Source organism: Eubalaena glacialis, chromosome 5, assembly GCF_028564815.1.
Source record: "Eubalaena glacialis isolate mEubGla1 chromosome 5, mEubGla1.1.hap2.+ XY, whole genome shotgun sequence".
NCBI classification, from domain to species: Eukaryota; Metazoa; Chordata; class Mammalia; order Artiodactyla; family Balaenidae; genus Eubalaena; species Eubalaena glacialis.
This window is the reverse complement of record NC_083720.1, coordinates 954,680-1,023,187: the sequence shown is the minus strand read 5'-3', so window position 1 is coordinate 1,023,187 and position 68,508 is coordinate 954,680. Positions and strand designations below refer to the sequence as shown.

Genomic DNA, 68,508 nt, shown 5'->3' with positions numbered 1-68,508 from the left:
CAATTAAAAGACTTGCTCTGGGCAAGGCCCTGCTGAGAGGGCGGAAGGACAAGCGGTGGACTTGGGGGACGTATCTGACAGGGGTTTGCCTGGGATAAAGGAGAACTCCCCAAAGTCACAGTGAAAAGCAGTCCAGCTAGAGGAGGAGCAGGGGGCGTGAGGAGGGAGGCAAGTCACCGGAGAGGACACACAGGGGCAGAGGATGTGTGAGAAGGTGTCCAACGAGACTGGTCGGTAGGGAAACGTGGCTGAGAACCAGCCACCAGTGCTGACGTCAGCGCGGGGACACAGTGAGGGCTGGTGGGCACCGGGGCGGGGGAGATGGTGCAGCCCCTCTGGAAGGTACTCGGACAGTTACCACCCGAGCCGGTAACTGTGCTCCTGGGCATTTATCCCAGAACTGAAAATGCATGTTCACTAGAAACCTGGGTGTGAATGTTCCTAACGGTCGAGTGTGTAACAGCCCCAGACGAGAACAATCCAGATGTCCTTCTACAGGCAGTGGCCAAACAAACCCCGGTCCACCCACAGTGTGGACGGGCGCTCACTGGTTATGACAGTGCACTGGAGTTTTGCAAGACTTTATCCTGGGGGAAATGATCATTCGTGACAATTCTCCTGGAATACAAAAGAGGCAAAATTACATACTGAAAGGGCACACCATGTTCCTGGATATATTGGCTCAGAATGACCAACACTGAGACACATTCTAGAAAAGTTACTGGACTTTAAAGAAAAAAGAAAAAAAGATCCTTTGGGCATCTTGAAAAAAGCACATTACTTATATAGGAAAGAATATTAGACTATCATACTTTTTATTTTTATTTTTTTATATTTTTTGTTTTTGTTTTTACTTTTTAAAAAAAATTTTCTATTTTTTGATTTTAGTCTATCATACTTTTTGACAATACTTTATTCCAGAAGACAGTGGAGTAACATGTTTAAGATATTTGAAGAAAGAAAATGTACACCAAGGATTTTATATCCAAAAAACTCACTTGCAAGTACAAAGGGCACAGAAAAGTTGTTATCCACGTGGGAGAACTCAGAATTCAGAGATCTTGTTCCTGTGAGCCCTTCCCGAGAACCTACGGGAAAATGATCTGCAGCTGACGTGATCAGGCGCGTCAGTGTGGGCGCCGAGGACAGTGTCACACTTCCACCTACTTCGGGGCCCAGGCAGGCAAGGCTGCGACGGGAGAGTGGGGCCTGCAGCAGCCTGGAGGAGGGTAGGGAGAAAGGGCAAAGGCGCAAAAACACTTCATGTTTTTAGCGATCGTACTGTTGGGAAAACTGAATGAGTAATCGTGGGATCTTCCAGATGGCGCGTCTCCTGTGTGGTCCTCTGTGCCGGAGAAGAACGCACACGTCGGAAGTGGAGAAGATCTTCCGGAACAGCTCTGGGTCTCGGGCCGCACGGGGAGCCCCGAGGGCACCATCGCACCTGTAACAGCCATGCCCGGAAGGACCCGGCGTTCTTTGTCGGGTGAGGGTAAACCCTCGGTGGCCCCAGCACCCAATACTCCACATCACAAAGGCACGGCCTGTTAGGACAAGCAGCCCCGAGCGCGTCTCCAGAGGGTCAGGCTGAGCGGAAACAGTCAACCTAAAAGGCTGTGTTCTATGTGCTTCCTCCTGTGTAACGTTGGCGAGAGACGGTTACAGAAATGGAGCAGATCAGTGGTTGCCAGAGAGCCTATGTATGTAGGATGTGTATCTATCTATACGTCACCTATATTAACCGATATCTGTGTCATCCTTATCTCCCTCTAGCTCTGTGCTGAAAGATCTAGAAACAGGGAGCAACCTGGCAGTGCCCATCCCTTGCCCCCATGTCGTGGTCTTGAAATAGCATTTCTCACGATAAGGGCCTCTTGGAGAAGCGGCCCGTCCGAGGCGTGGGGCAGGGGTGTCCACCGCAAGCCTGGGCGCGGCATCAGGCCGGGGGCCCCGTGTTGAGGTCCGGTAGGGTCATGTCCAAAGGAGTTGGCAGTGGCCTGAAGAGACCCCCTCACTGGCCAAGACTGCGACAATTTGATCTTCAATGGGGATAAGAAACGCAATGGATGAAAACCCATCGAAATGTTTAAGTTCACGAGTTCAGAATGATACTTTGGAAAAAGAGAAATGGGCCACTTTTGGAGGCTGGTGGGAGCCACCTCACTCGTGAGAGCCGGTGGCGGGAGGGGATGGTCCCAGCATCTCTCCGGCAGCCACCCGGACCAAGCTGCACCCTGTGGGGCCCACACTGGACGGTGTCTGCACGAGGACTCTGACGATCAGTGACAGAGAAGGCAGTGGAGTGTCACCCCTGGGACGGCCACTCAGACTTCCAAGTGACACAGCCAGGCATTTGAGCCGCCCCAGCCTTGCCCAGCACCACCTGTAGTTTGGCCAAAGTTATCGAAGCTGAGTCTGACTGGGGCCCTGGGTCTGGCTGCCGGTCGGCAGGAAACCCAGAGGAAGGAGCCGGCGCTGGGCTTTGCCCACAGGCCGCAGCAGCCACGTGCAGACCGTGGACCACTCCAGGGATGGCCCAGTGGTCCCGGCTCTTCAACTGGGTAGAAAGGAAGAGAAAGGGATGGAGAATCTGGGATCAGAGATGCCAAAGGGACTCCAAGTAGGGAAACAGGCAGGACTGAGCTCCCGTGGGGTCTGGGCACCGCCCCCAGGGCCCGTCAGCTGCTTCTAAAGTCAAGGAAATGAGCGTTTCTGGTCCGGCTGGGGGAGGGTGTGCCTCGGGCCCTGACGAGCCCCCAGGGGAGGCTGCCTACCTCCTGATTTCTCTCTTTTTTAAGCAGTTTTGTTGAGAACGGTTCACATACTGTGCAATTCACAAAGTGCACAATTCAGTGGCTTTTAGGGCCACAGAGTTGCGTGTTCATCACCACAGTCAACGTTTCATATCCACAAAGAACCCTGCACCCCTCAGCTGTTCCCCGGCCCCCAGCCCTAGACAGCCAGTAACCCCCTTTCTTGTCTCTGTACGTCTGTCTTACCTCGTGTTGTTCCTCGAAGCCCACTCCTGACTCGGGGCTGGGCTGTCCCACCTCCGCCCCTAGCGCCCAGCCCTGGCCTGTGATCTCTGCCTGGACCTCCTCAGAGCCCCCATCCTGGCCTCCTGCCGCCCTAGCCCGATGACCGGCTCCACCCCTGCCCTCTGGCCCCTAGTCGTGAGGCCCCGTTCTTACCATCAGCTGCTCCTCTGGGGCTTCCCGACAGCCCAACCAGGGGGCAGCTCCCCCACCCCACAGAGACCCTCAGCCACCCCATCCAGCCTCCTCGCAGTGGCCCTGCTGGCTTGCCCTTCTCCCGATGCGAAGCCCGGAGCCACCTCGGGGCCTGGGCACCGACAGGCCCCTCTGGAAGGCCCGCAATGCAGCTCCCCAACACTGGGTGTCGGCCCCGTGCCACAAGGAGAGCTCAGGTGTGGAGCGGGGCAGGCTGGGCTGACCCCAGGAAGCCTCAGGTCGGTTATGGATTTAGATGTAAAAAATAAAAAAGATATCAGAAGGTGATTTGTGAAAATTTTACATAAACTTTGGGATACAGGTAGGAGACCCTCCAAAACAAGGTAGGAGAAATAGAAGCCAAAAAAGAAGGAAGGAGGAAAGAAGAATGAAAATGAAAAAAGTCACAGCTCTTGTTTACTACGTAAATATTAAAAATAAATGTGGGGGCTTCCCTGGTGGCGCAGTGGTTGAGAATCTGCCTGCTAATGCAGGGGACACGGGTTCGAGCCCTGGTCTGGGAAGATCCCACATGCCGCGGAGCAACTGGGCCCGTGAGCCACAACTACTGAGCCTGCGCATCTGGAGCCTGTGCTCCGCAACAAGAGAGGCCGCGGTAGTGAGAGGCCCCTGCTTGCCACAACTAGAGAAAGCCCTCGCACAGAAACGAAGACCCAACACAGCCAAAAGTAAATAAATAAATAAATAAAATATATCCCATAGGCTTCAAAAAAAAAAAAAAAAGATAAAGTCTCTGTAAAAAATGAATGAATGGTGTGAGGCACTGTAGAAAAGCTAAAGTTGAACAACAGAAAAAGTGGTGACCTAGGCGGGCGAGGGAGGGTCGGGGTCTCAGGAACCCACACTTGGACCTACATTTGTACACTTGTGTTCGCCTGCAAGTGGGCAAACGTCTTGAGACACCAAGCTGCCCCTCGGGGAGTCGGGGAGGCCTGGACGGCCTCACACGTGTCTCCTGGGGTGTTCATTTACAGGGGGCACGATCCTCACAATCAGAAAACTTAACACCACGGGCCTCATGAAAAGTGTCCCAGTGATTTACTGGATAGAAAATTTCTTTCTGGGCCAGGTTCTGATCCAGGATGGCACGTCATCTCCTTCTACCTGGGCTGGAAGCCCTGACTTCGTCTTTCCAGCGTTTGAAGGGTGTAGGTGAGCAGTTTGGCGGGAAGTCCTGAGTGTGTTCGTGATTAGGTCCAGAAAGGGGATCTTCCTGTAGGAACACTTGCTGGGGGTGTCCCTTCCTGCGCACTCGCCAGGAGGCACGTGACGTCACACCGCCCGCTAGCCACAAAACTGTGACCACCTGTGCCCGCTCCCAGGTGAAGTCACTGCAGGCCTCTCTGCAGGCACAGGTGTCTTTGGGGAGATGCTTGGAAATTGTGTAAACATCCTGTCTGCCCATTTTCGTTAGCATCTGTATTAGTTTTACCAATATTTTTACCCTATTGGTTTTAGCATCTGTATTAGTCAGGTTTCTTCAGAGAAAGAGAATCAATAGGATATATATATAATGAAATTTGTCCTTTTTCATAAAAAAAAAATATATATATATATATCATACAGTATTTGTCCTTTTCTGACTGGCTTATTTCACTTAGCATTATATCCTCAAGGTTCATCCATATTTAGCAGGTGTCAGAATGTTCTTCCTTTTCAGGGTTGAATAATATTCCGTTACGTGGATGGACCACAGTTTATTATCTATTCATCCCTCCGTGAACACTTGGTTATTTCCATACCTGGCTATTGTGAATAGTGCTGCTATGAACATGGGTGTACAAATATCTCTTCAAGACCCAATTTGCAGTTCTTTTGGGTTTATATCCAGAAGTGGAATTGCTGGACCATATGGTAGTTCCATTTTTAATTTTTTTTTTTTTTGGTTGCACCGGGTCTTAGTTGTGGCCGGTGGGCTCCTTAGTGGCGGCTCACGGGCTCCTTAGTTATGGCATGCATGTGGGATCTAATTCCTTGACCAGGGATCGAACCTGTGTCCCCTGCATTGGAAGGTGGATTCTTAACCACTGCGCCACCAGGGAAGTCCCTCCATTTTTAATTCTTTGAGGAACTTCCCTACTGTTTTTCATAGCTGCCTTTTAATTTTTTAAACAGTGTTTTTGAAGAGCAAACATTTAAAATTTTGATCAAGTTCAATTTATCAATTTTTAAAATGTATGGCTTGTGCTTTTTGTGTATTTTAAAATATTTTTGTGTTACTGACTTCTAGTTTAATTCTGCGGTCAGAGGAGGAGCCCTGGTGTGGCACCAGCCCAGGCGCTGTCCCCAGAGAGGTGGGAAAGGGCTGAGCACCTGGGAGATGGGGGGGTGCCAGGCCCACATGCACGTATGTCAGGAGAGTCCCTTCCTGGTGCCCTCTGCCCCTGCAGGTGCCTGGCCTCGGCCCTTCTGTCTGGCATCTTTTTCACTCACTGGCTCAGCATCATTGCATCACGGCCGTTGGCTCTGTGGGGTCTGCGGTCAGAAGCTGACTTTGAGATCCCACCTCTGCAGTTTCCCAGGTCAAGTAAGCTCCTGGGCCTCCCAGCCTCAGTTTTCTCATCTGTGAAATGGGATGAAGACACTAGCTCGCAGGGTAGTTTTGAGGACTCAGGGAGCCGGGAAACCTAACGTGCTCAGAGCAGGGCCTGGCGCCCAGGCGTTACTGAGCCTTACCTGTGGGCCCTGGCACCGAGCAGGAGGGCGAGACCGGAGGGGCTGCGGCCAGCAGAGCCATCACGCCGGGGGTCAGAGGGACAAACACACAAGCCAGAGCATTCGGACCAGTGCCCCGGGCGTGATGCCTTCCTGGGGAGCAGGAGGCAGCTTGGTCCTCATTGCTCTGCACACAGCCAGCAAGAGCTCACCCAGGGGCTGGCCTGGAGAGCTGGAGGCGGGGACACCCCGCTGGTGACAGGACAAGGGCTTAGGAAGGGCGGCCAGCCAGGCTCGGGGAGTGCGGGCCTGCTCCTCCTGGCCGGGGCTGCTCCCGACATTCAAATCGGGATGGGGGTGGCATCTACCTCCATCACATCTCCTGGGTTCCTGGATGTGCCCCATAACGGAGGATGAAGTGGTGTGCAGGCCAGGGGGCTCCCCCAAACCACAAGAACCCCTTTTAAGGCTCCAAGGAGTGGTGGCGAGGCTGTAGGTCTGCCGGGCCTGGACCAACTTTGCCCAGGCAGGAACCCCTCCAGGTGGCAGGCAGCTGGCTGCCCGGGCCCTGCGGTCATAGCCTCAGGACGCCCAGGGAGGGGCCTCCTTCCTGGTCCTGGACTCATGGTCTCAGACCAGCCTCAGTCTCGGGACTGTCACCACGGAGGCTGGGTGACCATGGCTTCCTCTTGAGCCAGCTCTGGTGGGGCAGCCCGTCCAAAACACACGTCTCACGGTCCCAGATGGCTACTCAGCCTCTCCCTTTCTGCCGAGGTGACAGAATTATTAGCTCAAGGCCACATTTCCTCAATAGCTGTGGCCACGTGATGAGGTCCTGCCCAGTGGCCTATGACCCACTTCTGGGTTCTGCCCTGAAGGGATGGGTGTGCTCTCCACTTCCCTATGGCTGGAATGCAGACGAGATGAGCGCAGCTGGGCAGCCACCTTGCAGCAGGAGACAAAGCCCTTCCGTTAAGCATGGCAGAGCAAGAGGTGGGAGGAGCCTAGTCCCGACATACCAGCTATGCTCAGCAGGGTTTCCCAGAGAAACAGAGCCAATAATGTGTGTGTGTGTGTGTGTGTGTGTGTGTGTGTGTGTTTGCTTTACTCAAAGTCCACCCATTTGAATGTTAATCTCATCCAAAAACACCCTCACAGCAATCCCAGGATAACATTTGACCAAATGTCTGGGCACCCAGTGACCCAGCCAAGCTGACACAGAAATTAACCATCACACCAGCCTCGGGCTATGACGTGGGGCCCCTAGGTCAGGGCAGCTGGGCCGTGTCCTGTGGGCTCCAGGGTGCTGCCCCCAGGTTAGTGCAGCCTGGCTAAAGCAGCAGGTGCCACCTCAGAAACACTGATTTCTTGCTTCCCCCAAAATGCTGTGTCAGACACAGGTCAGCCCTGGAGCCACCTCCACGAGGGGCTTGGCTGGGGTGGTCCCACTCCTCCCAGCTGGGAGCCCGCTCCTGCTCAGATGCCCCGACAGACACTGTCCCGTGGGCCACACCCCTGGACGGCCCAGCTGGTTGCATAAGGCAGGCAGCCCCACCCAGGCACCTCAGGGGCTCTGGGGTCCCACTGGCCAGGTTCCTCTGCCCTGTGCCCTGGGCCTCACTTTCCCAAGGGCTTCTGCCCAAGCCTTGCCCTGCGGGCTGCCCGGTGGCGTCCAGAGCAAATCAAGGATCCCGCTGTTCCCTGGGTGGTCCGCTGCCTGTCCAGCGTGATGGCCCTCACCTCACCCAGCCTCTGGACCCTCCTGCCCTGGAGGAAGGGTCTTGCCCCAGAGCATTGCCCCCCAGTTTTGGCCCCTAAGTTCCCATGCCCACTCCCCCTGGAGCACAGGACACGTTCTGCAAACCGAGGTGGCACCACAGGCCTGGAGCCCGAGCTCGAAGGGCGGCGGGTTCGGGAGGGAGGCCCCAGGGCCGCCAGGTGGCTCAGGTGCATGAGTGGCACCCTGGAGTTGGGCTGCCTGACTTGCTGAGCCCCTCGGTCCGGACTACCCTGGTGGCTGTCAAGGCTGGTGCTGGGCCGGAGGAGGACCCGGACCCCAGCTCTGAGTGGCCGGTTTCCAGACCCATCTCTGGCACAAACGTCACAACCTCCCTGGGTCTCGGTTTTTTTTTTTTAAATTAATTTTATTTATTTATTTTTGGCTGCATTGGGTCTTTGTTTCTGCGTGTGGGGTTTTTCTAGTTGAGGCGAGCGGGGGCTACTCTTCGTTGCAGTGCACAGGCTTCTCATTGCGGTGGCTCCTCTTGTTGCAGAGCACGGGCTCTAGGGGCACGGGCTTCAGCAGTTGTGGCCCGCAGGCTCCAGAGCTCAGGCTCAGTAGTTCTGGCACACAGGCTTAGTTGCTCCGCGGCACGTGGGATCCTCCCAGACCAGGGCTCGAACCCCTGTCCCCTGCATCGGCAGGCGGATTCTTAACCACTGCGCCACCAGGGAAGCCCCTCGGTTTTCTTACCTGAGAAATGGGAGCTGAGCCTGAAGGGAAGGACTGGACCCAGGACTCTCTGGAAACAGGATGGCCGCGCCCAGAGGCGGACACTGGCGGACGGGCAGGCCAGGGCAGCCCAGGGTAGGCTCTCGCTCCTGGAGGTTAGCCCCTGGGTCAAAAGAGGGGTTCCACTCCTGCCCTCCCATCAGAAAGCCATCCAGGCCCCTGGGGACCCGGGGAGGCTTGTCTAAAAAGCTCTCTCCTCAGCCCGGTCTGAGTGCCGGGTGTCAGGGAAGGGCACCCTGGGCCAGGAAGGCCGGGGAGGGAGGGGGCGGGGCCCTGGGTGGAAGCGTCCGCTCAGGCTTTGTGGGCTGAGAGGGGCCTCCTGGAGACTCTCCCTCCAGGGCTCACCTCCCGACTTCTGCCAGCTTCCTCCTCTCACTTCCACTGGGCTTTAAACCCCCCAGGGGCGTCACCTCCTCCAGGCACTTCCTAGCCCAGGTTAGGAGCTCTCCCACCAGCCCACCCATCCTTGCATTCGTTAGCTCGCTCCACACGTGTATCCCTGCTGGGCGCCAGCTACTCCCTTTTGTGCGTGGGTGTCTCCGGCCGGTGGCAGGTCCCAGGCCTCATGGCCCCTACGCAGGGCACAGCGTGGAGCGAGCATCCGCCCCCGTCCGCCTGTGTGCCCAGTGCCCAGCCGTCACTCCCGGTGAAAGCATGAAAGCGCTGCTGGCTTTAAGGCAGCTCCAGCTCCGCCTCCTGGAAGGTGCCCCCGCACCTCCCGCCCCCAGCAGAGGTCAAGCGCCTCTGTGCATGCGGCGTGCCCCTTCTGCTGCTCCTGGCCACTCGGGCCGGGGTCACGGGCTGGGGGGGCTCGTCCTCACTCCTAACAAGGCTCCGGTAGAGGGAGGATGAGCACCGGGGTGGGACGAATCCCTTTGCTCTGAGCCTCAGCCTCCTGATCTGAAACAGGTCGGTTCTAGCACCTTCCCTCCCTCGGGCTAATCCATGGCAGGGCCTGACAACGGGCACTAGTGCAGGCCAAGCCCTCCTGATGGGACAGCCACAGCGGCAGGAGCCCGGAGCATGGGAGCCAGCAAGAGCTGGCAAGGACCTTTGGTCTGTAACTCCATCCCCACAACTTTGTCCCCAGTTGCAGAAGGGTTCTGAGATGCTTTTCAGTTTTATGTGAAATCATTAAATCCAATGAGAGACATTAATGGGGCACGGACTACTTCTCTTGATCCACTGGAAACCTTCAGTAAATATCCAAATAAGGGCTGAGGGGCAGGGGGATACAACTTAATCAGTCCGAAGGCTTTTGACAAACACAAAGGTGACCTTGGTGACTTGAGGTGGTCATCACGGGTCCAGATGGGCTACAGCAGAAGACCCAGCTCCCCTCCCCCACACAGGTGCCCCCAGGTGTCTGTGTCCTGCTCTGTCCTGGATCACAGAGCCACTTGTCCTCGGGGAACCTGGCCGGCACTGCTTGACTCTTGGAGGGGATTAAAGGATGGCGGTGTGGATGCCCGTGGAAGCGGCCTGGGCGCCCACATCGCCGTGCCCTCCGCCCCCGTCTATCGCTGGCCCTGCTCCCTGCACCAGCTATGCCGGGACTCCAGTTCTTCCACGTGGCTGCAGGGGAACTCTTCCCCGCCAGTCGTGGTGACAGCTGGCTTGGCTCGGCTCTAAAACCTGTATAGGACCGGCCTCACCAGGCCCAGAAACTGCATGGAGGCCCTGGCCTGGCGCTCAGGGGCCACATCCCTGATGTCTCCCCCAACACCCAACCCCAGGAATGCCCAGGAGGCTTACATTCTCACCTCCTTTGGGTTTCTTGCCAATGCCACTCCCTTTTCCACCTAAAAGAGCCACCACCCCATCCCTGTCATGCATTTGTCTGGCCTCAGGGCCCACTGCAGGGCCTGGTCAGTGTGGAGCCCCCTCTTCAATGCCCCTGCCCCCAGGCCAAGAGTGAGCACACAGGTGGCAGGTGGCTCTTTCCCATCTGACCCCTTCGCACCACCCGCACAAAGCTCAGGGCCTGGAGACTCAAGTGGGGGAACTGTGGACCACAGGGTCCCTAAGGCCTCTCCCAGCCCCAGTGACCCCTCCCACGGGTGAGGAGCGTTTGCCTGCCCTTACCCTTTTAATGAACCATCTCGTCTGAAACAAGCCCACGCAGACGACCAGGGCGTAGGCGGTGCAGACGCCCGGCCTCAGAGCCGCCCCCTGAGCTGGGGCGGCAGGGCGGGTCTGATGCGGGGGCCAGTGGGCCTGTGGGCCTGGGTCAGGACCCCAGCCGGCCCCCAGGATGGAAGGCTGGAGGGCGAGGCAGGGCCCCTTCCAAGGGCCAGCCCGCTGACCGCCAGCCTCACCTCCTGGAGACCCCCCCAGAGGTCCGGTCTCAGCCGCCACTGTGCTCGGACGGACGAAGACCCACCCTTCTCTCCTGCCAGGAGCGCTAACCACGGCCTCTGAGCCCCTGCCGCCCTGCCGGTCGCACAGGGCGGAGTCGCCGGGAGACCGGAGAAGGCAAGAGACCTGCTCGAGGTCACACAGCGGGTCACAGGCAGGGCGGGGTGGGCGGCGAGGCCGAACCAGGGCTCCGGGCCGGACGGTGTGGGGAGTGGGGACCCCGAACGGCCGGGCCGCCGGCGTGGCCGAGCCCTTCGCGCCGGGCAGGCCACTCGCCCCTGCGCCGAGCGTGCCCTCCCGCTGCCTCAGGTCGCCATCGCCGCCCGCCTTCGCCTTCCTGGACACTGGCTCACGCCCACTGCCCGCAGGCGCGCAGGTGGGTGGGCTGGTGTAGCCCCGACCCCGGGGCCGGGGCCAGCATGGCGCACGCGCCGTTCGCCCGCCCGCCGCGGAAACGAGCCCCGGCCTGCGCAGGCCCTGCCCCTTCGGCTGAAACCCCGCCCCACCCGGAACGCCCCTTCCGCCGTAAGTCCCCGCCCACCCGCCGACCGAGGTCCCGCCCCCACGACATAGGCCCCGCCTCTCATGCGCGCGGAGAGGCGCGGCTGTGGGAAGGCAAGTGCCGGCCGGCTGATGGGCGGGGCGGCGGAGCGGGGCGGGGCCTGTGTCGTGGGGGCGGGGCGCCGGCCGCGGTCCTGTTGCCTCTGAGGCGCGACGTCCTTTGAGGGAGGAGCGCGGCCTGAGGGCCGGTGCCTCCCTCGTTCAGCCCGCCCGGCCGAGCTCAGGTGCAGGGCCCGGCGTGGCCCGCGAGAAGCCGGGCCGTGCGTGCGCGCGCGCGCCCGGGGTCGTGCGCGCGCGCGCCAGCGCGGGGCCGCGCGTGAACTTGGGCCAGACGGTGCACGCTCCTGTCAGCGCGCCCAGCCCGGCCCGCGCGGCCCGATGCTTTTCCACCCGCGTCGGTGCCGAGCGTCTTCGCCGCTGCACACGGAGAGCGCGGCGGGCGGGTCGCTGAGGGCGCGGGGACCCGGGGGCTCGCGACCTGGGGTTGGGACTCCTGCCGCGCGCACCACCCCCGGACCGGCCCGGGCCCCGGGCCCCCCACTCCCCGGTCCCCCTGCACCCCAAGACCCTGCCCACCTCGGGGCCCCCTGCGCGCCCCAAGAGTCCCGGGCCCCGGGACCCCTGCGCCCCGAGAGCTCCGTGCACCCCGGGACCCCCGCGCGCCCCGAGAATCCCTGGCCTTGGGACTCCTGTGCCCCGGAACCCCTGTTCCCCAAGAGCCCCGCGCCCCGGGACCCCCGCGCGCCCCGAGAGCCTGCGCAGCCGGGGCCCCGTGCACTCCACGCGCCCTTTGGCTGTAAGGGGCCCTGCCTGGGGCGCGCTGCCACTTGCTGAACCGACTTTGGGTGTCGCCTTTGCGAGCTGTCGTCGTTCCGGTGCCGAGACGCGCGGCCTGAGCGGTTCCCGGGACTCATGTGCCTGTCATCTTGCAGCGAGAGAGAAGCAGGAAGTTGGACGTGATAAACTGTGCGTCAAGGGAGCCCAAAGGTGGGCCCGCACGACGGGGGAGACCAGACCCTCCCCGGCGAACTGTGGAAGGTGATTGGAAGTGGATTCCGAAGCTGCTTTCTCTGCATAGACGAGGGTTGAGTTTCTCAGACTTTTCCTGGGAGTGGAGAGAGGTGCGTTAGGTAGATAGGGCGTGTTTTTCTTTATTTCTACTTTATTTCCCCTTTACTCCAAGTACAGTGGCAGATCTGAAGTGTATGTCTGTGTTAAATTGACTCCAGTTGTTTGCATTTGGTCATGGGCTACCTGTACTTGACTCTAAGCTTCCACAACTTTACAATACTTTTCTTTTGAACTCAATCACTCACTACTTAGTTGAGTTTATGCTGACCTCTCTGTATTGAGAGCTTTTCTTGATAGGGTAGTCTGACTTCAAGAATGGCTTCAGTTTCACAATATTTAAGAAATTTAACTTGAGCTTATAGGTTCTGCTTCTTCATCTCACTGTCTTATCAAAGCAGGTCCGGACAGGGAAGCGCAGTCTTGCAGTCTGATGGTAGAAGGCAGGGAAACAGTTTGATTTTGAAGTTCTGGCATATTACCCCCCAGTTGAAATTGAGATAGCAATTGTTCAGGAACAGTGGCTTTTCTTTAAACTGGTCTCCTCCCGTGGTTCACTGTCCAGAGAACCATTACACCTTGGTTAAGGATCACGGGTGGGTGGCACGTGTGGTGTAAAGGGTTTGCTGTTTGGGTGGATCCCTACATTTTCTTGACTTATGTTGGATTTGGGGAGAGGAGAGGCGTTCTTGTAGCTGCTGGGAACGTGTAATGGAGAGGCTGCCAACGTTATTGTCTTTTTTTTCCTTTTTAAGTGGGTGCATCAGGACCTTTCCTGGTTATGGAGACATTTGCTCATGCGCACCTGGGTGCACAGGGGGCAGGCACATAAGGAGACCTGTTTGTTTGCTGGTAGATAAAAGAACCAGGGCAACAGTCTGGTGTTTTTTACAGGTGCATTGCAGACATTCAAAAACAGCTTTTTTTTTTAAAAAAAAAGCAAATTAAAATTTTTATATAAGCCCTTTTGGCTTTTTCTGCTGTAATATTTTTGAAAGGAAAGTGGACTTTTACAATCTTTTAAGCATTTGTTATAAGTGGTCGTAATTTAACACGTGTGCCCAGCATTTTCATGCACGTTCCTTAATTTGATTCCTTGCAGCCTCATGATGTGGCTGGCTCTTTCCCAGAGAGGTGAAGTCACGGAGCTGGGAGAGCCCAGGTCGGAGGAGGCCAGCCGGGGTCTGACCCTGGGTCTTCTGTCCAGCCGATCAGAGCCCACCCTACGTCCTTTCTCAGAACGAACTTTCTGGGTGTGGTCTTTCTTCTGCAGCGTGGTGCACTCTGCACGCACTAGCGGAGAGGTAACGATCATAGTCTCCTTTTTATTGATAGCATGTGAGTTTCTTCTCCTTGTTGGCTTGCAAAGGTCACAGTTCAAACATGGTTTCCGGGCAGCTTTAAACTAAAACTCCTGTTGTCTAAACCCTCCAGTTGTGTATTTTAATATTAGCAAGATGTTGGTTAGTTAGGACAGGTGATTTTTGTCTTCTTTTCTCGTTTTGTTTCGAAGTCTTTTCGAAAAGACTTCGGTGGCCTTGTGCACAGTTTTTCGGTGGCACTGACACAGGGCTTTCTTTGCCTCAGACTTTCCCAGGGGTCATGAGTGTGGCACCGAATGTGCCCTGTTAGGGAAGGCACCGAACCCCTGACGTGGAGTCGTACCCCAGACCCCGCCAACTGAAAATCATCGGGCGTTTGCGGCGGCTGCAGTAACTTTTCCCTCGTGGCTGTATGGAGCGTGGGGACATGGCCACTCCCCTTTCCTTCCCAGCCTCCGTGTGATGCAGGAGTGGGGACCGTGACTGGCTCCAGCAGCTCGAGGGGGACGCTTGGCTCCATTCGCTTTGCTAAGTGTCACTGCTTTGGTTACTATGGCAGCACAACAAATTCACTCCAAAACTGGTGGCTTCAAACAGCAACACTCATTTATTACTGCTCAGGGTCTCAGGGCCCGGAATTTGGAGCAGCTTGGCTGGCGTCCTCGTGCAGCTTGGCTGGCTGGGGGCTGGGGCTGAGCGTCCCTTCGGGGGACGTCCTGGCTCCGGGGCTGGGAAGATGTGGAGAGCGGGGTGGCTGGCCTCTCCGTCACTGTGGTCGCCCCATGCGTGGTGCCCCCGGGGTGTGTCCCTAAAGGCACCAGGCCTCTGCAGCGCCCGGAGGTCACCTCGCCTCTGTCCGGTCGAGGGGCACCTCAGCTGCACCTTCTCCTGGGGGGCGCTGAGACCGGCACACAAACGGTGCTAGTTAATAACTCATGTCCAGTCAGGTTCCGAGTTTTGTTCGAGTGCTCTTGGTGAGAAAACGAAAGAAAACCTCTGAGAAGCTGGAGGTGGTGCCGCTGTGCCGGCCTCGAGCTGTGACTCTGCACGACGCGCCTGAACTGGGGACACGCTGCTGGGTCTGCGGCGCCGGGGGCTCCGTGCTGTCTTTTCTGTGAAAACCCCGGAACCGATGCTTTTGGGTCTCAAGTGGCCTGGCTCTGGCCTCCCCGCGCTCTGGCACCACTGACTGGGCAGGTCCTGGAAACTTTTCTCCCCGTTTCGTGCTTCAGGAGCTGGTGGGGGAGCTGGAGCAGCCTGTCCAGAGCCCAGGCTCGGGCCCGGGGTCTGGGGTGCAGCCAGGGCTGGGGTCCGGCTTGAGGGCCGGAGGGAGGCTGCATTTCCAGTGGCCCCGTCCCCCCGCCCCCAGCCCGGGCTGCTGCCGTCTGCAGCCTGCTGTCCACGCGGATCCACCTGTCCGGCACATCCTCGCTGGCCTCCCCGTGTGCCGGGTGGCCCGTGGATGGAGACGCCGTGCAGGCCCCTCCCAGCGTGAAAGGGGAGCAGGGTGACGGGCACAGGGGACACCTCCGGCCTGAAGCTGAGACCAGCCGAGCAGAGTTGGCTGAGGGAACCGAGGCAGTACAGCAGGGACAGGACGAAGAAACCGTTAGGAGGAGAGCCCTGTGCTGGGTCAGAGCCTCAGAGATGAGCCCACACGGAGGCTCACGGCGCTCGGAGGCGCGCCGGGGCCCTCGGGTTAAACAGGGGAGCAGAAATAAACATGTCACTGGAAGTTGTGGAAGGTGAGGTGTTGGCCATCGTGGAAGCAGATCGACAGCAACAAAAACGAGGCAGAGACGGACGGTCAGGGAGGGCCAGCCCAGGAGCGCAACCCAGAGCACCGGCCATCCCCGAAACAGACCAGGGGAAGGGGGGACGGGAGGGGCTCGGCAGTGACGCCGTCGAACCTCCGAGGCCCCAGTGGCTCGGGTTCCCGGTTAAGAAGACCCTGCTCAAGGCCCCGTGCGTGTTTCCCGGCCCTGGGAGACAGAAGAGTCAGAAAGTCCGGCAGGCATCCAGGGAGGAGAGAAGGGACGCGGGCATCACACGCCCGCCAGGCACCCTGCTCAGGAAGCCACAAGGTGAGGGTGAGGCCCAGGGCCCAGCTGGCCAGCGCCACTCCGGCCTGAACAGAGGCCGGGGGGCCAGGAGCGCACGGGCTAACGGCCGTCCTGACGTCTTCGACCAAATGAAGCTTGCTTGCCGAGTTGATAATTCTTTGGGGGAGTTTGAGGGAAGAGTTTGTATCGGGCAGAAACTTTGCGTAGGCGAAAAAGGAGGCAATTATTAACCTGGGGAAACGGGCTCCCTGTGTGGCTCGGCTGGGGACGCTGTTTACAGTGACAGAATGATGTCGGCGATGACTTACGGAAGTGTTGGTGGGCCGCGCTGGGAGGCGGGGGAGGCGGGGAGTTGGTGTGGGGACGAGCTGGCAAGACCTCAGCCCTGATGCTCCCCAAGTCAGAGACAACCAAGGACAGCTGTGTGCATGCACCGTCCAGCATGGACTCGGGGTACGAGTGCAGAGCTGCGGGGAGGTGCCCTGGCAGAGGCAGTGCTGGTGCCCATCCTCTGCGTTACAGAAACGCAGCAGCGTTGGCTTTTAAACCTATGCGTTGCCGTGATACGATAGACGTGGCTTGTTGTAGGCTGAATTGTGTTGAAATCCTAAACCCCAGTGCCTTGGAAATAGGATTGTTGCACATGTAATTAGTTAAGGTGAACTCATGCTGGAGGAGGGTGGCCCCTAATCCGAAACGATTGGTGTCCTTATAACAAGGGGGGTTTTGGACAGAGACACAGTGAGAGTGAGGCTGTCACAGGCCAAGGAGCTCCCAGGAGCCGGGACAGAGCCCGGAACGGACTCTTCCCCGGCGCCTTCGGGGGGAGCACGGCCTCCAGAGTCGGGAGACAATAAGTGTCTGTTGCTTAAGCCCCCAGCGTGTGGCACTTTGTTATGGCCGCCCTCAGACACTCATGTATGGCTTTACAAATGCTGTCTGACTCTATGTTAATAAACTGAAGTGAAAAGAACAGAAAAACAGAGCCACTCTGGTGCCCTTGTGGAGGGTGGAGTCCAGAGGATGAGATGGGCCAGAGCGGCCGGCTGAGAGGTCCGCAGAGTCCAGGTCGGGCCCACGCGCGGGGCTGCCCGTGGAGCCCTTGCTGTGTGCGTGACACCCCTGGGCCTGGAGGGTGCCTGTGTGGGGACATGAGGGGCCGGAAGGGCCAGGGTGAGGGTTCTGGCCTCTGTCCTGCAGCCACGCAGGGTGTTTCTGGGGGTTGGAGCCCTGTGGCTACTTCCTGTTGAGGCCAGCTGAGGGCTGCTGAGTGCGCGGGAAGGGACGGCTTTGCTGCTGCGGCCGCCCAGGCTCACGGGGGTGGGCAGGGGGAGGAGCCCCGGGAGGTGGGCAGCTGGGTCACTGGTTTGGTTGTGAAGAAGGACGACGAGTCTGAATTTCTCACAGTAGGAAAAGTGGCGATGCCTCCATGATTGGGCCTCCTCTGCGGTGGGTCCGCCTGACACGGGCGGAAGGTGTCCCTGGTCGGGGGATGCTCTGGTGCGTGTGCCTGGGGTCTTGGAGCTTCCTGAACTGGGGCTGTGGGTGGAGTCAAAGGTCACCTGTGCTTCCAGGGGTGCCGAGGAGCCCCGGCCACACATCTGCCTCAGTCGTCTTGGGGGCTTGTGGGATGGAGCCTCTGTTCCCCGGCCCTCAGCGCCGGGCCGGCAGGGCCGGTTCTCTCGTGTCTGGCGTCTGCGTCCAGCTGGGCCCCCAGGGTGCTGGGTTTGTGCCTCTGTCCTGGCGCCTCCTGCTCAGATTTCAGTGTTGGCTTCATTGTCCTCCCAGCAGGCCACCCTGCCATGGACGGGGTCCTGCGCGCTTCCTTCTAGCACCTGCCACCAGCTGGCATTGTTCCCAAGGAGAGCTTGCCTCCCTCAGGGCCAGGACGCTGTCCTGAGCTGCTCCAGCCCCGGCTCGTCATGCTAACCGTTGAGCAGGGACGTGCAGGGCATTATGCATTGTGCCCGTGAGGTTCCATCCTGATCGTTTGATTTCTTGTAAGGGAAACTGGCTTGGCCTTGAGGGTTGGCACAGTGTGTCCTTCCAAAAGGTCTGCTCAAGTCCTGACCCCAGGACCTTTACATTAAGATGTAAATTAAGATATAGTCATACTGGGGACTTCCCTGGTGGCGCAGTGGTTAAGAATCTGCCTGCCAATGCAGGGGACACGGGTTCGAGCCCTGGTCCGGGAGGATCCCACATGCCATGGAGCCACTAAGCCCATGTGCCTCAACTACTGAGCCTGCACTCTAGAGCCCGTGAGCCACAACTACTGAGCCCACGTGCCACAACTACTGAAGCCCATGCGCCTAGAGCCCAAGCTCCGCAACAAGAGAAGCCACCGCAATGAGAAGCCTGTGCACCACAACGAAGAGTAGCCCCCACTCGCCACAGCTAGAGAAACCCTGAGCGCAGCAAAGAAGACCCGACAGCCAAAAATAAATAAATTTTTTTAAAAAAGGAAAAAAAAAAAGATGTAGTCATACTGGATTAGGGTGGACCTCAACCCAATCACTGGTGTCCTGATAAGAAGAGATACAGAGGTACAGGACACACAGGAGAGGCTGCCTGAGTATGGAGGCGGAGGTGGGTGTGATGCCGACACAACCAAGGACGCCAAGGACCGCTGGCCACCACCAGAGGCTGGGAGGGAGACAGGGAGCGGGTCCCCCCTCGGAGGCCCCAGGAGGAGCCAACCCTGCCGACACCTCGACTTCTGGCTTTGGGCCTCAGAACCTGGAGGAAGTAGGTTTCTGCTGTCCTAAGCCCCCCGTTTTCGGTGCTTCGTGGGGGCAGCCCCGGGGAGCTGGGATTTGAATCTGCATATTAGCAACTGTGAGTGGCACGCGTTCCTTCCCCAAGACGAAAATGAAAACGTTACCCAGGACGGTCGTTCTCTTCTGCCCAGTGCTCAGCCCAGCCCCGGGCAGGCAGCTGGGTGTCCCCACTGGGCGTCTCTTGCTTTGTCCGCAGCTGCCGCGCCCTGCGCGCACCGGCCCGGCAGCTGCCGGGAGCCGTGTTTGCGCTGACACTGTTTTGTTGCCTTTCCTTGCACGTCTGCAGTGGTGGCGGAGGACCATTCCACGTGGGAGCTGGCCGTGCCCCCTTCAGGCTGCGTGGCTCCTGGCGTCCGTGTCGGACGTGGCGCGGCACGAGGGTCGGATCGGGACACGAGGTGCTGGCTCTGACCGCCGTGCCGATGCAGATGTCAGGCGTCGTCCCCTGGAGCCCTTTTTCTGACCCAGGACCTCTTGTCCTCCCAGGGTCGCCAGTGGGGCAGGACCCCCTCGTGTCCGTCTTTCCCGGCCCTGACGCTGCTGATGGCTGCCCGTCACTTTGCACAGTTCACCTCATTTGGGATTGTCTGATTTTTCCTCACAGCTAAATCCAGCTTCTGTGTTTCTGACAGGGATCCCGTGTCCCATGCTGTCACTGTGCCCTGGAACAGGCCGTGCCCACCTTGGCCTCTGGCTCTTGCAGTGGCCTCCAGGCTTCTCTGCTGTGCGGTTCATGACGGAGTGTCTTGCAGGGAGATCCTCTGGGGCCCCGTGATACCCTGCCTCTCCTCGTGCTCCCGCCCACTGGCTTTAGCTTCACTGATGATTCCTGCCTGAAACATTATGAGGTGTTTTTCAGGTGGTGATTTAAAAGACATTCCGACGTTCCGTCTACATTTGTGAGCTGGCATTCTACCAAAAGGAAGAGCTTCCCCCTCCCCAATTTCCTTACTTTTTCAATTATTTATGTCCGCGTGGATTCGTGCCTCTTATTTTTCTGTGAAGTATAGTCCACTGGCCTCATTTGCTTCGCAGCTGCCCTGGGGGCCCTGTCACCACCCTCTGCTCCTGTCCTGATGTTCTGGCACCTGGAGATGCCCCAGCCTCCTCTGGTCCTTTCCCTGCCCCAGCCCTGGACATCAGCCATCTCTCCAAGGACCGTGGGGCCTGTTTTTAAAGTACTAGTTGTTTTATTATTTTTTTCAAATTTTGCCATGGCTGCTGTTACCTTTCTAGGGTTGTGTGTGCTGTGTGCCACCAAGAGGGTTTGACAGTAAGGTCTGAGAGACCCCCGAGCGGTCGGCTCGGGGCGGAGGGCAGAGGAGCACACTGCCCCCTTGTCGTCTGTCAGAGGGCAGTGCCGTGGGCGTCGGGGGCTCGGGGGGTTGCAGCAAGGGAGGCTGATCTGTCACATGTCGGGCTGAAGGGGCCCTCATAAAGCCCCTCTCCTGCGAGGGACTTCTGAGTGGGGCCCAGGTGGATATGTGGGGAGCGGCAGGGAGAGCTCTTCTGTGGCTTGGCTGGTCCTGCCCAGGGACTGGGGGCTGGCGGTGGGCGTGCGATATGGCCAGCTCTGATCGGTTCCCGGGTTCGCAACGCGTTGAAGCAGAACCACTCCCGGTGCAGAGCTGCCCCCTGGGGAACTGCTGGCCCTGACCCTCCTGTCTGGGCCTTGGGGTCCCCGGCTGTGCTGGAAGAGATGGCCATCTCTACTTAGGACGGGGGGAGCCCAGGGGTGCTGTCAGCGCCAAGCATGCTGGGTGCTAAAGACCCCGTGGACGGGCTTCAGGCTGAGGGGCGCAGACGTGGGCGCTGTGGATGGAGAGCACCTCTCCTGGCCTAGAGCCAGTCCTGGGCGTGGATGGCACCTCTGGTCGGGGCGAGCGCACGACCTCTGGGTCCACGTGCTGCTGCTGGCAGGAGCGCCCCGCGCTGCCCCGCGTCTGCCGACCTGTGCTCAGTGCAGGCTGACGGTGGGTGCCTCCCCACCCCGTGCCCCGGGTTTGCTGGGACGCCTCCCTTTTCCCACTCGCGAGGATGCTGGCCTTGGGCCTACTGTTTCAGAGTCATGTTGAGGAAGCCTGTTGATACCCGCCGAGAGCACGCACACACGTGTTTTTAGGAGTGGAGGGGGGGTACTGTTGTGTTGGCGTCTTTTCAGCATCTGTGGAAATCTTCATGCAGTTTCTCCCTGGATCTGTCGGTGTGTTTTGCTAACAGGTTTTGTGAAGGTGAGTGCTCCTTGCGTTCCTGGCAGGGCCACTCGGGGTGCTTCCTGCTGGGAGGGAGGTATGTCGCTCATCCACACCGGGCTTAGGGGCGGTGATGCTGCCCAGAGGGTGACTGGTGGATTTGAGGTGGGTCCTGGGCGCCTGCCGTGCGACCTCCGCCTTGGACAGCCTGCCGGGCCCGAGGAGGCCTCTGGGAAGGCAGTTAGGAACCCGGACACTGAAGATTCCGGAGGTTCCATCACTGCTCTCATGTTTAATTTCCAAGAGCTCTTTTATTTTTCTCTAAATGTTCCCTTTTAATGATCTTGCTGTATAGACACGGCGCCTTCTCACTCGGAAGCTCTCGTCCTCTGGCGTCACCTGTTTTCTCCAGTTGCTGGGGTCTTCCTGTCTGTCCGCCTCTGTCTATGGCTCCCTGGGCTGGGGGCCCTTGGCAGCTGCTCACGGGCGGCAGCGGGCCACTGAGAGGGGGGTGCGTGCGTGGCGGGCGGGTGGCCGGCCCTCTCCCGTCGGCGTCTGCGGGGAGCCGGGTCCTGGGCATGGGCTCCTCCATCTCTGCGAGGCCAGTGTCCTCCGAGTGTCCCCCCGGGCCGCCGCCAGCTGGGTCTGCTGCCGACCCTGCACCCCCGCCCCCCTCCCAGGAGGGAACCCCAGCTTCGGTTGGGGGCGGGGCTCTCACTGGCCAGGCGGAGCGGGGGAGGGGTGTCTAACTGCTGCGGTCAGTGGCCAGCGGTGACTGGTCAGCGGCCAGGTGGGTCCAGCCGTTCATGGCCAGCTCGTTTCCGGGGTCTCGCTGCTGCTGGCTGAGGACTTGGTTTCCGGCAGCTTCTCGAGTCCAAAGCGTGGCGGTCGCGCCTCCTCCCGTCTGGCGCCTGTGTTTGGAGCAGGGGTGGGGAGGCCTCCCTCGCTGGTTCTCACGCGTGTCCGCCTGCCATCCTTCACCCAGACTGCTGCTTTTATTACATTTTCCGGGAGAGAACTCTTGTGGTAGTTTTCACGCGGGAGGGTCTTTGTCAGGCAGCGAGATCAGAATATTCAGGCACACAGTACTGGCGGGTGACAGTCATTAGCTGAATGGCTTTGCCTGTAATCCTGTATGATGGTTTGTTTCTCTTTGCCAGAAACAGGCACGAAGCTCTGAAGAACCCTTGGAAATGGATCGCTCGTCTTTAAAATGGACACGTACCCTTGAGGGTTAGCTCAGAGCCAGCAGCGGCCCGGGCCTCCTGAAGCCTGATGTTCCAGAACCCCAGGGCCTGGCGGCGCAGACAGCGGGCACGGGCCGCAGACCATGGTCACCCTCATCACTGAGAAGCTGCAGAACCAGTGCCTGGATGACCTCGCCCGCAGGAGCTGCGACGCCGGCCCGGTGAGCTGCCCGCCCCATGTTGGGGGACGCTGCCTGGGCTGGGCCCCAGCTGGGGGAGAGGATGGGGGCAGGTGGGGGGGAGGGGGCAGTGTCCCAGGGAGGCTCCGGCGCCTTCGCAGCCCCCAGAGCCCGTCAGCGTCGTGATGGTGGGTTCTCAGCGTCATTAAAAACAAACGTTGAAAGCCTAAGCTACACATAGACGCGTATGGTCCTGGGTGCTGAGTGGGCGAACGTCCACCCTGATCAGCAGCCGTGCCCACCAGACGCTGCCCGTGCCTCTGGGCACCGCCCCCCTTGAGAGCCCCTCTTGAATTCTGTCTCTGTGGGTTAGCTTTGCCCGAGGTGGAGCCAATGTCTAGGGCCGTGTTACCATGACCTTCAGGTCACACCCTGCCTGGTTAAACTGTAGGCCCCGAGGGAGGCGGCTGAGCATCCGCACCTGCCCGGTGCTGGGGGCCGCGCCTGAGCATCTCACCGGGCGGGCGCTCAGCGCCGTCATGTCGCCCGCACCCAGCCCGTGGCCTGTTTGTCGCCTGTGGTGTCCTGCAGGGAAGGGGGCGTGCAAGCAGGTTTTACTGTGGAGAGAGCATGACAAGAAAAGTCCCACTTCTAATTCTTCCCATTGTGACACAGCTCATTTTACTTTGTGTGACTGCCCCACAAGTCTTTCTGTACAGGATACACGTGTGTGGGAAATAATTCCTTTCTGTACCAGTGGGCGTTCCGCTGAGTTCCTGGTGAGGCTCGCTGATGCGTCCGTGGGGTCCCTGTGCTGTGGGTGCATAGACGTGGCTTAGAGCACCTGCTCTAACATTCACTAAAAAAAAAAAGAGGAGGGAATTCCCTGGTGGCCTAGTGGTTGGGATTGGGTGCTTTCACTGCCCCAGGGCCTGGGTTCAGTCCCTGGTCAGGGAACTGAGATCCTGCTAGCTGTGCAGCCAGAAACAAAAAGAAAAAAAGAGGTGTAATTTACATAGTGAAAGACACAAATTACTGTATCTTTCTGAGCAAGAAAGTCCCTGTCATCTCTATCACTGTTTGATTTTGGGCTCGGGGCAGCCCCAGAGAGCAGGGCAGCTGTTGTGCATGCTGGGGTCGAGGCGAAGCAGATGATGTGCTGGCGACAAGTAGAGAGGGGAGGGGCGTTGGGAGGTGACACAGGACCGGAATTTGGTGGAGCCGAGGTGCTGGGTGGCGAGCCAGGTGGAGCCTGGGCCGGACATGGGAGTGAGAGGGTAGCAGGGCCCCAAGGCCCCAGAGCTTGGTGGGGACAGGAGCCGGTGGGGACACGAGCCCGGTGGGGACAGGTGCTTGGCGTCCGTTCTCAGTGAGGCCAGCACTGGAGCAGAGGCCATGGCTCGGGTCAGGGGAGCAGGCCGCCTCTGCTGCAGGGCTGTGCTGGGGGCCTGGGAAGGGTGCCAGGTGGAGGAGTGAGGGGGGGGCAAGGTCAGGGAGGGTCAGCGTGTGCTGGCCCCCGTGGACGTGGCCTCAGCGTGCTGTGTGTGTCCTCTAGCACGTCCGGCTGTGCAGGTACAGACTTGGGTTGGCGGAGAGCTCAGCTTTGAAAGCCTTGAGTTTAAAAAATGCTTTTTTATTGAGGTGTACGTTTCATCTAGTGAAATGCGCAGATGGGGTTTGGTGTTGATTGGGTGAGTTTTCCAGTCGTGTATGCGGTAACCTTGTCACCGTCACCCCAAACGTCTCCATTGCCCCAGGAAGTCCCCTGTGGCCCCACGTGGCTTTGCTGTCCCAGAATGTCACAGAAGTGCCAACATGCAGCGTGTACTCCTGGAGACTGGCTTCTCCACTCAAGGCGAATGAATGCCCCTGGGTTCACTGTGTGGACGGTGCATCAGTAGCTGTTCCTTTACTCTGTCGAATGGTCCGTGTCTCCTGTTGCCCGACACTTGGGATGTGTCCATGACTGGCTGTTAAGAATAACACCGCTGACTGCGTTCGTGTGCAGGCCTCTTGTGGAAGTCTGTTCCCACTGTGTTAAGCGAAGGCCTGCCCAGAGGCCTGTCAGCGCCCCAGCCGTGCCTTCTCCCTGGTCGGGAATGGTGATGTCTGCTCATGGCTCTGACCTCATGTCCCTGATGATCAGTGAGATCAGGGCCATTTCCTGTACTTACTGGATGTTTGTATGTCCTTTTTGGTGTCCTTTTGCTCATTTTTCTTTTGGGTTGTGTGCATTTTTCTTATTGGTTTGTAGGAACTCTTTGTATATTCTGGCTACAAGTCTTTTCTTGGATGTGTGTTTTTCAAATATTTTCTCCTATCCCATGGTTTGCCTTGTCACTTTCTTTTTTTAAAAAAATTTTATTTATTTTTGGCTGTGTTGGGTCTCATTGCTGCGTGTGGGCTTTCTCTAGTTGCGGCGAGCGGGTGCTACTCTTCGTTGCAGTGTGTGGGGCTTCTCATTGCGGTGGCTTCTCTTGTTCTAGTACACAGGCTCTAGGCGCACAGGCTTCAGTAGTTGCAGCATGCAGGCTCAGTAGTTGTGGCACGTGGGCCCTAGAGCGCACGAGCTTCAGTCGTTGTGGCGCATGGGCTCTAGGGCATGCGGGCTTCAGTAGTTGTGGCTCACGGGCTTTAGAGCGCAGGCTCAGTAGTTGTGGCACATGGGCTTAGTTGCTCCGTGGCATGTAGGATCTTTCTGGACCAGGGATTGAACCCGTGTCCCCTGCATTGGCAGGCGGATTCTTAACCACTGTGCCACCAGGGAAGTCCTGCCTTGTCACTTTTTTTTTTAATTATTTTTTTTAATATATTTATTTTATGTATTTATTTTTGGCTGCGTTGGGTCTTTGTTGCTGTGCGGGTCTCCTTGTGGTGAGCGGCGGCTACTCTTCGTTGCGGTGTGTGGGCTTCTCATTGTGGTGGCTTCTCTTGTTGCGGAGCACGGGCTCTAGGTGCGCGGGCTTCAGTAGTTGTGGCTTGCCGGCTCCAGAGCGCAGCCTCAGTAGTTGTGGCACACGGGCTCTAGAGCGCAGGCTCAGTAGTTGTGGCCCAGGGGCTTAGTTGCTCCGCGGCATGTGGGATCTTCCTGGACCAGGGCTCGAACCCATGTCCCCTGCATTGGCAGGCGGATTCTTAACCACTGCACCACCAGGGAAGCCCGTCACTTTCTTAATGGTGTCTTTTGATGAACAGAAATTCCAGATTTCAGCGTAGACAAATGTATCAGTGTAAGTTAGTGTTCTTTTTGTATCCCATTTAAGAAGTCTTTGCTAACCTGAGTCTGGAAGATGTTCTCTTGTTTCTTCTGGAAGTGCCGCTGTTTTACCTTTAGCTTGAAGCCTGCACTGCCTGAACTGAGTTTGGTGTGTGGGGCGAAGCAGGTCAGGGTTGTATTTTCCCTTCTTGTGTGGATGTGTGGTCGGCCCAGCACCATTTCTACAAACGACCGTCTCTTCTCCATCATGGATCATGTGGGTTTCCCATGTTCCCATGTAACCCTAGCAGCAACCCTGCCATGTGTGTCCCACGGTCAGTCCTGTCGTAGGTGGGGAGACGGGGCCCACAGAGAGGAGCCGGCCCCCCTGGTGGCAGGCTGGCCGGGGGAGCTGGACGCAAGGCCGGGTTTGCCCAGGCTGCAGCCCCGCTCCTGGCCGCGCACTGCACGGGTTGCCACCTGGCTCTGCCGCGGAGGAGGTGGACCGAGACGGAGCCTCTGCGAGTGTGGCAGCGCTGGGCCTGCCTCGGCGCGAGCCCGTGGCCTCAGCTCCCCTGCGCATCCCCTGCGAATGCTCGGACGCCACCTTGTCCGTCAGGGCTCCTGCACGAGGCGTGCCACGTAGGCTGGTCCTGGGAGTCGCAGGCACGCTGTCCAGTGGCCAACCTCCCGCAGAGGCCTGGGCCCAGCCCTCCTCTGCTCCCAGCACAGCTCCGTCCAGAACCAGGGCTCCTGGGCACTCATTGGCTGGGCAGTCTGTCTTTGCACAGCCTGACTGTTGATGGGCCTCCTTTTTCTGGGTGATTTACCCAGCATTTTTATGAGAAGCAGCAAAGGCTCTCCTTTCATTTTGTCATGAGTTTATCATCCTGTGAAACGGCCCCCTGAGAAGCTGGAGCCCCGTGACCGAGAGTTATGTGTGGGGCGGAGGCGGCTCCAGATGTGAAAGGCAGGGAAAGGTGAAAGGCCGTGTCCGCACTCAGGGTCTGGTGGGGCACGGGGAGAGCACAGGAAAGTAGACAGACAGACAGACACAGGCGTTGAGTGGACATGGCTCCAAGCGGCTGCTCAGCCTCCCGGGGCACATTGTGGCCAAGAAAAGAGTTCTGTGGGCTCGGGCCAGGCCCCATCAGCTGCTGTGTCCCGCAGCTGCCTGCCTCGAGGGACGGAGGTCCCAGCCCGTGTGGACGTGGTCGGGGTGGGAGTGGTCAGACTGAGGTTGCGAGGACAGCCGTGGCTTGAAGGGGCAGCAGTGGACACGCTTGTGGCTTTTTAAAAAATATTTATTTATTTATTTATTTATTTATTTATTTATTTATTTATTTATTTTTGGCTGCATTGGGTCTTTGCTGCTGTGCACGGGCTTTCTCTAGTTGCGGCGAGTGGGGGCCACTCTTCGTTGCGGTGCGTGGGTTTCTCATTGCAGTGGCTTCTCGTTGCAGAGCACGGGCTCTAGGCACGTGGGCTTCAGTAGTTGTGGCTCCTGGGCTCAGTAGTTGTGGCTCACGGACTCTAGAGCACAGCCTCAGTAGTTGTGGTGCACGGGCTTAGTTGATCCACGGCATGTGGGATCTTCCCGGACCAGGGCTTGAACCCGTGTCCCCTGCATTGGCAGGCGGATTCTTAACCACTGCGCCACCAGGGAAGTCCGCTTGTGGCTTTCTATGTCCTTTACTCAACTGAATAATTGTGAGGCTTTTAAGAATCTTGATTAAGAAAAGAAACGCATTCTGGGGTTCATGCTTTTCTTTTTAATCACCAAGAAAGACAGTGTTGGGGAAAAACAAGTTTATTGCAGGGATAAAAATACAGGCCTGTTTCTTGAGTTGGAACTATTTCTGAATCCGCATGTGTAAACCCACAGTATTGAAACTTCTTTCTCTTCACTTTCAGTATTCTGCCCAGAAACTGAACACAAGTGGCCACTTGTTCCCTTCTGAGACCGATGGTAAGTATTTAAAAGCCCCAGCAGGTCTTTCTGGGCTGCTGTGGGCTGGGACCCCGTGAGCAGGGCCGGACGCGGAGGCTGATCCGGAACGCGAGGCCCCAGCCGCGCCCCCTCCCTCTGCTGGCCTCTCCCTCCTCTGGGCAGCGGTGTGGGTTGGAGAGCTTCCTTTCTGGAAGCGGCCTGGCAGTGCAGAGCTGAAAGGCCCGCCCGGTGGGGTCTTGTGGCCAACAGGGAAAGGACGGGGGTCCGGCGGTACTCACGGCCTATGCTGCAGCGCTGGTGTGGCGCACACCCGGCCAGTGGTGGGAGCCGGGGTTGTGCGTGCCTGGAGGGCCTGGGTCTGCCGGACCCCTTCCCTGCACCGCACGCCCCTGCCACGTGTGCCCTGTGGTCTGAATGGGAGCAGGAGGCTCGCCGCCCGAGTGTAAGTCTGTTTGCGTGACTGTGAGTGTGGGCGCCGTGGCCCCTGTGATGAACCGTGGCTGGTGTCCGTGGTCGCAGTGAGGTGCTAGTGGTGTGACTTCAGGCCGGACAGTCCGAGTGGCATCCGGGTCTTCCCCCTGCGGCCCTGCTCACCTCCACGGTGACGCTGTGCTCGGTGCCCTCCAGGCTGCTCAAGTGTCAACACGGTCTCGGGTGGTATGGGCCCGCACGTGGCCCTGGGCACTGTCTCCGTCCCACACAGGGCCAGTCCTGGCTCGGAGCCCCTCGGGCTTTCCGTAGGCCACGGAGCCGGCCCTGCCGTCCCTTCTGACTGACCGTGCGTCCTCGTGACCCAGGGTCACCTGGGGCCTTTGCTTGTGCCTCTCCCAGCGGCGGGTCCTGGCCTCCATGCCAAGGCCCCTCAGCTGGGGGTGACCGCAGAGCAGCTGGGCTGGAGGGGCTGCTGGCCATCCCCGGGCCAGGTCATCGGGGCTCTGGGCTCCCCCAGCCCTGGCCCCACTGCCCTGGCTGCCCCGCTTGCCCAGGTATGCTGCCTGCGTGAGCCCATCCGTGTCGAGCTGCTGACCCCTGGACACTCGGCCTCTCGAGTGACCCTTATGCCCCCGTCTGATGGCGAGGAAGCCGGGTCTGTGGCATCAGGGTCCCCGTGCCCCTAGGCGTCCCCACCGTGGTGCGAGCTGCAACTGTGCAGGGCAGGGGCGGGGAGGAGGGGGGTCCCACGAGCGGGGCTGGGCCCACCCTGAGGCCAGGTAGGGCCGAGGGCACGGGGGGTGTGCGCCCCTCACCCGTCTCTCCTTCGTGTTTCCCCAGAAGACAAGCACCCCTGGAAGGTCGTCGGTGGAGGACAGCCCGTCGGAAGCCAGGGGGCCACGGGCCCTGCCGTCCCCTTCCCTCCTGGCCCCTGCGGCCCGAGTGCCAGCCTGGGTGCGGTCAGTGCCAGGGACCTCAGGGACGGCGCAGGGCCGCCCTCAGCACCGCCCACCAAGCGACACTGCCGCTCCCTGTCGGAGCCTGACGAGCTGGCGCGCTGCCGGTCCCCGTGGCGCCCCGGCGGCTCCAGAGTCTGGGCTCCTGTCTCCAAGAGGCGGTGCCACAGCGGCGGGAGCGCCGCGCTGCAGGCCGGGAGCGCCTGGTCGCCGGGCCGAGCCCTCCCCGCTGCCAGCTCCGCCTCGCCCCCCGCGCCCCGGCCGGCCTCGGCTTTGGCCAGCAGCGGCCTCCCGGCCCTGGGCCCGGCTCGGCGACCCGCCGGACCTCGCGTGCCCTCGCCGCGCCGCCGCCTGTCCCTGTCGCAGGAGCACCTGTTGCCAGTGGACGCGGCCCCACCCTCGGCGGGCAGCACGCCCGCGTCCACGCCCGCGTCCACGCCCGAGCTGGGCCGCCGCCGGGGCCTGCTCCGCTGCCGCTCTCAGCCGTGCGTGCGCGCGGGCGGGAAGGGCCAGCGGAAGCGCAGGCGCGAGGAGGATGCGTGCTGGCCGCGCCCGGCCCTGGACTTCCTGAAAATGACGCGGGTGAGGCTCGCTCTCGCGTCCAGTGCAGGCGCCCCCTCCACGGGGCGGGGTGCTTGTGGGGAGATCCGCCCCCCACGCGGGCCTGGGCTGCCCTTTGCAGGGTGGAGACGGGAGCGGTTGGTCAGGGCGTCGAGGCTGAGCGGGCGCCGTCCGACACCAAGCCTCTCCTCGCCGTCCTTCGCGGAGCCCGCCACCGATGATGCCTCTTTGGAGAAGGTGTTGTTCAGAGTTTGGGTTGTGAACCAGCTTGAAGATTCTGGTGTCCGGGGTCACCGCCTGCCTCTCCCACACTGTTTTCTGATAGCGGGCAGTTCAGAGCAGAGTTAAAGGAAAGAGCCGGTTTCCAGAGGTCTGACCTGTGCATCATTGCGGGGGGATGGCAGGACCTTCTGGGGGTGCTGAGGAACAAGGACGGGGCTCTGGTGTGAGAAAAGGGAGAGGACGGCCTGCTGGGCCCCCTCATCACAGAGGCGGCTGTGCCTGGGGTCCTGGCGGGGGCGCAGGAGCCCGCAGGGAGGGACTGAGGTCTCCGTGGTCCACAGAACCCAGGTGGGATCCAGGCTGCACGATGCCGTCTACACCCACTGTCGACGTCACTGTCAGCTTTACCTTTCCTGACTGGTGGGTTTTCTGGAAGGTTCATTCCCAATGGTGGGGAGGGAGCTCCCAACCCACACTTGCTGGCTGTGAAGTTTCCGCGGAGAGCTGGGGTTTAGGAAGGGAGTGTTCCGAGCTTTGCCACGTGCCGCGGAGGAAAGCTGGCCGTGGGCCCGACACGCACCCCCCACCTCCCAGTACTCCAGCGTCTGCGGGCCCTGAGGGGGCAGGACTGTGGGGACGTTCCCACCAGGGACTCCCGAGTAGGCAGGGGGAGCAAAGCAGGGGGAGCCCTCACTGCTGGGGGGGCGTCCCAACCCCTCGGACCAGGGAGGGGGCAGGGATAGCTTGAGGAGGAGGCGGGTGTCAGGACCACTGACCACAGATGTGTGTGGATCCAGCCTGGCAACTCTCGGGTTGCTGAGTTCTGGGCCAAGCATGGTCGTGATCACCTTGTGATGGAGAGGCTGCCGTGCAGGGCGGCTGGTGGGGGAGCGGAGAGGAGACGGTAGCTGGGATGTGGGTGGAGCAGGGCTGAGGCGCTGCCCCCCAGAGGGACAAGCCCGGGTAGGTCAGAGGCTGCTTGTCTTCTGAGACGGCTCCTCCTGTTAGGGGCGCGTGGCTGTGGTCCTAGAGCTAGCTCCCCTGCGCCCCTACCACGTAATTCCCAGGCCCGGCAGTCCCGTCCTGTGTCCCCTTCCTTCTCCAGCCGTCCTGCCCCAGGCTCCTGACAACCTCTCTGCTACTCATCGGTGTCTGCCTCTGATTCAACCCTGATGTCCCCAGCAGAGCCATCTCTGAAATGAAAGTATAAGATAGTGTATCAGTCATCTGTTGCCTCGTAACAAACAGCCCACATCTAGCAGCGTAAACAGCACACGTCTGTGCTATTTTCTTGTGGGTTGGGCACCCAGGAGCGGCTCAGCTGGGCGGTTCTGCTCAGGGACTCCCCGAGGTCGTGGCCATGCTGTCGGCCAGGGCTGTGGGCACCTAAGGCTGGACCGGGGCTGGAGGAGCCACCTCCCAGCTCCCTCACGTGGCGGAGGTTTGGTGGGACTTGCTGGAAAGCCATCTGGGCCTGGGGTGGATGTGGATTTAAACAGACCCGCACCCACTTTCTCCAGTCAGGATTTTGTAGGGTTTTCTGTTTCTTCAGTTTGTTTTAAGTATTTCTGGGGACTTGTCTGTTATAGTTAAGGTTTCAGTTTGGGGTACAAAGTTGCTCATTGTATTTCTCAGGCCTTTAACATCTGTAGTCTGTACTTTTTTATCTTTAATGTGAATGATGAAATGTGTGTGGCTAGCAATATTGTAAACAAATCACAACGGCTGACTGTTGAGAAGCTCCTGGTGAAGAACCTTCCCCTCTTGCCAGTTCTGACCCTCATTTTGAGGGGTGGGGTCAGTTCCGGGCCGGGTGCAGAGGTCAGTGCCCAAGCTGGCCCCTCGGCCGGGCCGGCAGCCCCTGCGTCCCTCAGCAGAGGACACGACTGTGACCTGTGTGGTCTCACACCACCTCTGAAACTGAATGCCTGGGTTTCCCCACCACACGCCTGCCGTTCTCTGCACACGCCAGCCGAGTGTCCAGCAACTCAATTCACTTCTGACACGAACTACCTGGGGTTAGTGCAGACCCTGCAGGTCAAGGCTCAGTCCCACAAGACGGCCCCACTTCAGGCACCAGCCCCAAGTCCAGGGCCTCCTGTACTTCCGACCAAACAGCTATAAATAGGGGGTTCCCACGACCCCTCCTCAGGCTCCATCATTTGCTATAACGGCTCACAGAACTCGGGAAAGCACCTTATTTACTGACACCTGTTTATTATAAAGGCTACAACACAGGAACTGCCAGATGGAAGGGATGCGTAGGGCCAGGCATAGGGAGGGCGCGCAGAACCTCCACACCCTGTCCAGGCACACCACGCTCCCAGCACCTTGACGAGCTCACCTAGGAGCCCCACCGTTGAGGGGATTTTATGGAGGTTTCGTTACATCGGTGTGATTGATTAAGCCATTGGCCACTGGTGATTAACTGGGTCCCTGGAGGTGGAGGTGGGGTGGGCTGAAAGTCCGGCCCTGGAATCCCAGGCTTGGTTCCCCTGGTGACCAGCCCCCATCCTGAGGCTGCTGCGGGGTCGAGTCGTGTTGGCGCGAACTCGGGTGTGGTTGGAAGGGGCTCCCCCAGCCCCGTCACTTGGGGAACCCCGAGGGGTTCAGAGCTCTGAGCCAGGCACCCGCAAGAAGACCAAGTATGTTCCGTACTCCGTCACAATGTTACAACGTACCTAGAAAACGCGATTATTTCAAACGTCAGGGGAGTGAGGTGACAGTGGCCAAGCGGTCACGGGGTCAGGGCGAGGTTCGGGCCTCCCTGCGTTTGGGGTGGGGCCTGTAGGGCGGCAGGCCCGCTGGGGCACGCTGCGCGGGGAGCGAGCGGAGCCTGTCGCGGGTGTTTGCTGCGGCTGCAAGCGGGAGGGCCGAGCACTGTCTGCAGGGGTGACTGGAGTCCGTGGTCCCGGTCCCCTCCCCCGGGCTGGCCGCGGCGGTCACCGGGCTCTGCGGGCGGCTGGGGCATAGAGGACCCGCCGTCACCAGGCGTCCCCTCCGCGCAGGACGTCCCCTCGGGGAAATGCCCGTCGCTCAGCCTGGGAACCTAGCGAATTCTGTCCGTTTGTACCTGGAGACCCCCAGGTTTCCTGTCCCTTAGTCTGTCTCTCTTCCACGAGGCTTCCTAGGGGCGGGAGGAGCCCCAAGAGACCAGAGTGCATGGGCCCCTGGACACGGCGCTGGGGCTCCACGCCCGTCCGAGGCCGGCTCCCGCCCGGGCCTGCCGCCCGCAGCTGCCCGGAGCCGCCAGGCCTGGAAGCTTGCCGGTCAGCTGGGTTCCCACTGCTTTCTCACAGAAGCAGCCTCTTGGCTCTTGTCCTTATTTTTGTGTCATGCACACAGTGCCTTAGCGATTGTGGCCGGAATGCGGCTGTGAGCCTTCCCTGGGGAGGGTCCCCCACGAGGCCAAGGCGCCGACGTGCCTCCCCAGGCACGTGCGGATGTCCCTGGGCCGGTGAGAGGGCGGGGGGCCCGGGACCGAGAGGTCAGGCGGTCGCGGCCTTTTCACGGCCTCCTGGACTGCGGGGGGCAGAGGGTGAGCAGCTGGGGCTGGGGGCCTCGCCCGACGGGCGGGGTGGGGGGAGGGCACCGTGGGTGGGTCCCGCAGAGGCAGGGACGACCCGGGGGGGGTGGTGGTTGATCTGCAGCTTCTGTCTTTGTGAGGCTTCTTCCCTGTCCACACGTTTAAAGTTCGTTTTCTGAGCAGCTCGTGTCTGCCTTTCATTTCGTCCTTTTTATTCGTGCTTTAGTTTCTCCCAAGTTGAATAAACAGACCGTCTCATGGTAGATGTACTCTGTCTAGTCTGCTTTAACCTGTTCGCTTCTCCCGATCGACTGTCGCGTGAGCGTATTGCTTTAGACAGACGTGGAAGGTGTTGAATGTAAAAACCGCGTGTGGCGGGTACACCCATCTCTCTTGCGGAGGGGACGCTGTTACCGCTGTGGGTGGCACTGTGGGTGGAGGTGTGCCCAGCGGCCTCGGGGCCACGCTGTGTCCCCCCTTCTGAGAAGGTCAGTGCCGGGGTCAGGCGAGGTGCCAGACACGCAGGGCCCAGGGCGCGAGGCGTGAGAAAGGCTGTGCTCGTAAGGCCCTCGTAGCCCTGTTGCTGAGGTCACCACGGGGCTCTCGCTGGTGAAATGAGGGTCCCCGGGCGCTGCAGGCCGCCCAGCGGGAGACACCCCGGTGCCATCCTGGCTGCGCGCCCTGGTGACGGCCCCCCCTGGCCGGTGTCTGGGCCTCCGGAGAGACACAGAGACAGGTGGCCGTCCACTGCAGAGTGGACTCGCCAACCCCGAGACCCAGGGGTCATCCTTCCTTGTCACCATCTCTTTCAGCGCACGGCTTCTTGAGGAAGGAGGGGGGTGGCATGGATTCAGAGGCCTTGCACGTCCTCTCCGCTTGCCCGGGACCGGCCCCTTCAGACTCCAGACGCTGCCCTCAGCTTCCAGGCCCCGCACCGTCCCGTCTGGTCCTGGTTCCCCAATCTCCTCTCTGTCCTCCAAGCATTTCGTGAGGACAGACCTCGTGTGTCTGTGTTTGTCGGTTATGCTGGGTCCTTGGGGGTCAGTCAGGTCCAGGGGCTCCCGCATCACTGGGGAGATGATTTCGGGGGCGTGATTTTCTTCAGTCTGCCTTCTGGGGCCCCCAGAAGGGCCCCCACCGTCCTCAGAGGGTGGACCTCCTGACTGGTCCCTTCTTTCCCTTTGTCTGTTCGCAGATGGAGGATCTTATCTCTGGGTGTTGGTGGTCTGGTTTTGCGGACGTTTTCTTTGTCCTGCATCGCCTGTTTCCTCCAAACTGCTTCCTCTTTTGGTTTATCCTCACTGCTGCCTTACATAGAAGATGCTGTCCCCAGGTGTTTGGTAACGTTGGGACGCCTGCCTGCGTTTAAGACAGGGACCCAAAGGCCGATCGGCGGCCCCATGCCTGTGGGTGTGGCCCTTTGGCTGTGAGCTTTTTGTGGGGTGCTGGTACCCCCCAAGTCTTCACCCCAGTTCCACAGAGAGGCCTCTTCCAGTGCTGCCTGGGGAGGCTGGGAGCCCAGACGGGGTGCCGACCCTCAGGTGTTCCCTGTTTCCGCATGTGTCCTGCTCGTGGTGGACCCCCCCATCCCCCCAGTCCTGTGGTGTCCACCGGGCCGGCCTCCGCCCGTGGCGGGTGAGGAGGGCCTTGGCTCGGCCAGGTCGGCCGCGGTGCGTGTCCGGGTTCCTTTCCTCGGCTGGAGCCCAGGCTGGACCCGCGCCCGGGTGCTGGGCTCCGGGGGCTCCGGGCAGTCGGGGGCTCCTGCCTTGGCTGTGGCCGTGGCCTGTGGGCAGGGCCAGCTCTGGTCTCGAGCATGGACGCTGGGCTGTGCTTCCAGGAGGAGACCTGACGAGCCTGTGGCGAGGGCGGGCTGGCCGTTTGCTCGAAGGATGGTGTCTGTTCTGCTTTCAGAAGCTCGCGGCTCAGTCTCAGTCTCAGGGGGCCTTTTGGCTCCGGCCGCTGAGAGTTGAGCGCGAGCTCTTGCCCGCGTAAGTTGGGTGGTCTGTGGTGGGCGCGTCCCCCAGGCTGAGTGTTTTGCACACAAGGTGAAAGACCCTCTAAAATTGAGGGCCCCTGATTCAGAACTCAAAGTTTTGACCTTTGATTGCTTTTTTAAAATAAATTTATTTATTTATTTATTTATTTATTTACGTTTGGCTGTGTTGGGTCTTCGTTGCTGCGCGCGGGCTTTCTCTAGTTGCGGAGAGCGGGGGCTACTCTTCGTTGCGGTGCACGGGCTTCTCCTTGCAGGGGCTTCTCTTGTTGCGGAGCACCGGCTCTAGGCGTGCGGGCTTCAGTAGTTGCAGCACGTGAGCTCAGTAGTTGTGGCGCACGGGCTTAGTTGCCCCACCGCCTGTGGGATCTTCCCGGACTAGGGATCGAACCTGTGTTCTCTGCATTGGCAGGCGGTTTCCTAACCACTGTGCCACCAGGGAAGTCCTGACCTTTGATTTTTGAAGATATTTTCTGTTCATCTGCTTAGATGCAGGTCACCGTGAAACTGGAGCAGGACCGTCCAGCAGCGAGGGTCCCACCTGTCAGGCCAGGCCCCGGCCCAGATCAGGGTCGCCCTCTGGAGCTTTGTGACGCCCCTTTTTGGGCGCTTCAGTGTGAAGAGTCAGTGGCTTCGAGCTGTGCGTGGCCTGGGCTGGGCGTGTCCAGAGCTGCCGCATTCACGCTTGAGCCACAGTTGTGGTCGTAGACGGGCCTCTGTCCTGGCCACCGAGAGGACCTTTGGACCGTGGTCCTCCCGCCAGCTGTCAGGTTACCACCGTCTGGGTAGGGGTTCGACTTCCGTGCTGTGAATCAAAAGGAGAATTCTGTAGGTGGAGATGTGAGGAGGGACACGTCGGCTTCTGTTGCCGTGGGTGCAGGGCTGGGCCTGCCGTGCTGTGGGCTCTGTGTATGAAAGTGACCTTGACTGTGGCATCCACCTTGATTTGAATGAAGAAGAAATTATCTCACGCATCCTCATTTTGTGACCAGGACTTGTGGCCAGTTGTCAAATCTTCAGAGACTTGATCCTTCAGTTTTACTTCTTGGTGGCTCACTCATTACAGTAGAACAACAGCTGAAATAAGGCCGTGGGTCCGGTGGAGCTGAGTGGCACCCCCGAAAGCGCTGGTTCCAGAGGGAGCTGCGTGTGTGGTTCTGGGGGGCCTGTTCCAGGGAGACGCGTGTCTAGGAGCCTGACTGCGGGAGGCCTGGGGGCACCCTCGCCCCGTGGCCGCCACCCACACACACGTCGCCACGTCGGATTCTGCCAACGCCCTGAGAAGCCCCGAAGCACGTGGTGACGTGTCTGCGGGACAGGGTGGGCAGCCCAGGGGTGACGCTTGGGCACGCCGTGGACAGCACGTGGCGCTGCATGAAGCTGCGGGACCAGGAGTTCAGGGCGGGGGGAGGGTGCTGGCCACGCGAGGGGCTGCTGCTGAGTGCACGGCCTGGTCAGCACCCCGAGGGTGGACTGGGGTGGCCTCCGGGCCTTGGGCCCCTGTGGGACAGCCAAGGAGAGGGGCCACCGAGTGGGTGGGGCTGTGTCTGCTGTCGGGGGCAGGGCTCTGGTCTGGGGGTGCAGACCAGGGATGTGCTCGTTGGGGGGCAGGGCCGGGGCGGGGGGGGAGCTGGCCACGGGGGCGGGGGGCAGTGGCACACCATCGGCAGAGCGGCTCTCAGCTGGGCGCTCTGGGCCGGCCGGCCGGGGGCGCGGTGTGGGGAGATGCCCGCCAGGCCGTGGGGGGTGGAGGCTCAGGGGAGGCCCCGTGTAGAGTGTGCGTCTCAGGCATTCTAAGGTGAGGACAGTCGCGGCGTATCGGTGTTGAAAGCGGAACCACTGGAAGAGGGAGGGCTGAGGGGAGAAGAAGGTGGGCACCGGGGGTGGCTGTGGGGCTCGCCTGGCAGGAGCTGGGGGCCCTGGCAGGGGTCCCCTGAGGCAGGCTGCGGAGGCGGGCGCTGGGTGGGCTGACGAGCGGGGCCGTTGTTGCGTGAGGACCCCGGACCTCCGGCCAGTCCTTCCCCGGGTATTTGACGGGATCGTGGACACACCTCCGGCCTCGAGTCCCCAGGCCCCTGTCCCCCGTGTGCTGGGTCTCAGTGGGGCCGTGGCCCTGGGCAAGGCAGGGGCGCGGGCAGGCAGGGCTCTGAGAAAGTGGCCCCGGGGGTGGGAGGGCATGTGGCGGGGCCCCGGGAACCGAGGACACCTTATGTGAGCTCGGAGACCCCTCTTGGTGGGATGCCACCTCCCCTGTGACCTCCTGGAGATGCTTCAAGCCCGTGTCTTTTCTGTTGCAGACGTTAAAAAATTCAAAAAGCCTTTGCTCCCTCGATTATGAAGACGAGGATGAGGATGACGCCCGAGTGAAGACCGCCGTGTCCTCCCCACGTGACCCGCACGGCCCCGCGGGCATCGCTGCGCCCGGCCCCGGCCCCGCCAGCCCCAGCCCGGGGGTCTGGTGGGGGTGGGTGGCCGGTGAGGGCGAGGGCGGGAGTGGCGGGGACCCGAGTGACTGGGACAGCGCTGGGGAGGAGGGCGTCTTCCCCCTGGGCCGCGGCGAGCTGGACCTGGAGCAGATCGAGAACAACTGACCGGCAGGCGGGGGAGCCCCGCGAACGCGCTGTTTTGAACTCAAGGTGTCGCTTTGATCCCGTCTTTCCTAAAGAAGTGTTCTGTATTTTTACGGCTTTTACGGTTCCGAGCAAGCGTCTCCATTTTGAAGTGAACCTTCGTGAGGGCGTTCTGTTAACAGGTCTGCGCACAGACCCTGGGGTGGGTCTGTGTTCCTTTGGTGGAACGCCTGCTGTGAGGGGCACTGCGCGTGGGTCAGCTGCCCGGAGACCCCGGGCGCGTGGCCGGCCCCTCTGTGGGCGCGGTCGTCGTGTGCTGGGCTGTTGGGAGCAGGGCCGCGTTGCTGAGGACGTGGGACGGGCCGTGAGGACGTGGTCCTGGCAGCCCTGCTCTGTCACTTCAATAAAAGGCGTCCGTTTGCTTTGCAGTGTGGCTCGTGCTTCTTGCTCTTCTCCGCAGGTCACATAGGCCTGGTCGGCCTCGGATCTCTTTTTGTTCATTCTAACTTAATAAAATCATAGGCTTTCTACCAAAGATGTTGATCTAAGGAACTTTGGGTAAGAGGAAGGAGTTTGCGATAGCGAAAGGAAACGTTTATAATCTTTGGAGAAATATTCTTGGTTTTCTTTCCTGAGAAAATGGTCGTGGGGCCCCGTTGTTAACTGGAAGCGCCTTCTGAACTGGTTTGGGCTTAGCTGGGGGCCGGGCAAGGCTGGGAAGCGTGCTCTTCCCCATGGGCCCCCCTTGGCCCTGCCCTGCGAGGTGGGGGACAGGGTCTTTCGGCGCTGCGCGGCCGCCTGCCGGGCACCCACCCACCTCGTGCCTCTTGGGAAACTCAGCAGCACCTGTTCTGACACATTTACTTGCAGAACTGAAGTGGCGGTAAAGGGTTCTTTTCCCATCAATGTCAAAGAGGTCTTTCTTCTCTTAAAACCTCGGCGGCAGCCTGAGGGCCCCGCTGTCCTCAGAGGCACAGTTCGGCTCCTGGTTGCCCTCCCGGGGAAGTGGGGGGTGGATGTCTGTGCCGCAGACAGACGCAGAAGGGGCCTCCTGCCTTTTCTGAACAGTCCGCCACTGGCTGGGCCCGTCTGGGGTGTCACCTGGACAGCGGGGATTTGGAAGCTGCCCGGGTTTTTTGGGGTTTTTTTTGGCCACGCCGCGCAGCATGTGGGATCTTAGTTCCCTGACCAGGGATTGAACCCTTGTCCCCTGCAGTGGAAGCGTGGAGTCTTAACCACTGGACCTCCAGGGAAGCCCCGGAAGCTGCCCAGGTTTAGCTGAAAGAGAAAAGCACAAAAATAAGGTGCCGAGGGGGCCGGGGTGCTGCAGGGCCACGTGTCGGGGGGGCGAGACGGGAAGGTGGCCGCAGGGGACGTGGTGGTGGTGGTGTCAGGATGTCTGGAGAGCCCCCAGGTTGGCTCTTCGGCGGGGGCTGGAGGAGGGGACCCTGGCCTGGCTGAGGCTGCTGTAGGGCCCAGGCGGGGAAGCGCGGGAGAGTCGGCGATGGCAGGGGCAGCGCTGTGTGTAGGAGTGAGCCCAGCCGGGCCCAGCCCCAGGGGACCCTGGGCAGGTGGCGGGCGGGCAGGGGAGGGCTCCCCACATCCCTGTCCAGCTGGGCCGGCCGTGGCTCTCCAGGCAGAGCACGCCTGCGTCACCCCAAGCTGCTCGGGGTCAGCCTGCAGGCCTGGGCGGCCGCGGAGGGGCATCTTGGGAGCCCAGGCGAGCACCGCTGCTCCGCAGCTTCCAGCCTCCTGACCTCTTCCAGGTGAGTGCCTTGTGACCCCCATGCTGGTTGCCCCCAGATAGTAAATACCTTGGATTTGGAGGGTCACATACAGTCTTCTCCCCCCAGAAGTGGAAAATCCATCTGAGCTCTCTCGGCCAGTCACCGTTCAGGGGTCGCTTGCTGATGCCTGAATTCGGGGAATTGAAGGATAAAGTCAAAGAAAGAAGGAAAGCGATAGTAAAATAAGAGCAGAAACGAAGGAAGCGGACAGAGCCAGAGCGAGGAGACTCGGAGTCTTGCCTCCGATGCACTCAGGTGACGGGCCGAGCGGGACGGAGCCCAGAGGGACAGTCAGGGGCGACAAGAGGACAAAGCCTGAGGGCAGCAGGGACCCTGACGATGGTGAGAGGGCGAGGTGGGCGGCGGGGAGGAAAGGGCAAATTCCCGGGAAAATAGTGCAGAAACTGCTGCCGGAAGTCAGAACCCAGGGGTAGTCCTGCAGCCACTGAACAAAACGGGCCGTGGCTCAACATCTTCCTGCAAAGACCACACACACCCCAGATGACTTTGGGCAAATCCTACAAAATACACAAGATGGAGGGGATTCCAGTTGGAGAAGACACGCTCCCGAGAATCGAGTGTGGCCAGGGAGACCCTGACATGACGGCGTGGAGGGACGGTGGGGGTGGGATGGAGCTCAGCGGTGGTCAGGGTCAAGGGTCAGAGTGGTCAGGGTCGAGGGCAAGCAGGATCCGTCTCCTGGCCTCCACCCCAGGCCTCCGGACAGCAGGGAGAGGGCCCTGGTCCCCTCACAGGGGCCACCAGCCCGTAGGCGCCAAGCCCCTCCTCCCTTTCCCCGGGCCCCCTGACCTTGACCCCCTCCCCCCACCAGTGCTCAGCCGGGCCCCTCTCCCGAGGTGCCCGCAGCCCATGGACTTCCCGACTGTGGGCTGCCCAGGTGTCGAGTGGGAGGGGAAGTGACTGCCCATCATGCACCTTTTTCTATTTTTCTGCAGCTGTGGATATAGCTTTTAAAAACCTATTTTAAGTTGATTTTGGTAATTTATATTGTCTTAGAACGTTGTCAGTTTCATCAAGAATATCCCACGTACTAACCTGTCACTTTTAATCCCGGCTCTCTGGTCCCCTCTTCTGGGCCCGCACGGCGTCTGGGTTCTCTCGCTCTGTTGATTAGCCTGGTCAGACGTATGTTTATTTTATTTATTTATTTTGAGGAACCAGCGCTTGGATTTACTGATGAGTTCCCCCATTTTTCTTGTTTCCAATTCATTAATTCGCCTTTATCTGTACTCCTCGCTCCTGCCTCCTGTGGGTTTACTTTATTGTTCTGTTTTCCCTCCTTGTGTCGAATGTTTAGTTCATTTATTTTCAGTCTCTCTCGCTCAGTAATAAAAACATTTAAGGTTGTGAATTCTCTGACAACCCCTCCTGAAGCTGGCCCCGGGGATGTGCAGTCTCTCTCCCAATACTTGTAAAATCGTCTGTCACAGCAACTTTCATTTGCTCTCTGACCTAAGAGTTATTTAGGAGAGTAGCTTTGAATTTCCAAATCATCTGGCTTCTTTTTTAGATCCTTTTAGCAATTTTTAGTTTCACCGCATTGGTTTAAATAATGCGGCCTATAAATGTCTCACCGTTTGGAATGTGGTGAGGCATGCGTGCATGTGTGTGCATGTGTGTACCTATGTGCACACATATGCAAGTGTGCACACCCACGTGCCCACACATGAGCCTGCGTGCACCCGCATGTGTGCACCTGTGGGCCCACGTGTGTGTATGTGCACGCATGGGTTTGTGTGCCTGCCCATGTATGGCCGTATACATGTGTAATGTGTGTGCGTGCACGGGTGTGTATATGCTCGTGTGGGGCTGTGCCCGCCTGCACGTGTGTGCATGCACACGTGTGGGGAATGTTCTGTGGTTTCTGGCCGGGTGAGGGCTGTCCAGTCAAGGGCGTCCAGGAGGGGACTCAGGCCCCATCCACCTTCCAGTTTTGTCCACCCGGTCCTGGGTCTCTGGCTGAGGTCTGGGCGCTGGAGCTGGGTTCCCCAGGTGCTCACGGCGACATCCCTGATCTCGCGCCCCTTGGTGGCTCTCGACGGCCAGGACTGCTTGTTAACAGGCTGAAAAGACACCTTGGAGGCCCCCCAGCGGGCGGCCTGGGAAGGGCTTGTTGGGGATCCTTGTGCTGGTGGCAGAGGGTGGGGCTCGTCCTGTGGCCCCAGGTCCTCCCTCCACCCCCGAAGACAAGGAGCAGAGCGCGGGGAAGACCCGGGAGATTCACAGAAAGTCCAATTTTATTCCTAGTTTGCTAATGATAAAAAACATGAACGAATGTTGAATTTTCGTTTATTCGTCTGTTGAGATGATCATACGATGTTTCTCCTTTAATCTGTACATGAGTTTTCTAGGGCTGCTGCAACAAGTACCACAGACTGGGGGGGGTGGTGCGTTGGGGGGCCTCAGACAACAGGCATTTGCTCCCCACGGTCCTGGGGGCTGCAAGTCCCACTTCAGGGTGTGCGCGGGGCTGGGTCCTCCTGAGGTGGCCTCTCCTGGGCGTGCAGACGGCCATCTCCTCCCTGTGTCCTCACGTGGTCGTCCCTCTGTGTGTGTCTGTGTCCTAATCTCCTCCTCCTATAAGGACACCAGTCAGATTGGATCAGGGCCCACCCTTGGGACCTCATTTTACATTATTCACCTCTTTAAAGACCCTGTCTCCAATTTTTTTTTTTATTGTGGTAAAATACATATAACATAACATTTACCACGTTAACCATTAAAAAAATTTTTTTTATTGGGGTATAGTTGATTTACAATGTTGTATTAGTTTCAGGTGTCCAGCAAAGTGAATCGGTTATACCTATACATATATCCACTCTTTTTTAGATTCTTTCCCCATAGAGGCCATTACAGAGTATTGAGTAGAGTTCCCTGTGCTCTACAGTAGGCCCTTATGAGTTACCTATTTTATATATAGTAGTGTGTCTATGCCCATCCCAGTCTCCCAATTTATCCCTCCCCCCCTTACCCCCTGGTAACCATAATTTTGTTTTCTACATCCGTGACTCTACTCCTGTTTTTAAGTGCACAGTTCAGTGGCATTAAGTACATTCAGGTTGCTGTGCAGCCGTCACCATCCATCTCCAGAACTTTTCCATCTTCCCAAACTGAGCTCTGCACCCATTAAACACTAACCTTCCGTCCCCCTCCCCTGGCTCCCCCTCATCTGCTTTCTGTCTCTGTGGATTTGACTCCTCTAGGGACTCATATAAGTGGAATCACACAGTATATTTTTTTTTAACTGACTTATGTCACTTAAATGTCCTCAAGGTTCATCCATGTTGTAGCAGGTGTCAGAATCTCCTTCCTTTTTAAGGCTGAGTAACATTCCACTGTGTGGATGGACGCTTGGGTTGCGTCTACCTCTTGCCTGTTGTGAATAACGCTGCTATGAACGTGGGGGTACAAATACCCCGCTGATACCCTGCTTTCAGTTCTTCTGAGCGTGTGACCAGCAGTGGAATTGCTGGGTCCAGTGGTGACTGTTCAGTTTTTTGAGGAACCTCCACACTGTTCTCCAGCAGCTGTGCCATCTCACGTTCCGCCAGCCTTGCACAGGGCTCCAGCTTCTCCACATCCTGGCTGACGCTTGTTGTTTTCTGTTGTTTTGGATAGTAGCCATCCTCATGGGGTGAGGTGGTGCCTGTGGAGTTTGTTTGTTTTCTATTATGTTGCTGGTATTTAACTTACCTGCATCATAGTAGGAAATTTGCTGGAAGTTTATGGCCTGACATATGGCCAATTTTTATAGATATTCCACCTGTGCTTGAAAAGAATATATATTCTGAAGGTGTAGCGTTCCATATATGTCTGTGAGATCTAGGTTTATTGTACAAATCTTTATCGTTATTGAATTTTTTTGTCTACCTGATATATCAAGTATTGATAGCTGTGTTAGATTCTATGATGGCCAAATTGTCTATTTCTCCTTGTAGTTTTGTAGGTGCATTCACGTTTAGAATTATATATTTCTGTTGAGTTGAATCTTTTATGGTTGCAAGTTAACCCTCTTTGTCTCTACTGATAATTTTGATTAAATTCTATTTTGTGTAATGTTAAAATAGCTATAATGTCTTTCTTTTGGTCGCCATGTTTACCATTTTTGATGCCCTTCATTCCTTCCAGCAGATCTGAGTTTCCACTGGATATCATTTGTCTTCAGCCTGAAAACCCCCCTTTAGCATGTATTGTAATTGGGTATGATGGCTCAGCTTTCATTTATCTGAAAATATCTTCATTTCGCCTTAATTTTTAAAGGATAGTTTTGCCACACATGGAATTCTAGTTTGTCTCGTTCCTTCTTTAAAGAAACAATTCCATTGTCTTCGGGCTTGCATAGTTTTTGCTGAGAGGTCAGAAGTGATTTTATTGTTGAATCCCTGTAAGTGATGTGTCTTTTTTTTTTTTCTTCTGGAAGTGTTTGAGATTTTCTCTTTAGTTTTGGTTTTCAGCAGTTGGCCACATCTAGGAATGGTTTTTCTTTGTATTTATCTTGCATGGTTGCTGCTGTTTCAGCCAGCTTCTGAACTCAGTGGGTTGTTAGAATTTTTTCTGTAGTCTTCTGTCTTCTGCCCTCTGGGCCTCCAGCTCCATGCCTGTTAGACACTTGATAGTTTGGACTGTTGACCGAGACTGCTGACCCCCCACCATGCCAGGTGCCCACCCCGGGTGCCCGTGAGGAGAGGCTCATCTCTCTGTGCAACTCAATTCTTCAGGCCGCCCTGCAGGCGCTGCTTTTCCTGCATCCCTGGCTTTAATGTGATGAGTTTTCTTGTCGGGAACCGAGGGTTTCAGCATCCTCTGCATTCTGACCAGAAGCGGACGTCACTGGGTGTATATTTTTACATCCTTTTGTGTTAAATCTTTCAGTAGCCTTGTATGTTAGGTCTTTGGTGAACAGACCAGAGTGGTTTTCTTAATCCTACCTCCAGCTTTCCCTGGAGAAGTAGGTGTTTTTTCACTTATTGTAAGTCTTCTGTCACTGGATTCTGTGGCTTCTCCCTCTCCTGGTCGTGATGTTATGAGCTCTGTTTCTGCTCTGTAAGTGGGTGCCCCGCCGTCATAATGAGCTTCCTTACCTCGCAAAGTCTGAAGCTCACCCAGGTCTTTGCCTCCCCCCAACACCAGGACCTTGGTCACTTTAATTCCGGCCCTGCCCTCTTGGCTTTCTGTCCTCTTCTTGTGCACGGGCAGCCTCGTTTTACCCACAGGACGTTGACAGTTCTGTCATGTGCTGTCAGTGGCTGTGGGTGTCCCCACATATGTCCCACCCCGATGGCTCTTCCTTGCCCTTTGCACAGCACACGTTTCCTCGGGGTCACCCTCGGTCCTGCCGCCGGGGCTTCTCCAAGGACACTTGCAAGCAGCCGGCTTCCCTCGGTGGGCCAGCTAGCCACGGCACACCCACCACCTGCGGAGCCTGATGCAAGTGTGGGTGCGGCCCACGGTCGGCGTGAACCCGGGAGGCGGGGGTCATGGGCTGTCTCAGAGGCCGCCCTCTGCTCAGTTAATGCCCTTTCAGCTCAGGGGAACTTTCTCTGGGTCCTGCATGTGCCCCGTGCTGGGACCCCTGCCCAGGGAGCTCCCCTTCAGCTGGGAACTCGCTCCAGGAACAAGAAACCACAGTGACAGATGACAAATGAGACCCCACAGCATTGCAGGGACTGCAGCGGAGAGAGCGTGCTGCGGCACCTGGGATGAACACCAGCCCTGCCGCTCCCAGGGCGAGACCTGGGACACGTGGGGTGACAGAGACGCTTGCTGTGGGTGCCGCCGTGCGGGAGGGTCATGTTGTCCACACCTGTGCAGCCAGGAGCTCCCTGGGGCGAGGCTGTGGGGAGCCCGGGCGGGCACAGGTGGGCGAGCACAGGTGAGGGGGCTGGAGGGGAGCTGGGGCCAGGCAGATGCAGCGGCCACAGGACCAAAGCCTTCCCTCTCCGGTATTATTATTTTAAAAGTCTTACACGATTAATTGCAAACATCTTTTTACTGTTAGTGTATGAGATTTATTGATTTAGGTATTAATTTCATATATTACTATACATCCAAGTTATCTCATTGTCTTTTTTCTTTTAAATATGGAACGCTTCACGAATTTGCGAGTCATTCTTGCACAGGGACCATGCTAATCGTCTCTGTATCCTTCCAATCTAATTGTCTTTTTAAAACTTGCTTTGAGGTGAAATTCACATGACATAAAATTAACCAATTTAAAGTGGCAGTTACTACATTGACAGGGTTGTGCAGCCACCATCTCCATCCAGTTCCGAGGCATTTCACCCCGTGGCCCCAAAGAAACCCCCTACCCTTGGCCATCACCCCACCAACCTGCTCTGTTTCTGTGGATTTACCTATTCTGGACATTTCACGGAAATGGAATCGTACATCAGGGCCCTTCGTGCGGGAGAGGAAGAGACCTCGGGAGGCGGGGGATGGGTTCTGGGCTGAGCGTCCCCACGTGATCAAGGCTCAGCAACCGGCAGCCCTCGGGCCAAACCCAGCGTCTGGCTGTTTCCTAAGCGCAGCGCATCAGGCGGCAGAGGTGAGCAGGGGCGGCAGAGGCTGTCGGGCCCACAAGAGGGAAATGCTGCCTCTGGCGCTTTGTGGAATCTGCGGACCCCGCGGTCAGTGCCCAGTTCTCCCAGTCACCCAGCCCCGCCACCGACGCCTGGCTGGATGCGTGGCCGCCGCTGGCCTGGAGGTGGTGCTCGCCGTCGACAGAAGGATACAGGGTGCTGGACCGGGGTCGGGAGGTCCGGGGCCCGGCCTGGAGCTGCAGTGTGTCCCCCGGGAGCCCCAGTTCTTTGGGCCCCAGCGTAGCATCTGTCCAATGGGGATTGACGCCCATTCTCCTGGCTTCCTGGGAGTGCGGCCAGACTGCCTTGCGCCCGCCTCGTGGGTGCAGCTCGGCTCAGGGCGGCTGGCAGGGGTGGCTGATGCCCTTGTGCGTGAGGCGCAGGTCCTCTGTCCTGCTGTCCTGGCACAGACCTCCACCAGCCCCGGCAGGCGGGCGGCAGGACACCCTGTCTTTTAACAGATACCAAGGCCTCCTCCTTCAGGGGCGCTGGGGACACAGGGGGCAGGGGGTCCTCACCCAGGCCCAGGGCCTGGCTTCTCCTCCCAGCATGGTACCTCCTCTGTCTGAATGGACCCGGGGCGTGAGGGCGAGATGGACTGACTGGGGCAGGGTGTCGAGCGGCCGCGGTTTTCGCCCCTCTGTCGTGGTTTTGGCCTTTGCGGGGGGGAGCCCTGATCTCAGAGCTGCCTTGGGTGGCCCAGGTGGGTCTGTGTGGTGAGGACAGCCACGGCAGCCCTGGGACTACCAGGGACTCAGGGCTGGCTCCCCCTTCCCGAGGGGCTGGCTTGGGCCTGAGACACTTGCTCTGGGAGCCCCCAGCATGCCCTCCATGAAAGCCGGGTGTGGGCAGGGCTGCCCTGGGCGTCGGGCTCCCGTCTGCCAAGGGTCCGCTCTGTGCCGGGCCCGGGCGGTTCTCCACGCTGGGCCAAGGCCACGCTGCAGGGGCTGCGGGGGAGACTGCAGGTGGACCTGACGGGTGACAGGCCAGTGCACAGAGGGGCCTCGGGGGGGTGGAGCCTGTGGCCTGGGGGGCTTTGTCCCTTCATGGGTCAGTGGGGGAGAGGCTGGGCCTCACCTTACCAGGCAGTGTGTGCCGCCCAGGGCTCCCCGGCCCATCCCACCCGCCCTCCGCAGCCCTCCGGAGCCGGCTCAGAGACCCCAGACCAGGGCAGGGAGGGGCAGGGCTGCCCCGGGGCTCTGCAGCCATACAAGGCCCCCTCCCAGCCAGGGTTCTGCCGCAAACGGCCCCTGAGATGCTCACCGGGCAGCCGGTGATGCCCCAACTGCTCACGCTTGGATGCGGGTGGGCCCAGAGCAGCTGGGATCACAGGCCGGGGCCGGCGGGAGCGCCTCCCTCCCCCTCCTCCTGAGGGTGTGGACTGGGGCCGAGGGCCCGAGGGGAGCAGCTGCGCGTGGGCATCGCAGTGTGGCTGCACAAGCTGGGCGGGGGTCTTGGATCGAGGCCTGTTTCTCAACTTGAAGCCTGAGGGTCCAGACGCTGGACGCTCTCAGTGTGTGGGGCTAGGGGTCCTGGCCTCACGGGGCGACCGGCACGCTCGTGCAGGAATTGGAGGATGGATGCTCACCTTCTCCCCACAGCTGGCGGGGCCAGGTGGCCCTAGACCGAGGCAGTGGCTGCTCTGCCCAGAACTCAGCCCCACCCCCTTGGTCCCCAGCTGCCCTCTGGCTGGGCCTCTGGGGTGCACGGTCCAGGCCCAAAGAGGGGCTCTATTTCCACTGGCCGGCTCCTGGAGGCCCCTGGTCACTCACCCTGTGGCTGGGTGGTCCTGCGGTGGCCGGAGGCTCCACCTGCACTGCCCCTGGCGGTCGCTGGGTGGCAGCAAAGATTGCCCCTGGCAGTGGCTGAGACCTCAGCCCGCCCGGTGTGTGGGCAAGCCTGCGGGGGTGGGTGGGGGGTGGAGGGTGGTCTGGAACCTGGGGTGGGAGTGGAGGTGGCACAGACCCTGGGGCCCCAGGTGTGGTGGCGATGGTGTCCCCCTGTCAGTCCCCCCACTTCAGTGTCCTCAGGGCTTCTGGTGGCTCCTTCTACTTCCCAGAGAGGGCTGGGTCCAGGAAGGGGATCAATGCCATTCCCCAAAGAGCGCTGGGCACCCTGGGGAGTGTGGACAAGATGAGATGCCCCCACCCCAGGGAGGCCAGCCATCCAGGAGGCTTGTCAGGAGTGCAGGAGCCCAGGGTCGGATGGGTCAGGGTGAGCTGTGGGTGTGGCCCCAGTGGCTGTGCGTGTGGCCCCAGTGGCTGTGGGTGTGGCCAGGTGGCTGTGGGTGTGGCCCCAGTGGCTGTGTGCCCCAGGGCTTACTGAATCCAGCGCTGGTCACTGGACACTGCAATTTACAGATGGGGCTCTGTGCCCAGAGAGGGTGCGGGACTCGCCTAAGGCCACAGAGCTCACACAGCCAAATCCCCCAGGGGCCACTCCACGGTGGGTGGGTTGCCAGGGGGAGCCCGGGGAAATTGAGGTTCAAGCCCCAGGCTCCCACCAACCTGCTGCGTGACCTTGGGAGGAGCCACCCCACTGAGTGGAGACCCTGGGAGGGACTGCTGCTGGGACCAGCGCCCGAAGGGTGAGGGCCTGAGACCCCCTTTTCCTGGGATCCCTCCCCGGCTCCCCCTCTCTCCACGTCCTGGCCTCGGCCTGGCTGCAGCTCTTGGCTGCTCGGCCCAGCCTAGACCCTGGCTCTGTCTGGCCAGTGAGTCTGGCACAGGTGATGGGAGGACAAGTAGGACGGGACCCAGGCCCGATGGGGGTGGATGGGAGGGGCGGAGGGCTGAGTGGGCCCCTCAGGGTCCCTCGGTCTGGGGCCCCTGGTACCATTGATCCTGCAGTTATTGGAGAAGTGATGTTGGCACGTACCTCTCCTGGGAAACGTGCATCTGCAGACATTTCACCTGAACCAACTGTCACCGATGGTGGGAGTTAGTCAAGAACAGTGCCACCTGCTGAGCAGCTGCCGTGGTCTTGGCAGTGCCCTGGGGTCAAAGGTGGAGCTTGTGTCCCCTCCACCTGCTGGGCCAGGTGGTACTCGGCCCACGGGGACCTGGGTGGCAGGGCACACAGGGCAGGCTGGGGTGGCTTCCTGGCCGGGCACTGAGCAGGAGGCCTGGTGTGGCGAGAGGTAACAGCTGGGTTGGGGGGACCCTCGGGAGCTTGGGGCCTAACAGTCCACGGGCAGAAGTGGCTGGGAGACATGAGGCCCCCCCTCCTGCACCAGGCCCGGGAGAGGCAGCGGGCCCTCCCCTTGAAGGTGGGCTGGGTGGGGGTGACTGTCCGGGCCTCCCCAGAACCCTAGTGGTGCCCCAGTGCTGACCCCAAACACCACCAGAACCCGAAGCCCAGAGATAGCCCCCACGGGTCCCCAATGCCCAGCCCGAGATGCCCACCCAGCCCTCCCCATCACGTCTCACCCTGACTTGCCCATCCCCCTCCTGTGAAATCACTTGAACTTGGCACTGACAGCCTCCTGGCTGCCTCTGAGGGTCCTGCCCCCTCCTCACCGCCCCCCCTCCCCGGCCCCGGCCAGCCTCCCACCTCCTCTCCAATCCCTGCATCGCCTCGGGCTCCCCTGGCCCTGACTGCACGCGCTGAGACCCTGGACAGTGGGTTCCTCTCAGCCGTGGGCGATGTCCCCGAGCGGTTCCTGCAGGAAAGGTGCTGGGTGAGAGCCCATGGCAGGGAATGTTTCGCCTGGCATCTGGGACCCAACCCCGGGGCCAGCCTTCCCTTGGAGAGGTCCGCAGATGGCCGGTGCCCTGCAGCGGGGCTGGGGGGGCAGGCCAGCCTGGCTCTGTCACCTCCCTCCTTTTTGGAGGGCTTCTGAGTATGTAAAATGTCCTGTCTGCGGGGGTCTGCGGTGGGCGTCTCCCTGAGGGTCCTGCCCGGAATCCCGATTCCCCCAGACCCCCCTCTGGCAGCTGAACGATTTGCCCGTGCCCCTGGGCAGTGGCGTCTGCCTGTCAAGCTCCATTCCCTCACTGCGTGGCGGGTCCCCGCGTGTCCCTCGAGCCCTGCTCCCCTGTCACCGGGGCCTTGGAAGCTTTTCCCGGTGCCACGTGGCTGAGAGGGACACTGTACAGCTCGCACTCCAGCTGCCTGGCCGTAGCGGGGCTGCGCCCTGGGGACCTGCCCTCTCTCTTTGCATGTGGAGGACAATTCACTGACCCTCCCGAGGGGCCTTGGGGCGCCCCGGCCTGCAGCACCCTGGGCGGGGGTTGCCGCCACCCCCTTTCATGGACAAGGAGATGAGGCCTGAGCGGGTGGGCGGGCGTCCAGGCGGAGACCTGAGCGGACGGTGGCTCACCCGCCCTCGCCCTGCCAGCCGCTCCCCGTCCCGCTGGGCAAAGGGGTTTCTCTGCTCCTTGGTGACCAGGGGGCACCCGGCAGGAGGCGACTGGCTACCCCTGCAGACAGGGATCCGGACAGTCGGACAGGCTGCCTGCAGCTGGCCGGGAGCTGCCGAGGCAGGGAGGCCGGGCCTCGCACCCCTTCCCTGGGTCCTCGGGTGTCCTGGGGTCCCTGGGAGGGGACGCCCCGTCTGCCGGGCCGGGGGCTGTACCCAGTCGGGCACCAAGCTTCTCAGCGGCCACCGGAGACGGAGCCCGTCAGCGCTGCCCCCTCGACTTTTTTCTCCTCCCCAATTAATTAATTTAAATTGACCATTAAGTCAGCTGAGTTTTTGATTGATATTTTCATTAGCAGCCCTGTCCGCCGCCCCAGGAATGTATGGTAATGTCCAATCTGCAGCGGCCGCGCTCCTCCAGCCGCGCTGAGTTATGGCTGGCACGGCGCGCGTCTCCCGGGGTAATTTGAATTCAGATGAGCTGCCGCAGTGTTCCGGAGCCTGGCGGCCGGCCGCTGACGGATGGCACTCGGGTTATCACAAGGTCACTGGCGCAGCCACCACCCGCTGCGGGAGGGGCCGGTGGGCCTTGGGCGCCGGGGAAGGTGGGCGGCCAAGTGGACTCTGGGAAACTGGCGGACGGGAGCATCTTCGGGAGAGCGCGGCCGCCGGCCCTCCAGCTGCTGTCCGTGGGGTTGGGGGGAGCAGCTAGACGCCCGCCCTCGCTGGCACCGAGGCCGCCCCTCCGCGGGAGGGTAGGGCGGGGGCCTCGTCCCTGGAAAGCTCTGACCAGCACGTCCCAGAGAGCTCGGCTGGTCCCCTGGAGCTGGGGGTAGAGGCTGGGATCCGCCTGTAGCCGCGCATCCCCGGCCTGCAGCCGGGGCTCCCAGGCCTGGTCACCGCCAGTCCCGAGAGCTGGACTTGCCTTACCCCATGCTTCTCAGGGCGGGGAAGGGATGCCGGGCTGGTGGCCACGGCGGGAGGCCGTCCAGCTACGTGACCAGGGCAGCTCACCTCTGTGCTCTGTGCCTCGGTTTCCTCATCAGTACCGCGGGATGACGTGGGGCCTCCTCTTCGGCTTGGGGTGAGGGGCTCAGGCAAAGCACGACTCCTCTCCAGGCCTCTCCTCCCGGCTCCTGCTGACCTGCTGGGGAGGGGGTAGGACCTCCTGGCCGGCCCCTCTCCTGGGCCCTCCAGGGCTAGGGTGCTGCCTGCTGACCCCAGGCCTAGGCAGGGGCTCCCAGGGGCCCTTGAGGTGCTTGGAAACGTGGTGCCCGACACAGAGACCCCGAGGGCTGGCGTCTGGGCTGGGCCAGAGCAAGGCAGGGCAAGCGTGGATGGGATCTGCGTGGCCGTCCTGTGGGATCACTTGGTCGGGGAGCAGGCCATGGGCAGGGGCTGAGAAGGAGCCCCACTGAAGGGCCACTCCAGACAGATCTGCCTCTGGTCCAGGCATCCAGGCCCAAGCTTGGACCGTCACGAGGGCTGGACAATGCGACCCAAGGCTGAGCTGTGTCCTGAGTGAGTGGACTGCAGAGGGTTGGCTGGACCTTGCCCCAGGCACCATGACAGAGACGGTGCGAGATCAGAAGTTTGCCCCAATCCGTGGGTCCTGCTGGTCCCTGAAGACCCTGCTGGGGTCTCGAAGCTGCAGAGGCGGGGCCTTGGGACAACCAGGGAGGGGGCATGAGTCCCGCCCAAGTCCCGCAGGGAGGAGTTGGCACTGATCTGTGCCCTTGGCCAGAACTCTGTGGGGCTCATCCTGGCCCCTGTCCTCGCTCTCTGCTGGGTTGGGGGGCAGACTTGCCCCACAGGGCTCCCCCATCCCAGGTTTCTGGGCCCTCACCATCCTGGCCAAGCCAGATATCCTCTCTGGACCCCTTATCCCGATATTCCTTGCAGCTGTGTGCGGCCAAATAACGAAGGTCTGGCCAAGGAGATGTGAGTAAAAGTGCTGGGCAGAGCTTTGGGAGGGCTCCTTAAAAGTAGCTGACTCACCTGGGAAAAGCACCCCCTGTCCTTTGCGTTTCTTTTTTTCTGCTTCCTGAACAGAGGTGTGATGGCTGGGGCTCTGGCAACAGTCTGAACCATGAGGCGACCTTGAGGCAGAAAGCCATGTGCAAGGAGGTGGAGCAGGACAGAGGTGCCTGGGTCTCCGATGGCTGTGGAGACCCAGACCTCCCTGGCTGGCCACCTCCAACTCTTGTCTCATGAGAGACACGTGAACGCCTAACTTACCGAAGCCACTTTTGTTGTTGCTGGTGGTGTTTTGGTGGTGTATGCAGCCAGCGCAATTCCTGACCAAGGCAGGAACCAAGGAGGATCCACCGTGTGTGGAAGCAGCTCCTAGAGAGGCCTCGCTTGTTCCGGGACAGAGCAGAGGCTCGCAGGGCCAGTCCTGTGGGGCGTTCTACAGCGGGAGGGCTGTTTCACCCAATAGCTGAGGTCAAGGTTACTTGGCCGTGGTCTATTACTGGAAAACACAGTGGCTTTTGTGAGGCGTCGACTTGTTTTTTAATACAATGTAAGGAAACGTGGGGACAGAGAAAAGGGGGCGGAGACAGGATGGGGGGATGGGAGAGGACAAGTGAGGTGGAACTACCCCAGAGCCAGCTGGCGAGGAAGGGCCCCCCTCACCGGATCCGCTCCGGCCTCCCCATCCAGCCCACCTGTCTGGGCTCAGCCTGGCTGAGGGCCCCATGCTCTGCAGTGTCCCCGCCCTCCACATCGCACCCCCCCCCCCCCGCCCCATCCCCGCTCCCAGGACCTTGTGGGTCACCCGCGCGTTTGGATGTGGGAGCGCCCGTCTCAAAATCACTTCCTCATGGGTCAGGGAGACGCCGGGGTCACCAGCCTGCGGGGTCTTCCCTGAGGTGCCACATCCCCTCCCGGGGGTGCACTTCCGGGTGGGGTCCTCCCTTGCTCAGGTGCAGAGAGCAAGGCGCTGTCAGCCTCACGATGCAGGGGAAGCGAGGGAAGGTTGCACCGGCCGCCTGCCCTAGAAGATGGGCCAAAGGAAGCCCTCGCAACAGACCAGAGGAGCCCGGGACCTCGGCAGGAAGAGCGACGGGGACAGACCAGCAGGGTCGGGCGAACATGAAGGTCCCCGTCCCCCACGTCCTCTGAATTCTGAGTGATGGTCGGAGCCAAACTGCACGCGGCCCACGTGGTTCCCAGCGAGCGGGAAGGAAACAGTGAAGATGACAGTGTTACAGAGGGGGCAGGAGAAGGACAGAAGGGGGCAAGGCTTGCACACGTCTTGGGGGTACCCTGTGTCTGAATAACACCCCAGAAGCTCTGAAAAGGGACCCCCTCAAAATCACCAAGGTGAATCCGTAAACGACCCCCAAAGCCGAGGAGCAGCTCTCCTGCGCTTTTCCTAAACCAGTAGCCTTGGCTTTCGGGTTAGACCCCGTGACCTGTGTTGCGTTAATTTGGGGTGTGTTACGAGGAAGGAGGGGAGTCCGTCTCTTTCCAAAGACTTTCCTTTCCGCATTAATAAGCATTGGTGTCTTGTCACAAGTAAACGCACCACGTTTCTACATGTCCACTTCTGGATTCTGTTCTGTCCTGCTGTCTGTTGGTCCGTCTGTCTCACTGCAGCTTTGCAGTAAGTCTTGACATCAGTCTTTCCCTTCCTTTCAAAAATTTTAGGCCAGGTTTCAAACATGTTTTACAAAAAATGCCATTGGCTTTTTGATTGGGATTGTGCTAAATCTATATACCAGTTTTGGGAGAATTTCCATCCTGATGGGACTGAGTTTTCCAACCCACAGACACACTTGGTGTCTCCATTTATTTGCCTTTAATTTCTCTCCGTTATCCGTGTGGAGGTCTTGCACATGTTTTGTTAAATTTATTCTCATGTATTTTATTTTTGGTGCTAATTTAAATAGATTAAAAAATTTCATTTTCTAATTGTTTGCTAGTAGCTTACAGAAATACAATTGCATTTTGTGTATTGACCTTGTATCTTGTGACCTTGCTAATTCTATTTGTTAGTTCTAGGAGCTGTTTTCGGGATTCCTTTGTGTATTAGCTACCTGTTGCTGCATAACAAATTACCCCTAAAACTTGTTTGCTTTAAGCTTTTTATGATCTCATGGCTTCTGAGGGTCAGTAGTCTGTGTGTGGCTTAACTGGGGTCCTCTGGCTCGAGGGCTCACAAGGTTGTAGTCAAGCTGCTGGCTGGGGCTGTGGTCTCACCTGACTCCCCCCACCACCAGGCATGGCAGCCGCTCCCCCGGCGTGAGTGGGCCAGTTCGGAGGGGTAGGGGGGTGCCCACGATGGAGGCCAGTGTTTTACGGCTGAATCTCGGAAGTGGCGTTGTTATGGTCCCCACATCCAGCCCACACTGAAGGTGTGAGCGTCGGGGGCCACCTCGGAGGCTCCCTCCAGGGTAGGGTTGTGTGTAAGGAATTTCATCCTTGAATAAGCTGTCAGGTTTTGAAACAAGATTATGACGTGATCATTCTAGGCAGAGCTGTTTCCCAAAACGTAAAGATACTGAAACACATTCTGAAATATGAAAGGAACCTGAGAAAAATCCCTCCCCCTATGTCTTCTTCCTTTAAAAATTACTGAAGGGGGGCTTCCCTGGTGGCGCAGTGGTTGAGAGTCTGCCTGCCGATGCAGGGGACACGGGTTCGAGCCCTGGTCTGGGAAGATCCCACGTGCCACGGAGCAACTAGGCCCGTGAGCCACAACTACTGAGCCTGCGCGTCTGGAGCCTGTGCTCCGCAACGAGAGGCCGCAATAGTGAGAGGCCCACGCACTGCGATGAAGAGTGGCCCCCGCTTGCCGCAACTAGAGGAAGCCCTCTCACAGAGACGAAGACCCAGCACAGCCTAAAATAAATAAATAAATAAATAAAAGATTACTGTTAAAAAAAAATTACTGAAGGATGTTCACCTGAGAAACGAGCCAAGGTAAGAAGAATCGAGAAATGGAGGGTTTTTTCCGGGTTCCATTGCTCTTTATTTTCACAGCGCTGATGGGACGCGAGGGGCTCGAGGACAGTGCCCTCTCGCGGCGTTTCTCTGGCTGGCACCCGCTGCTTCCGGCCGGCCGGCACCTCCTGGTGGGATAACGGCCCTGTCCTGACAGCAGTCCTGCTGGGGCCTTGGCCGCCGGGTGAGCGGCTCCGGTCTCCGCACAGGTCTGCCCGCGGCTCCCACCGTCCCTGGGCCGACAGGCCTCAGCCTTTCCTGGGTGGTGTGGCCGGTGTCCTGGAGACTCTGTAGCCTCCTCTCCATTGCGTTTCTGCCTCAAACATGCACGAGACATCCCTTCCCTGCGCTCAGTGATGTCCACGCCGACGGGACTCCCGGGGTCCTACACCCCTCTCACAGGGGTCACGGCCAGTCCACGGGGAGGTGGGGGGCCTCGGGCAGGTAGGTGGTGGGGCTGGGCGCGGGCTTGGGGCACACGTCCTCGTCCCCTCGGTCAACCTGAGTCAGGCTCTCAGCCAGCCTGAGTCAGGCTCTCAGCCTCCATCCCCGGCCTCCAATCCAGTTCACGTTTTTAATGCAAATATAACCAACATATAAATTTAAAAACACAGTAAATCAACTATACTCCAATAAAAATTTTTTAAAAGTTAAAAAAATAAAAATAAAACAAAAACAAAAGAAAATAAAAACACAGGATGCCTGTTTATGAATCACGAATGAAAAAAAAGCAAAGAAACCATAACTCCTAAGCCAAACGACAGAAGCAGAGAGACCAGGAAGCAAGCATAAAAACAGCACCTGAAAGAACACTGTAGATGTGAGAGCAAATATATGTCATGACAATAAGTGTAAACGAACCACGCGCCCCGTGGAAATGGAACGGCCGTGTCTGCGTCCGAAGCGGGGACCGTCTGCTAGTGCAGCTGTTGCCGGGGACAGCCGTGCTGGGCAGCCTGCCCCGACCTGCTGGCGGCTCCTGTTCGCGGCCGCCAGGCGCCGCGCTCACGTCGGCCCGCGTCCTCCTTCCCGTTGTTCTGTCGGTGGTGGGGCCGCCATCTGCTTCCTGCTGGAATCCCGATGTTTGCACCTGCAATGAACTTCAGGGAGAGGTTACAAATGAAGGAGAGTAAAACCATGCTGGGTAAACACTGAGCCATAACGGGAGGTCAGGTAAAATTACGTTATCAAGCTGGACTCGTTATCCTTTTCCGTGTAATAAACCACCCCAAACTGAGCAGCCTGAGAAACAGTCATTACCTCATGGCTTCTGAGGGGCAGGAGTCAGGGGGCAGCTTGGCTGGGGGTTCTGAGCTGGGCCAGAGCGAGGCAGAGCAAGTGTGGATGGGATCTGCGTCATCCAAAGGCTTGAGCGGGGTGGGGTCTCCCAGGCCCCTCGCTCACCGGGCTGCTTCCGTCCACGTGGGCCTCGGCAGGGGCTGGAGGCCGCCCTCTCCTTCGCTCTGTGGTCACCAAGTCCGGCCACCCTCCGGCCTGAGGTGGGTAGGTACCATGTCCGGAGCAGGAGAGTCGGCAGGCCTGTACAAATGTCCATAGGCCAAGTATGATTAAAGGTAGAAAGCATGAGAATGCAGAAAAAGTAAACGTATATTGACAAGAGGTAAACTCCACAATGAAGAGGCTGGAGGGATAAACTTCTATGGGATGAACAATATAGCATCAAAGTATTTAAAGAACCCTTATAACAACAGCAAAGAAAACACGGTAGGGACACAATTGTGATGAAAGTCTTTGACCAGATCAGGGTCTAAAAATTCACATGTGTACATAGGATTTGAATAAAATTATCCAGAGATAATTTAACATATACATGTATATATGCATCAAACTTCCTACTCTACATTCAGAAGACCCTCATTTTAAGCAATTAGGGAACATTTACTAAAAGCAGGTATCTAGTGGCCCACGAAGACAATCTCAAGAAATTCCTCAGACAAAAGGGACCCCGTTTATGGTCTCTGGCTGCAGTATAACAACACCAGCAGTCACTAACAGAAGCTGAAACAAGTCAACATCCTCACACCATCGAAAAGTCTCATCTCTTTCTTTCTTCCCTAAATGCCCATTGACTCAAAGAGGAAACAAAAGCCCAATCATTAAGGGCAGTTTATAAAATGGTGATGCTGAGACTGTTAAACATCAAAACTCGGGAGCTCGGGTGTTTGATGAGGATCTTTTAAACAAAAGAGGACAGTAACGAACTGCCCTTGAGGCCCTCCTGTACACCTCCCCTCCCGGCGCCCCGGCCAGCTCACATGCCCCCCGCGCCCACCCCATGGCATTTCCAGCCCCGGACGCCCCCCGCGCCCCACCCCATGGCATTTCCAGCCCCGGACGCCCCCCGCGGCCCACCCCATGGCATTTCCAGCTCCGGACGCCCCCCGCACCCACCCCATGGCATTTCCAGCCCCGGACGCCCCCCGAGCCCGCCCCATGGCATTTCCAGCTTCGGATGCGGAGCTGAGTGAGTCTCCCGTGCAGTTCAAGGAGCTTTTCCTTCCCAGTTGGTGCGAGGCCTGCCTCTTATATTTTATTTTACTTTATTTTATTTTGTCTCATTTTTTTCTTTGGTCTCACCGTCCCCTGATATCCAGTCTCTCCTTCTTCCCTTGTTGTAGCCCGTCTCCCTGCCTTCCTGGGGGCTGGGTGGGGCGCCCCTGGGTGCAGCACTCCAGGGAGGGTGAACGGCCGAGCCAGGAGCCTGGCCCGATGGCCAGAGGCCCAGCAGCTCGAGCCTTGAGTTGCGGTCAGCTGGTCTCTGTCGGAACGACAAGGGGATGTCCCTCAAACGCCGGCCCCCGGCCCCTCCCCGGCCTGGGCACCTGCTGGCCTGTGTCTTCGCTGTGTGGCCGGCTCGGAGGAGCAGGGCAAGGTGCTGGTTCTGGACAGACGGCGGTCTTCGGTATTCGCGGAGCCTGTCTTTGCGAGTCCGCCTGTTCGCGAAGACCCGCTTGTCCCACCGTTCTCAACGCTCGCGGCGCCTTCGAGGCTGTCCGCGGATGGACGTGCGCGGAGCAGTGGCGACGGGTCCTGCCTTCTCGCTTCTGCTCACCCGTGACTGAGCCCTCTTCCTGCCCCTTCGGTGCCGCGTTTCCGCTCTTGTGCTTACGGTGGTGATTCTGCGGCGTCCGTGGCCCCCGGCCCAGGGCTCGTCACGTCCAGAGTCCTGAGCGCGGGAGGCCGGGACGTGCCCCGCGGAGGAACCCGTGTGCCGGGCGAGCTCCGTCCAGGCCGAGGGACAGCGCTGCCGGCCGGGTCGGTGCTTAACGAGCCAACGACGGTGTCTGTTCACTAAGTGGTCTTTTTGTGTTGACTCATCGGGGAAAACGCCGTGACGAGAGGCTGGCAGGAAGCAGCCCGGTGCTTCCCGGGAGCAGCGGGTGAGCGCTCGTGGGTCCAGAGATTCCGAACTCGCGGGGACGATAGAGCATGCCGGCCACGAGCAGCGAGGAGGGCCGCTTTGGCTCAGATGTGGCCTCTGGCTGCACTTCCCTCCTTTCCCACGGCCTTTGTGGTGACGATCTGCCTGTGGCTGCGTTCCCCCCGCACCCGGTGTTCTGGGATGACTTCCGCTGTCCTCATTCCTTCCCCTGGTGGCAGATGTCTGGCTGCTCTGACTCCGCAAACGTCAAGCCCGCCCGTGGCGGGGCTCCCAGGACCCTGGAGGTGCGGGCCCGGGAGTGGGGCTGCAGGCCTGGGATCTGCACGGACTCTGGGACCTGCTGCACAGCTGCTCCGGCGGCCGGGCTCTGCCAGCATCGGCTCTGGGCTGACCTCAGAAGCCCACTATTCCGCAGGGCACTGAGTGTGTCCAATTCTGCGTTTATCTGATTCCTGGCTGGGTCGACCTCTTCATGAATGGGTTAGCCTACCGGCTCTCCCCTAAGGGATTTGCCTGCTCGTTTATTCTGTTGGGTTCTCCAGCTTTTTCGCATCAATTTCCAAAACTTGCTGATGTGGCCTCAACCCCTAGATCTTTGCATTTGGCCTGAGCTGGGAATGCAGCTCTATTTTTCTCTGTATAATAATCCAATCCCCTTTCATACCTAGTTTTTAAGAGATTTAACAAAACAATAAATAGATGTTGAACTTTACCAAACACACTTCCTGATCTTTTGAGATGCTCATGTCATTTTTCTCCCTTTGGCTCTCGATGGAGCTGAGTCACTTTGACACATGAAGTACGAGGTGTCATTTAGAACACACCACTGGGTTCGGTTAGAAGAGCTTCATTTAAAATGAAAATGTACTTGTGGTACATACATGTATGCCTGTGTGCATACACACACATCTGCACATATACACGCATCTGTATATGCACACACACCTGTATAGGCACACACGTCTGCACACACCTGTGCCTGCCCATACACACACAGATCTGTATACGTACATACACCTGTATAAATGTGTACACATATGTCTGCACATATACACACACCTGTATATGTACACGCACCTGTATGCACGTGCTTGCGCACACACAAATCTGTATATGTACATACATCTGTACACATGTGTACACACATCCGCACATGTGCACACATCTGAACATACACACATGTACACACACATGCCTGCACACCTCCCCTCCACATTTGATTTCTTTTCAGAGCTGTCTGCATGCCCTTATTTTGGTGTAGGGGCCATCACCTCGGTTCACAAGGTAGGGACTGCCCTCTTCTGTTTCCGGAACAGCCTGTGTCAGGCAGTGAGAGAGGCCTGGGGGGTTCGGGGTCTTCGGTGGGGGAGGTGGTACTTTTCAAAAACACCCATTTGGGGAAAGGCACCCCTGGTGGCGCAGCGACTGAGAATCCACCCGCCAACGCAGGGGACGCAGGTTCGAGCCCTGGTCCGGGAAGATCCCACGTGCCGCAGAGCAACTAAGCCCGTGCGCCACAACTACTGAGCCCATGCGCCACAACTACTGAAGCCCACGCGCCTAGAGCCCGCGCACCACAACAAAGAGTAGCCCCTGCTCGCGGCAACTAGAGAAAGCCCGCGCGCAGCAACAAAGACCCAATGCAGCCAAAAAAACAAAAACAAAAAAGTCCCACCCATTTGGCTGCATTTTCTGGATGCTGTTTTGAGCGCTTGCTCTGGTTGCCGTGGGGCAGCTGTGGGAGACCAGCTGGGCAGCTGGCCGTGGGGAGTGGTGGGGGAGGGATGGGGGCCTGGGTGGGGGGAGGGCTGGCTTCCGCAGAGAATCAGCCTGGGCGGGGGCGCTGGGTGGGATGCTGGAGAGGTGTGGCAGGGGGCCTGTGGCCACTGGGTGCGTGCGTCTGAGTTCTGCAGGGCTGCCGGCGAGGGAGGGGAGTCCCTGAGAAGGGGGAGGACGGGGCGTGGTGTCCGGCAGTGAGGACCACCCCGTCCAGGCAGGCAGGCAGGACTTGGAGGGTGGGTGGGATCCGGCTCTGGAGAGAATGGGTGGGCGTCTGGGGACAGCACGTGTGGCCGGGAGGGCTGACGGGAGGGACCCCAGTGCCGTCCCTTCCTGGGGGAGTTTCCAGCCTCTGGATAAGGGTCTGGAGCTCTGGCCCCACCCCTCCCCCTAGCCTTAGTCTCCCAATCTGATGTTCCTGACACTCATATCACCGGGTGAGGGTGCTTTTTGTGGCCCTTCCTTGGGGATCCACTGCTGCTGGCGGGCAGAAAAGCCCCCTCCAGCCCAAGTGGTCAGCTGAGGACCGGGAGCCCTTGGGGCTCGCCAGTGGGCATGGATGGAGGCCGGGCACAGATGCCCTGAGAGAGTTTCTGGAAGGGTTGGTCCATGAGAGACATACCTGCTGGCCTGGAGCCCAAACCAGGGGCGGAAGACTGTGCTCATCCCCTGGGCTCAGCACTGGTGTCACCTCCTGCAGGAAGCCTTCCTGGATGCCCAGCTGGCATCTTTAATGACTCAGAGGCTCCTGGTGCATGGCCTGCCTCTTCCTGGAGGTCAGGTAGGTGTGAGGAGGCTGGAGGGCACCTGTGTGTAGGTGCCAGGCATGGGCAGCAGCCGGGAGCTCAGAACCGCAATGGGGAGGCTTCTCTCCGCTCCCAGAACCAGGCCAGGTCGGGTGGCGCCCACAGCGCTGAGAAGATGCTGCGACTCGAGGAGAGAGCCTGGCGTGGCCTGAGCCCTCGGGTCCTGGGGAGAGCCTTGAGGTGAGTGCGTGTGTGCGTGTGCATTCCTGTGTTATCGGATTTGTGCCGTTGTGCACGTGTGTGTGTCTGGAGCGTTTGTTGCAGGACAGCATGTGTACATGTGGGTGCTGCGTGCTCGTGTGTCTGTGTGTACAGGTGGGAGTCTGTGATGGTGTGGGGTGATGTCCACGTGTGCGAATCTACTGTGTGTACACGTGCCATGTGCGTGTGCTAGTGTGTGCATGCTTGTTCATGCTTGTGCACAGGCAGGCACGCGTACCCACCTGCTCCTTTTACCTGCACAAACGTCCGTGCACGTGGGTCACTCAAGCACGCTCAGACGCACAAGCACATTTGTGCCATGTACATTTTCACGTGTGTATGCATGCATGTGTTCACGTGAGCATGATTATGTGTGCTGTGTGTGCATGAGCGTCGAGGGGCCTGACTGTGGGCACTGGTGGGCGCCCGGGCTGGGCGTCACCTGGCCCCTCGTGGGCTTCTCTGGAGGGACCTTGTGTGGGACCCCACGGCACAGAGACCTTCACCCTCACGGGCAGTGCCATCAGATGCCCCGCATGACCTGGTGTAAATACAGCAATCCCCACTTCAGATAAATACAAGATGCATCAAAAGATTTAAGGCACCTGTTGTGTATTTAAAAGAATTATATCTTGTTTATGGTTCCGTATAAAATGCACAGCTGATTTATATAGCGGCTGGTCCATCGCAGAGGAAATCTCATTTCAATCATAAATGGCAGGATTTGATTTAAGAATTCATTCTTTAATGGGTCCGCAATGTTCAAATTTAAACCCATTCAATTCATCAGCCAAATATTCAATATGGGGCACAGGGAACTCATTTAGGCAAACAGAGACTTTTAATATAAATTTTCCGGGAGATTTCTCCATCGATTCCGCAGTTTAGTGCAAAATGATTTGTGCGATACATTCTCGGGGATCAATGCTACTGGTCAATGGCTCCTATAAAACGCCCCCCCCCCCCCCCGCCCAGCGTGGGTCAAGGAACTTTGGCTCTCGGGGAGCTGTTCCCACGGCAGGCACGGCTGAGTCATCCCACCTCTTGCGCGTGCCCGCTGCCAGCCCACTGCGGGGCCACCTCCCCATGCGCTGACCCGGGGAGGGCGGGGGCCCCCTCTCCGCTCCGCGCTGGCCTGCTGTCCCCTGGCTGAGGAGACCCCTCGGTGGACCTGCTCTGCTTGGTGTAGCCACCGTCCCCTTGGGCCCTGGTGCCCCTCTGTCTTGGTGCCCAGCAAGTGTGCACACAGCCAGGGAAGCTGGCTGCCCGCTCACGGGCCCAGGCCACCTGTGCCGGCCAGTGGCTCACCCCCCTGGGAGCTGGTGAAAGGCATTTAGGGCCAGGCCAGAGCTGCCCTTTGTAGCCAGTGTCTGGGTCTGAGGGTTGGTCTCTGGGACAGACGGTGGGGTAGACGGACCGCTGGCAGCAAGGCCTCAGACTAGGGTGGCCTGGACTGGAGTCTGCCAGCAAGAGGGTCTCGGGGGGCGCAGGGGCTGGACCCCGCAGCCCCCATACCCTGGCCCAGTCTGAGCAAGTAAACGGGGGTGCCCCCTTCCACACGCCTGGCCGGGCTGAGTGCCAGACCGCTCGCTGGACAGCCTGGGGGCCTTTTCCTGTGCCCCCATTTCCCAGGCGGGGGGCTGGGCCTCAAGGACCTGCCCAAGGTCACAGGCAGGTTTCAAAGCCACGCCGCTGGCACGAGGGGCTCAGACCTCTAGGCGGCTGAGAGGGCCCTGCTGAACGCTGCTGCCGTGGGTTAGGCGTGGCTCCCGGGGAGCGGGGCGGAGGTGGGCAGCTGTGCAGGCCGGTGTGCTGAGTAGGACGGGGCAGGACAGCCAGCCCAGCACCCAGACGGCTGCAGCGTGGACAGCTGGGAGGGCACATCCTGGTGGGGCTCTGGGATGGCTGAGGGGTAGGTGGGACAGTGGGGTGGCCTCCTCACTGACGGTTGACCGTGAACGCTGAGGGCCGGATGCAGTGAGCCCTGGGGGCAGGTCCTCAGGCCTGGCCCCCCTCCCCTGACCTGCCCCACCCCGCCTGGGGGGTCCTGCTCCCCAGCCCTGTGCTTCCTGTGGTCCTCCAGACCCCTCCCCAGCCTAGCGTTGGGGTGTCCCTTGCTGCTCTGGCCCCCAAACTGGGGCTCCCCTGGGTCCTCAGGTCACTGTCTCCATGGACGCTGGGCAGCCCTCACGTCCTTCCTGAGACCCCAGTTCATCCCCTGGCCCTTCCCCTGTTCCTTCTCTGCTTGTTCAGCCTGCACTCATCCCTGCTGCCTCTGCCCCGGGATGAGCCAGCAGGCCTTCCCTCAAGCAGCTCTGGGTCTGGGGGGTTGGATCTGCAGGACTAACGCCACCCCTCCCTGACCATGAGAGGAGAGCTGGCAGGCCGAGTGGGGAGTGGGCTTCGGGGGAGATGCATGGGCGCGATTGCCCCTGGGCTCTGCTCACTGGGGGTGGGCAGTGGTCCGGCCCTGGCAGGATCCTGGCAAAGGGGCAGGCCCCTGCGTGCTGCAGCGAGGAAGGGCACGGACGGGCTGGCAGGGAGCTCAGCAGCCATGATCTGGGGGTCACGGGTAACCACAAGCTCAGGGAAGCCACAGTGAACGTGGCTGAGCCTCAACGAAAATCCAGGCTTCGAGGGAGGCTAGGTGGGTGCAGATCTGGGCCTCCCTGTGAGAGCAAGGGATAGAGGGAGATGTGGCCCTGCGTCCTGGGGCGGGTGGGCCCCAGGCAGGGGACAGACAGTCCCTGCAAGGACCCCAAGGCAAAGGTCCTGGCCATTCACTGGCTCAGGCGCCGGCCATCCGCAGAGAACTGAAGGTGAGTGTAAGTCAGGTCAGCACATGTGCGGAGGCCACGCCACCCCAGCCCCGCCGGTGGCCCCAGGCGCGGGGATACTCCAGGAATGAAAAGCACAGCCCGTATTGATTTCATTTCCAAATTATTAATCAACTTCACAGCTCAACAGAAATATTGTATTGTTCAGCTTGGGCAGATCCAAATGGCTCTCCCTCAGGCGAGGCGCAGGAGCCGGTGAAGGACGCGGGTGATAAACGTCCCGGCCTCCACGGAGCCCACTGCGCGCCCACCGGGCCAGGTGGGCGCTGGGAGGGGCCTGGGATCGGAGCACTGCCAGACCCCTGGCATGGGACCCCAACCGGGGGCTTCTGTCCCCTTTCAGAAACCTGGGCGGGTGGGTGGAAAGGCCCCGCTAAGTGCCTCATGCCCCAGAACCCTGCCGACTGCCCTGGTGTGCCGCCCGCCCTCCGTGCCCTGCCGGCCTCCATGGCCAGGCTTGGGGGCCTCTCTGTCCACCTGTCTGCCCGTCTGGGGTCTGTCTGACTCTCCCTCTCTCCCGGCATGTGGTTCTCAGAGGGTCCCGTGGCACCTGCTGTGTCGTCACAGACTCCTGCCCCTGGGGTGGACTCATCATCGGCTCACCGAGCCCCCTCCCCAGGAAGCAGGGCCTCCACCCGCCCCCGCGGAGCAGAGAGCAGGTGGAGGGCGTACGGGGCGGGGGCCCTGGACACAGCGGCAGCAGCGATCCAGGGTGTGACGGGGCCCCACCCCGGGCGGAGGCGGGGAGTGGGGGTGGGAGGGTGACAGTGGGGGCTTGGGGTGACTCGATTTCCCCACGGCATGTGAATCAGGACACCATCAATTTCGGCCTTATGTGAACACACCAGGTACTGGGAAACACCAGTCTGTCAGGAATTAGCGGTCGTCATTTCTAGTGATTTTGTTTTGTTGAAAGTCTCCTTGTCTTTTAGAAATACAACCGGAAGCACATCCGGATGAAAGGGTTTGTGTGGAGAATTCACTCTCAGATAACCTGTGGGTGAGGGTAGAGACGAAACCAGATTCCTGAATTGATAGCTGTTGAAGGGCAATGGGTACTTGGGGTCCTTTATACAGACCTTGCTACTTTTATGTGTGTGTTAACATTTCCATAATAATGCAAATAAATGCAAATCAAAACCACTCTGAGATACCACTCATGCCCACGAGGATGGCCACTATCAAAAACAAAAACAAAAACAAAAACAGGGACTTCCTGGGCAGCCCAGTGGTAAGGACTTGGAGCTTTCACTACCATGGCCCCGGGTTCAGTCCTTGGTCGAGGAACTGAGATCCCGCAAGCCGTGTGGTGCAGCCCAAAACACAAACAAACAAACAAACACCCTCCCAAAAAAACCCAAACCAAAAAAGCCCAAAAAACAGAGAACAGCAAGTTCTGATGGGGATGTGGAGAAATTGACACCCTTGGCACTGTTGGTGGGAATGTAAAATGGTGCAGCTGCTGAGGAAAACAGTATGGAGGTCCCTCAAAAAATTAAAAATAGAATTAACATACGATCCAGCAAGCCCACTCTTTGGTTTATACCCCAAAGAATTGAAAGCAGGGTCTTGAAGAGATGTCTGTACACCTATTTCATAGCAGCATTGTTCAACAGCTAAGACATGGAAGCCACCCAAGTGTCCAGGGAGGGATGAATGTAGTTCGTCCACATGGTGGAATATTATTCAGGCTCAGAAGGAAGGGAACTCCGACACCTGCTATGACGCGGATAAACCTGAGGACATTCTGCCCTGGTACCTGGAGGAGTCAAATTCATAGAGACAAGAGTGCACTGTGGACGCCAGGGGCTGAGGGAGGGGGAGGGGGAGTTAGCGTTTGTTAAGTACAGAGTTTTTTTTTTTTTTAAGTACAGAGTTTTTAATGAGAGGGTGCAAGATGTTCTGTGGGGACTTCCCTGGTGGCGCAGTGGTTAAGAATCCGCCTGCCCATGCAGGGGACACAGGTTCGAGCCCTGGTCCGGGAAGATCCCACATGCCGCAGAGCAACTAAGCCTGTGCTCCACAACTACTGAAGCCCGCGCGCCTAGAGCCCGTGCTCTGCAACAAGAGAAGCCACCGCAATGAGAAGCCCGCGCTCCACAACGGAGAGTAGCCCCCGCTCGCCGCAACTAGAGAAAGACAGCGCGCAGCAACGAAGACCCAACGCAGCCATAAATAAATAAATAAATAAACAAACTAATTAATTAAAAAAAAAAGTTCTGTGGATGGATGGTGGCAGTGGCTGTGCAACAGTGTGAATGAATATCATGCCACTGACCCGTAGACCTAAAGATGGTTATGACAGTAGATCTTATCCTACATATTTTACCTCAATTAAAATAATAATGTAATATACCAAAACCCATTGGATTATGTGGTTTATGTGGGTGAACTGCATGATATGTGGATTATATCTCCATAAAGCTCTTTTTAGAAAAGTGTTTGTGTGTGGGTGCATATGTTAGCTCAGGGGCCCAGCCTCTGGGTCAGGGCCCGAGGGTCGCGGAGCCCGTGGTTCCAGTGGACACGCAGGCCTCTGGGGAATTTCGGGTCGGGGTGTCACAGCCCCCGGCGGGCGACTTCACGCCCAGTGCAGCTGCTCAACAGAGGCAGCACTTCGGGTTTGGACTGAAAGCGTGGGGAGGGCGCAGGGCCTGCAGCGGCTGCATTTGCAGAAACAGAGCGTGACCAGAGGCCTGGCCGGGAGCCCAGAGCCCGGCAGACTCTCGGGGAGGAGGGGTCGCACCTGGCCCCACGAGCAGGCCGCTCCCCCGCTTTGGGGGCACGTCGGGGGGCCCCTCGCCCAGCGCCGTCGTGCTGTGCTGTGCGGGCAGGCCGAGGGGCACAGGGAGGGTTCAGGAGCTTCCCGAGAGGCCACCCGAGGAGCCTCACCCCCACCTGGACCCAGAGTGGACGGGGCTGCAGGCCGGGCCTGACCTGCTGCTGGAAGGGGCGGGAGTCCGCTTGCATGGGGACGGGACTGAGCCAGATCACCTGTCAGGAGGCCGCAGGAGGCCGTCCACGGGCGTGGGCACCGTCCCCCTTGGAGGCAGGCCGTGCTCCCACCGCTGGAAGTGGGTGGATGTGACGCCGGGGCTTCCCAGGTCCTCGAAAGTGAGACCACGCCCCCTGGTCCCCCTGAGACACTGTTCCTGGGCACTCGGAGGGGTCGTGTTGGAGCTCCTGGCCGGAGGTCCCTGCTGCGGCCCGTGTCAAGCACGGGTGTGGGACCACACAGGAGGACGGGCCCAGCCTCTGAGCTTCTCCAGTGGACGCCGGACTTGGTGCTGGGAGGGCAGCGGCTGCCTGAGTGTCTATAGCAAGAGAGCCACGGCGGGGGCGGCGTGTCACACCGCAGTGGACCGGGGACACCACAGAGGGAGAGTGGCGACAAGGGAAGGGGCCAGACGGGGCTGGGGGTGGTGTCTGCACACCAGGAGGGGGGTCTGGCTGAGGAGAGGCGCAGGCGGGAGGAGCCGGAACCCACCCAGGAGCCCAGAGAGCAGGTGCGGCCCGAGGAGGCCGGGGCTCAGCCCAGGGGTGTGGGGTGTGGGGTGCAGTATGCTATGCGGGGTGGGGCTGGATGCAGGCCCCACTCCATGCGGCTTTAGGCGGGGATTCTAGAGCATGCCTTGCACTTCCTGGGGCCTCCCAGGGTCGGGCGGGGATGTGCTGGCCTGGGAGGCTGGGGGTGATTCTTCCCCTGGAGGCCTCACCTCGACCCCAGGACCAGCCGAGCCCCTCCCTCCCTGGGCAAACCCTCCTGCCTGCAGTGACTTCCATGTGAATTCGGGGCTGCGGCACCCCTGGCCCCAGAGGCCCCTTCCAGGAGAGACCCTCCCCTGCTGGAGCCCCCGCCTGGCCCCGCCCTCCCCTGATAGCAGAGTGGGGTCTTCCCGGAGGAGGTGGAAGCAGGGATGGTGCTGGACCCTGAGCGGTCCAGGGCGTGTGGCCCGGGTGACACACCTGCTGGGCGATACAGCAGCACCCAGGACTGCCGGGCAGCAGCGGGAGCGCTGGGGGTGCCACAGGCCTGGCAGCTTCTGCCCTGGGTGGGGGGCTTTGGTCCAGCATCGGGGGGGCACAGGTTGTGACCTCTCTTCTTACTCTTAAGTTTGCTTCAACCCTTTCTTCTGAGGGGCCCTCTGGGTCACATCTCGTGGCGGCAGAGGTGTGCAGAGCCCTGCGCGCAAAGGATATCCACCCCGAGGGGTGGCCTGAGCCTCCCACCGGGACTGCTGTTGGGAGGTG

General features: G+C 59.2%; 1 protein-coding gene, 1 long non-coding RNA gene and 1 pseudogene across 5 annotated transcripts; 1 reads left to right on the top strand and 2 right to left on the bottom strand.

Moving 5' to 3' along the window:
- Window positions 1–11,641: 11,641 nt before the first annotated feature.
- FAM53A (family with sequence similarity 53 member A) lies at window positions 11,642–37,963 on the top strand. 4 transcript variants are annotated; one of them, XM_061191863.1, is made up of 5 exons: window positions 11,642–12,375; window positions 21,923–22,170; window positions 27,239–27,293; window positions 28,548–29,245; window positions 37,263–37,963. In XM_061191863.1, exons 2-5 carry the CDS (start codon window positions 22,093–22,095, stop codon window positions 37,554–37,556), a joined length of 1,125 nt encoding a protein of 374 aa, XP_061047846.1. In that variant the 5' UTR covers window positions 11,642–12,375; window positions 21,923–22,092; the 3' UTR covers window positions 37,557–37,963. The 4 variants fall into 4 exon arrangements, with proteins under 4 accessions (XP_061047846.1, XP_061047847.1, XP_061047849.1 ...); XM_061191864.1 differs by having other exon boundaries at window positions 11,642–12,458; XM_061191866.1 differs by lacking the exon at window positions 11,642–12,375 and adding an exon at window positions 13,621–13,709.
- Window positions 37,964–45,417: 7,454 nt separating this feature from the next.
- On the bottom strand, window positions 45,418–45,513 carry LOC133092867 (U6 spliceosomal RNA; annotated as a pseudogene).
- A 6,377-nt stretch (window positions 45,514–51,890) lies between these two features.
- Window positions 51,891–52,607, bottom strand: LOC133092532 (uncharacterized). Its single transcript, XR_009701065.1, has 3 exons — window positions 52,520–52,607; window positions 52,280–52,380; window positions 51,891–51,944 (listed from the first exon to the last, which is right to left on the bottom strand). It is a non-coding gene; the product is annotated as an uncharacterized LOC133092532 (long non-coding RNA).
- Between the last annotated feature and the right edge of the window lie 15,901 nt (window positions 52,608–68,508).

Coding starts and splice junctions, on each gene's coding strand:
- FAM53A (XM_061191863.1), top strand. CDS start 22,093: ATGGTCACCCTCATCACTGAGAAGCTGCAGAACCAGTGCCTGGATGAC. Junction 27,294..28,547: donor GTTCCCTTCTGAGACCGATG/GTAAGTATTTAA, acceptor GTGTTTCCCCAG/AAGACAAGCACCCCTGGAAG. Junction 29,246..37,262: donor ACTTCCTGAAAATGACGCGG/GTGAGGCTCGCT, acceptor TTTCTGTTGCAG/ACGTTAAAAAATTCAAAAAG.